Source organism: Prionailurus bengalensis, chromosome B3, assembly GCF_016509475.1.
Source record: "Prionailurus bengalensis isolate Pbe53 chromosome B3, Fcat_Pben_1.1_paternal_pri, whole genome shotgun sequence".
Taxonomy (NCBI): domain Eukaryota; kingdom Metazoa; phylum Chordata; class Mammalia; order Carnivora; family Felidae; genus Prionailurus; species Prionailurus bengalensis.
In genome coordinates, this window is record NC_057355.1 from 62,956,952 (window position 1) to 63,025,511 (window position 68,560).

The 68,560-nt window shown below is 50.5% G+C and overlaps 3 protein-coding genes and 1 pseudogene across 4 annotated transcripts in view; 1 reads left to right on the forward strand and 3 right to left on the reverse strand.

The window, feature by feature from the left end:
• Nucleotides 1-11,648, reverse strand: part of IVD (isovaleryl-CoA dehydrogenase) — a 12,115-nt gene extending 467 nt beyond the window's left edge. The window contains exons 1-12 of the mRNA XM_043555663.1: nucleotides 11,464-11,648; nucleotides 9,980-10,069; nucleotides 9,678-9,729; nucleotides 7,450-7,619; nucleotides 6,906-6,999; nucleotides 6,575-6,711; nucleotides 5,234-5,330; nucleotides 3,501-3,594; nucleotides 2,897-2,978; nucleotides 2,246-2,350; nucleotides 2,098-2,170; nucleotides 1-1,395 (exon numbers count right to left, since the gene is read on the reverse strand). The exon at nucleotides 1-1,395 is cut by the window's left edge and continues 467 nt beyond it. Of these exons, the coding sequence (XP_043411598.1) occupies nucleotides 1,262-1,395; nucleotides 2,098-2,170; nucleotides 2,246-2,350; nucleotides 2,897-2,978; nucleotides 3,501-3,594; nucleotides 5,234-5,330; nucleotides 6,575-6,711; nucleotides 6,906-6,999; nucleotides 7,450-7,619; nucleotides 9,678-9,729; nucleotides 9,980-10,069; nucleotides 11,464-11,616 (1,281 nt within the window). The 5' untranslated portion in view covers nucleotides 11,617-11,648 and the 3' untranslated portion in view covers nucleotides 1-1,261. The remainder of the gene's footprint in view (nucleotides 1,396-2,097; nucleotides 2,171-2,245; nucleotides 2,351-2,896; nucleotides 2,979-3,500; nucleotides 3,595-5,233; nucleotides 5,331-6,574; nucleotides 6,712-6,905; nucleotides 7,000-7,449; nucleotides 7,620-9,677; nucleotides 9,730-9,979; nucleotides 10,070-11,463) is intronic.
• Nucleotides 11,649-18,847: 7,199 nt separating this feature from the next.
• On the reverse strand, nucleotides 18,848-32,074 carry KNSTRN (kinetochore localized astrin (SPAG5) binding protein). 2 transcript variants are annotated; one of them, XM_043555665.1, is made up of 10 exons: nucleotides 31,522-32,074; nucleotides 31,212-31,306; nucleotides 27,636-27,765; nucleotides 26,845-26,892; nucleotides 25,339-25,444; nucleotides 25,028-25,121; nucleotides 21,956-22,027; nucleotides 21,709-21,770; nucleotides 20,855-20,929; nucleotides 18,848-19,647 (listed from the first exon to the last, which is right to left on the reverse strand). In XM_043555665.1, the coding sequence occupies exons 1-10, from the start codon at nucleotides 31,884-31,886 to the stop codon at nucleotides 19,516-19,518; spliced, it is 1,179 nt and encodes a 392-aa protein (XP_043411600.1). In that variant the 5' UTR covers nucleotides 31,887-32,074; the 3' UTR covers nucleotides 18,848-19,515. The 2 variants fall into 2 exon arrangements, with proteins under 2 accessions (XP_043411600.1, XP_043411601.1); XM_043555666.1 differs by having other exon boundaries at nucleotides 31,501-32,072.
• Nucleotides 22,161-23,235, forward strand: LOC122468779 (annotated as a pseudogene).
• An 8,601-nt stretch (nucleotides 32,075-40,675) lies between the features above and the next one.
• On the reverse strand, nucleotides 40,676-53,648 carry DISP2 (dispatched RND transporter family member 2). Its single transcript, XM_043555664.1, has 8 exons — nucleotides 53,489-53,648; nucleotides 47,904-48,233; nucleotides 47,605-47,634; nucleotides 47,333-47,456; nucleotides 46,959-47,074; nucleotides 46,653-46,780; nucleotides 46,195-46,292; nucleotides 40,676-44,665 (listed from the first exon to the last, which is right to left on the reverse strand). The coding sequence occupies exons 1-8, from the start codon at nucleotides 53,599-53,601 to the stop codon at nucleotides 41,405-41,407; spliced, it is 4,200 nt and encodes a 1,399-aa protein (XP_043411599.1). The 5' UTR covers nucleotides 53,602-53,648; the 3' UTR covers nucleotides 40,676-41,404.
• Between the last annotated feature and the right edge of the window lie 14,912 nt (nucleotides 53,649-68,560).

Genomic DNA, 68,560 nt, shown 5'->3' on the forward strand with positions numbered 1-68,560 from the left:
AGGGGTGGTGGGGGGAGGCAGGCTGGCATTCTCATTTCTGCTTATCTGGATTCTAGCTTCAGTTCTGACCTTGAGAAAATCAAATTGTCTTGATCTTCTTAAATACCATGGAGATGGTGTCCAGAAACTTATAAGCTTCCTTCTAGCTCCAAGACTCTTAACTTCTCTGGGCCATCTGGGAAAGGGAGGTTAAAACCTCTTCTGTCCTAAAGGCGGATGCCACCTCTTTGTCCCACATCACCAGTGAGCAGGCTGAAGGGCAGGAGGGTAGCACCCGGACTAGCCCTTCGCCAAGGACATAGGGCTAGAGGCAGACAGGAGGCAGTAGCAAGTAGATTGCTTTTCCCCCCAGTTTAGAAGCAGATGGGTTTGCTTCTCAGTATGTTTAATACAAAATGGCAGCAGCCGCTGTTCTGTTGTAACAGAACTAGCCATAGGGCGTCCAGAGAAATGTACACAGGCAGCCTTGGCTGGAGTTGAGCCGCCAACCATGCCTGCTGTGGGCTGTCATCCGGCCAGGACTGGACAGAGTAGTGCTCAAGGGCTCAGAGGTGCTGCCACAGAGACCCGTGCTGAGCCGATCCCTCCCAAGCACACTGACCTCTGACCCATGGTGGAGCCCAGGTAGCACAGGTGTTCTGAGATGCCTATTCCCCAAGCTCCACCCCAACATGGCGTGATCTCAGCCCTAACAAATGGAGCCCCGGGGGAACAGAGGAGCTGCTGGGAGTGGATGCCTCTAAAAATCAGCAGAAACAGAGGCTAGGTTTTGGCAGATTTTTCCCCCCAGAAAGAAGAGGCTACCAGATTCAAATACATGGAGAAGAGCAATGCTTCTTGTGTCCTGGGCTCCCTGCTGGAAGTGTAGCTGAAAAAAGGGGTGGCTGCCTGCCTGCCCCCAAGTGCCCACCCAGGGGAGTGTAGGGCCCGGAAGTTAGAGAGTCACCAAAGCCTTCCCGACAAGCCCTGAAAGAGCCAGAAGGCTTCCTGCTGAGTCCATTTTAAACCACTGAACACTTTTCAGTTAGGCCCTTCACTCGCCATGGCCTTCATTAATGTCCCACAGAATCTTCAGACCAGAAAGTGTGGCTACAAATGCCCCTTCCACCCCATGCCTGCCCACATCTTGCCATGTCTGGCCTGGCTGGCTGGCCCAGCTCTGAGGCCTGAGCACTTGGCAGCTGAGCAGCAGGAGAGCCGCTGTATCTCTGCTTCCAAAGAAAGGCCTCGAGGTGCTGGGAAAAGGGGTGAAGGGTCGGGATTAGTGGAAGTCTGCGTTGAAGGCTCTGCCGATGATCAGTCGCCTCACCTCACTGGTCCCACCCCCAATCTCGTACAGTTTGGCATCTCGCAGAAAGCGGCCCATGGGAAAGTCATTGATGTAGCCATTGGCACCTGCAGCCAGGGTTTGGGCAGAGAAGAAAGGACAATAAAGGGTGATGGGCAGTGAGGAAAGCTAATAGAAAGCCAAGTTTATAGAAACACGCCAGAGGAGGACAGACCGATTGAAGAGAAGCAGCTAACATTGGTGAGAATGTGGGGAGTATCTGGCTGCGGGGTGGGGGGTGGGGGGGGAAGGGGTGGGTGGGTATGGATGCACGGGGCTGGAAGGGCATCCAGAGTGCTGAGGATACCAGGCAAAGGTTGGGAGAGCCACTGGCAGACCCGGGAAGGGGGGCGAAAAGTTACTGCGAGTACTTACTGGGTGCCAGGTCCAGCCAGGGAAGTTAAGTAATTTGCATGAGTCACAAAACCAGGCAGTGGTAGAGCAAGGGTTCAAACCTAAGTCTTCTGGCTCAGGTGTGTACTCTTAACTACTGTGCAGCAGTGAAACAAGGCCATCTAGCCCCAGAGGCTCATCTCCCTCCCCATTTCCCACGGTTCACAGGACCAGGCCAGAAGGAGGAGAAGGGGCATTGCTGAAGGTAGGAACAGCTTGTGACCTCTAGCACTTTTCCCCATTTGTTTTAAGATGTCCTCCTAGTACCTGGGGCGGGAGCCTAAGGGTACCAGCTTCACTGCAGCCAGCCAAAGCACAGAGTGAGTGAAGAGGAAGCCTCTTTCTGTGGTTGGGAGTAGGGAGTGGGGGCCACTCACCAAAACACTGAATGCCATCCAGAGCTACCTGTGTGGCGCACTCAGCCGAGTAAAGAACCACCCCTGCGCAGTCCTGTGGGAGGAGGCTCTGGGTCAGCGGGGCCCTGCCAGGGCCCCACAGGAGGGAGTCCCAACGGTCGGCCCTTACCTTGGGAGTGCAGTGGCCCTGATCACAGGCCTTGGCAACATTGTAGACATACTGCCGACACGCCATGAGGCGGGTGTACATGTCGGCCATCTTCCCCTGCATCAGCTGGGAACAAGGGAAGGTCACAAGTCAACATGCTGGAGCCACATTCCTCTCAGGCGCTCCCCCTAGTTGCCACAAGCAGGTCAGCAGTAGTGACCTGATAGCCAGGCACGGGGATACCAGGGCACAGAGAGAGACAGCATTTGCCTAGGACAACAGGGATGGCCAGAGAGCTGCCATCGCTATGGACTCTGCACACTGAAATGGCCCTCCACCTACGGCAACCCACATTAACATCCCATGGTGGCTTCAGACCAGGAGGTGTGACTAGAAATGCTGCTCCCTCTCCCCCTGCCTGCCTACAATCTGCACGCTTCACCTTGCAGCCTTACGACGTCTAGCTCATTGATCTCAAATAGGAAGTGAGGTGACCTGTGATCACCTTCCCGGCAAGTTCCAAAGCCAGGGAGCATGCCGAGGTCTGCATTCCAAGCATTCAGACTCATGTTGGTGGCAAGAGACAGTAATAAATGAGACTCCTGCTCATTTATTAAAGAAAATTTGAGCCCAATGAAAAAAGTACATTTCAGCACAAGCATTTCCATTCACCTGGAAGTGGCCAATCTTCTGGCCAAAGGCTTCCCTCATGTGCAGGTAGGGAATGGTGTGGTCGAGGACAGCCTGCATGAGCCTGCCAGAAAAGAGAAAGACACTGGGGAGATGCCTTGCTGTATCCCCATTGCCACCTGGTGTGGCAAAATGCCAACGTGGGAAGGCTTGGGGGGGGATATAGCTTGGTAAGACAAGGAACTGGAGTCCCAGGGAGGAGAAAAGGAGCATGAGGACTCTTATCCCTGCTCAGTCACTGCACTGACTGCCCAGGCCTTGGGCCTCTTTCCCTGACACCAGATAGAGTGGCAGGACCCCTGTGCAGGCAGGACCCCTGTGCAGGCAGGCCATAGAGCCTGGGCATCCTGTTCCAGCCTGATTAATTAAGCAGGATAGTCCCTTAGGCCCTTTGTCTCTCATATAATAATATTTACCTTCATTGTGAAGAAATTAAATATGGGAGGAGGACGTTTGTTCATTTCGTCTCTAGGAAAGAAGGTGCATCTTCCAGGAGGCGGCTCCCATTGGCCCCCAAAGGGAAGTCAACGATGGTACCGCCTGCCAAGGGGGCCAAAAGCCCAGCTCTGCCAAGCCTCATACTCACCCAAGGGGCCCACCAGCCAGCACCAGCCGTTCCAGGTCCAGCCCACTCATCAGCACGTAGACGCCCTTACCTAGATGGCCCAGGATGTTGGCAGCTGCCAGGAAAAATGCTGGTCAGAGGGAAGAAGGCTTTTCACAGCCTCATTTAAAAAAAATTTTTTTTTTAATGTTTATTTATTCTTGAGAGAGAGACAGAGCATGAGTGGGGTAGGGGCAGAGAGAGAGGGAGACACAGAATCTGAAGCAGGCTCCAGGCTCTGAGCTGTCAGCACAGAGCCCAATGTGGGGCTTGAGCCCACGAACCGTGAGATCATGACCTGAGCCAAAGTCGGACGCTTAATGGAGTGAAGCCACCCAGGCGCTCCCAGACTCCTCGCTTTTATAAAAGCTGCTAGGTTTGGTACCTAGCTTTCACACAGGCACTAAAATGTCACCTGACCTCAAGTAGGGTTCTGAGTGAGAGAAAAGAATGAAGTTTACCACTTCCAGTCAGAAGTAGAGCTTGCTAGAGGGACTCTCCCCCCACACCGCCAACCCATCAGGCACATGCGCGTGCGCACACACACACACACACACACACACACACACACCATCCACAAGACCAAACACAAAGTCCCCATTCTTAGATCTTCCCCTTCTCTTCCTCAATTGCCATGGAACCTCTCCCTAGTTCTTTTTATCCATGCCCATAAAGGCGAGAATTAGTGTCCCCCAGGTTGAGTCTGCTCTGCTCCAGTATCATCCCCTCTCACCCTGACAAAAGTGATCTATGGAAGAGTCTTTGTCCAAGAGATGGGTCATTCAGTGCTAGTTACAGAAAATGCTAGGGGCGCCTGGCTGGCTCAGTCAGTAGAGTGTGTGGCTCTTCATCTCAGGGTCATGAGTTCAAGCCCCATGTTGGGTGTGGAGCCTCCTTACAATACAGTACAATACAATACAATACAGAAATTGCTGAACGCCTCTCCACCCTGGAAGCCAGGACACTGGATGGCCTTGGGAGGTGTGAACAGGAAAGAGAGAACAGCATGGACACTGACCTGCCTGATGATGGTGGTTGTTTCCTACTGACACAGAAGGATCTGTACTGATTACCCCCGCTCCCTAGAGCTCCTTGTAACCAAAGCATCCTTTTCTGGGGTCCTGGGTCACCGGGGAAAGGGATGGTCTATGGCTGAGGCACAGAGCACACCTAGCTGGCCATCGAATCTATGCCCTTGGGTCTCATTAGCACATGATGGGTATGCGGGCTCTCCCATGATGTGTCATGTTTTCAGTTACACTTCAGGGGTGAAAATACTCGAATTGCCAGGTTTTCACTGAGTCTGGCTTCCATCAGTTTATTTGAATGGTTGTTAGCATCGTTCATGCCTACCTCACAGGAACTGTTCAGGGACACACACAAACGAGGATGTCTGAAGGACATTAGAGAGTGAGGACACATCTTACCTGTCTGTTCCAGACACTGGAATCCCACCCTGCACAGTGTGTTATCCATAGAGGAAGAAGCACCCTTCATTGCAGCCATGGTCAGGCACACAGCTCTGGCCAGAAGGACGGTTGCCCGGCAGCCCGAGTCCCACACGGACAGGCCAATGGGCAAGTGGGGCAGTGGGAGGCCCATTGCCTAGACGCATGTCATCGGTAAGCTGACAATGGTGAGCTTCTCTTACCCAGAGATGGGCTTTCTCGGTTTATGAAAGGGTCAGGACAGGGGTTTGTCCATTCGAGACTCACCGGGAACCTTGCAGTCTTCAAAGATTAGCTCGCAGGTGTTAGAGCCCCTCATCCCCAGCTTGTCCAGCTTCTTGGAGGTGCTGAAGCCAGGCATACCCTTTATAGGAACAAAAGGTGGCCTGATTACAGACCAGTCCCCAAGGAAGGCTAGTAAAAGGCAGACTCCTGGGAAACGCCTGCCTTCCCATCCAGTCCCTGAATTTGTACAACACACTGCATCCTACTCTCAGGGCCCCCACTCTGTATGACTGCTCTACTCCTTGACGCTCTGGCCCTAACACCCCCCCCCACCCCTGCTGCTAGGTGCATTCTCCCCACTTCTCACCGGAGCAGTTCTTTCTCAGTGAAACACTCACTCCCTGGGTGCTCCCTGTCCTTTGCTGCCTTTGTTTCCTTTCCTCAGGGGAAAGCACTTCCAAGACCCTCTCTGCAGCCCACTCAATTCCTTTGCCTCTGTACCCGAGTCCCACCCAGGATCAATTCAGCCATCTATGTGCTTTGGCCTGGCTAATCAGATTCCGAGTGCATTGCCCAAGTGACTAGCAGAGAGTGTCGGATGCGCAGGCTGACAGGAGTGGTGCCACAGGACCTTGAGATTTCCAACCTCAGCCAGCCCTTTGGACCCTCACTTTTCCTATTCTTCAAACCTGGTCAGCTCCTTCTCTGTGGAGGGTATTGCAAACGTTTATGATACTCATTCATGGGATTCTCTCCCCAATCCCCCACTCCTGTGGTTCCCAGCCCTCACACCTTGAGGTCATGAGGCAGATGGCTCCTCCACCATCACCTGTAGCCCGGCCTTACCTCTTTCTCCTGGCTCACAGTTGGGCCTTGCTCACCCGCTCCCACACACTTCAATGTCTCCTCTCCTCTTCTCCTTTCTCTCTACCAAATAATTTGCTCAGTTCTCTCCCAATCTTCAAAACAAACTCAAATGCCCACCTTTTCATTCCAACTCCAGCTCTAGCTCCCCCTGCTTTGCTGCAGTCTTCGGTCACCCCCCCCACCTGCATTCTCATTCATGCTGTGGTCTCCAGAGCTGCTCTCCCCAAGGCCACCAATGACATCCTCGTTGTCAAAGCCAGTTGCCTTTCAGTCTTCATCTTCCTGGACTGCTTTGTGTGGCCTAGCTCTACGGAAGGCTCCACCATTCTTTGACTTGACCCATCCTGGGCTCCACTTTGGCCACCCTCCTTTCTGTCAGCTCTTCTGCCTCACCCCCGCCTCAGGGAGCCTTGGCAGAGTACATGCTGATTGTGTCTGCCACCAGCTGAAGGGAGCTATCTCTGGTACCGCCGTCAGGAGACAAAAGCCTCCCGTCATGCACTGTCCTCCACTCACCTTCTCCACGATAAAGGCCGTGATGCCTCGAGAGGCTGGCACAGCAGCCAGATCAGTCTTAGCATAGACAATAAGGATGTCAGCGTCGGGGCCATTGGTGATCCAGAACTTGTTGCCATTCAGGACGTAGTGATCGCCTAAGGACAGGAAGTTGGCTACTTGCTCAAGCCATGGTGGCCTGTCTCACCACTCAGTTCACGGACCTGCTGCTGGGAAACAGTTCTGGAAACCCAGCAGGGGCCACCCCTGGTTACTGCTCCCTCACCCTGAGGAGGTCTGTCTCTCTGTCCATTTCAGCTCCCACTCCAGAAGCTCCCAAGAGGTGCCTCACCTTTCTTTTCTGCTTTTAGCTTCATGGAGACAACATCAGAGCCAGCGTTGGGCTCACTCATGGCCAGGGCTCCTATGTACTCGCCGCTGATCAGCTGCAAGGGAAACCACAAGGGCTGGTTATGACTCAGAAGTGCCCTACAGGAGCTCACTTGTCCTGCTTTCACCTGTGCACATGACACCCCTTCAAACGCATCTCAGACCAGGTATTGGTAAAGTCCTAGAAGAGAAGCCCACCGTCTACAAAACTGAAAATAGCTCTGCTTTCCCATTCCCTTCCCAAGGGAAGCAAGTCCTGGTCTTGCATTTCTTAGAATGCTCTGCAAATGTTGTCCAGGGACCGACTCAGAACTTCTGCTCCTGGTTTTCATTCTTCTTGCCGAATTATTTTAAAGCAAATCCCTGACCCTTTCCTCACTGCACTCGGTTGAGGGCAGCACGCTGTAGGAAGCAAGTCTGACCGGCCCTTGCCGACAGGGGAGGGTGCCTCGGTGTCGGTGGTGGTGCTGTGACACTGGCGTGTTTCTCCATTCCCATTTCCTCACCTTGGGGAGGTACTTTTCCTTCTGGGCCTCATTTCCATTGCGCACAATTTGGTTGACGCAGAGGTTGGAGTGAGCGCCGTAACTGAGCCCCACTGCTCCAGAAGCTCGAGATATCTCCTCCATCACCAGAACTTGTTCCAGGTAGCCCAGGCCAGAGCCGCCATACTGAGCTGGGAGTGGAGGTGATGCAGTAGAGTGGAAAAGGTAGCCCAGATTAAATTGGGATGTTCACAGGAATGATTATTGGCAGCAAAGAACATACTCTGCAGCACCCATTCCCAGTTACCCCTAGCAAGGTGGACAGGCTTATGCCGTGGGCTCTGATTTACAAGCTCGCGGAACTGGTTTTGTCTGCTGCCTCTGGTCAGCTGAGGCGTGGTTCAGGAAATAGTCATTACAATGCCTGCATTATCCCAGACAGACCACTTGATGAAGACAAGAGAGCCTGAGCACCCGCTACTTGGAAGGGCAGATGAATAAATGGAAGAGGACCTGGAGTTAACCAAGAAACACAGAGAGGGAGGGTCAGAGCACTAAGAATAGGTCCCAAGCAAAGAATGCCATGTGCAAAAGGCCCGAGGAAGGTGAGATTTCATAGCACAGGTGTTTAGACTTAACAAAGCAGGATTATCAAATCGATATATTGAACACCTTAAGCTCACACAATGTTACAGGTCAATTATATCTCAAAAAAGTTAAAACAAAACAAAAAAGCAAAACTAGTATCCGGGAGCACGAGAGCCACAGCTAGCGAATTTCAGAACTCCTCACCAAAAAACGTGGCTTTTCCTTGGCAACTGATCCCAAATCGACAGGTTTGGACCATCTGGTGCTACCACCCTCCCACCCCCAGCCTTGCTCTTTGGGTAAATCTTGGTAAGACTCTTTGCACACAGGAGTGCCCGGCTGGCTCAGTCAGTGGAGCATGCGGCTCTCGATCTTGGGGTAATGAGTTCGAGCCCCACGACAGGTGTAGAGATGACTTTAAATAATAAAATAAGATCTTAAGAAAAAAATAAAAGACTGTTTGCACACGTTTACTCTGACCAAGGAGTCAGGCTCATCCTAGGCTCTCAGGAAAGATTAGCCCAATTCTCTTCAGTCTGGGAAGGAAAGACCACAGGTGGGTGACACTGGAAAGAGCCAGCAGGACAACCACGTGGAAACCAGAGCTCACCAGAACTGGCTTTCTTTGGGGGGGGTGGGGGGCTCTTAAACCCCCAAGACACAGTGGAAGGAAGTCTTGTTTGGGAGTTTCCAGTGGCCTTCCCCTTTACCATTTTACTTTTTAAGTAGGCTTCACACCCAGCACAAAGTCTAATGCGGGGCTTGAACTCAACGGCCCTGAGATCAAGAGTCCTGCTCTTAACTGACAGAGCCACCCAGGTGCCCTACTCCTACCATTTTCCATTAGGATGGGTCTACATTTTTAAGTCTTCCATTTTGTCATTACTCTTAAATCAGCTCAAATCCCAGGAATTGTCTCCAAGCAGCAAGAAGGGGATGTAAGAACTGTGTTCTGCCTCTGTTCCAGTATGAGTACAAGCTGAAGCAGCGTGGGCTGTCCAGGCCTCGGCAGGTAAGACCACAGGCTTATTTCTTCACTGGGTACTGCAAGCCCCACTGGGCCTCTCCTTCAGAGGCCAACATCCAAACCGAAGCCCGCCAGCTCTGTGCCCTCTCCTCCTGGAAACAAGTAATAAGACCCATAGGGGACAATGGGCAGGCCAGGGAGAGCCTATTAAAGACACCATCTGGCCACCTCACGGGGAGGCTCTCAAAATAAGCTCCAGGGTCAGCTGTGGGCACAAGACATAGGCAGTCCCCACAGGGACACCCCTGTCCTGAGTGGTCCTGCCTAGATGCTCCTGGTAGAGTAGAACTTAGGGAGTAGAAGAGACCATAAGACATGCAAGACAGTTGCGTGATAATGGAGTTTTCTAAACTCCCCAAATCACCTGGGGGAGCTTAGTAAGCATGCAGAGTTCAAGAGTCTGATCCTCATCCATCACCGCACTGGCCTCATCTCTTTGCCTTCCAGATGTCACTGCCTAAAGGAATAGAGTGGACTCTTCTCTGGGCTGATAGTCTTCTGTGGGTGCTTTCTCAGGTCCAAGAGGAAGTTTCTGAGTTTCTTTCAGCATGATCTTTCCCCTCCTCTCCTGTTTCTTTGGGGAACAGTGCGAAAGGGCATGTGAGTTCTCATTAGGGAAGGAAACTATACTCACCAGGGGCAGTGATGCCTAAGACCCCCAGGTTTCCCAGCTGCTTCCAAAACTCCTGCCAACAGAAAGGAGTGCAGTGAGCTGTGAGAAGGCAGCCAGTCTCAGGTGTCTGGCACATCTGGAATGAGACCCAGACACTTCACAGAAAGGGGCTGCATTCTTTGGGAGCACATTTACCACAAGACTGTGTGAGCTCTTCCAGGTAGCAGTTCGATTCCCAGCCCAGACTAGCCCAGCCCCCAAGCTGCCCCCTTGTCGCTCTGCACCCCCCCCCCCCATCCTCTGGTGTGGGCATCATGACTCACTCGAAGGTTCTTGAACTCATTGCTCTGATCAATCTCCTGGGCCTGGGGGGCTAGGTGCTCCTGAAGAAACTTAGCCATGGTCTGACGAAGCTAGAGGGAAAGAGGTGGACAGATGCCACTGAAACACTACACTATTGCCACTAAGAACAGCATCTTCACTACCGAGGACACATTCAGGAAAACAGGCTACAAACAACCCACCAAACAGCATCAGATTGAAACTTAGGGGGCATACTAGTTTATACTTTCCCAGAGATGATCTTTATGTCTTTTAAGGTCCTCAGCTTAGACAGCTTGAGTATTTTTTTAAACAGTTAAAAAATAATTTTTTTAATGTTTATGTATTTTTGAGAGAGAGAGAGAGAGAGAGAGAGAGAGAGTGCAAGCGGGGGAGAGGCAGAGAGAGAGGGAGACACAGAATCCAAAGCAGGCTGTGGGCTCTGAGCTGTCAACACAGAGCCCGACATGGGCCTTGAACTCACCAACTGTGAGATCACAACCTGAGCAGAAGTCGGATGCTTAACCAACTGAGCCACCCAGGTGACCCCGACAGCTTGAGTATTTTTAAAATGTCACTCCCCTAAATAAGATCATTCCATGCCTTTTCATTATACCTAGAAGGCTCTTTACTCAGGCCTATTAAGGCCCTGCATGAGCTGACCCCTCCTGACTCTTCCAGCCTTCTCCAGTACCTTCCTCACCCCCACTCACTGTGCTCCAGCCCACCCTCTTCAGTTTCTGGCACATGCCAGGCTTTCTGCCCCTGAGCCTTTGACAAAAGGATACCCAAACAGATTAGAAACTATTGGCAGAAACGTTTGAGAGCCAGGATTGAACCCCTTCCTGCCTGAGGTGATTCAAAGCTCTGTCTACTGACTGCAAACCCAAACGGATGCTGGCGTTTCTGGAAGCTCAGGCACTTGCTTAACAGGAGAATCAGGTTCCTGGGGAATTCTGTGCCAGCATCCAAATAAAGTCACCTTCCTCCAGGAAGGCTCTAGTTCAGCTCCCTCTGTAAGGACCTTTCAAGTTACAGTTCGGCGTTGTGGTCTGACCCGGTAGGCTGAAGAATTACAGCAGACGACACTCTGCATTTCAAAGCCCCTAAGGTGTGTATTGGACAAAGATTCCCTGGTGATGACGATTAACGAGGCTTGAGAACCACAGTCTTAAGGCAGTGTTCAGATGTAAGTGGACTTTAGACAGATTAAGGATCTTTCCGTCACACTCGAGCGGCTCTGCCAATCCTCCGCCAAAACACCATCAGTCTCCCAGCAGCCTTCCTGTCTCTGACTCCTTATCTAACTCGAAAGCTAGGCTTTGCTGCCTCCACAGAAGTGAGGTTGAGACCAGCGCCCGCTCTCGCGCTCCCACTGCCGCAGCGGGGTGGGCGCCGGGCAGAGGAACGTCGAGGCGACCACGGAGCAGGGCGATGCGGCCGGGCCAGCAGGCCTTGGGGCCCGGAAGGGGATCGGGCTCCCTACCTGCTTCTGCTCCTCGCTTAGCCCGTTGATCGCATCGTCCACGGGCAAGAGGGAGTGGGCCCGCTGTGACACGACGCTGGCGAGCGGCGCCAGCGGAGTCCGCAGCCTCCAATTCGCGACGCGCCGACCCAGAAGCCAAGCTGCGGTCGCCATCTCGCCCTTGCACTGGAAGCTGAGGCAGAGCGCCAGAGGAAGGGGCTCGGAGCCCGCCCCGCAGGCTCCACCAATCCCGGGCTTCGCTGCCCCCGCCCAATCGGCGAGGGGTGGGTCTCCAGCAGCCTATCACCCTCTGCTGCCGGCTGGAACACCAAGCTGGCCTTGGCCACCACACGAGCCAATCAGCGTGACCGCCCGCCTAACTACACCGTGGTGGGGTTGGTAGCGGGGGCGCCGGACCCACTATGATGAAGTCATTCCTAGGTTGGGACTTTTTTTTAGAAGAGCAAGAAAGGCGTTTTCTGAGTGGAGTAGTACCTCACTACTCCGCGTTGAAGTAGCAGTCTGTAGTTCCTCTGCAGGAAAGGAAGTGTTAAAACAGCCTGGGATGCCCAATGCTTGGAAACAAATCGTTAAAGCCATGGGATGGCTAAGAAGTGTTGGCTCCAGTGTGCACACTGTTACAAATCAGTAAATGTTGTTTTATTACGTCACAGGGTTTTTCGATTTTGGAGTTTCGTGGGAAAGAGTTGCTGTCTTCTAAATTATTTAAGAACAGCAATTGGGGGCACCTGTGTGGCTTAGTCGGTTAAGCGTGGGACTCTGGATTTTGGCTCAGGTCATGATCTCATGGTTTGTGAGTTGAGCCCTGCTTTGAGCTTTGTGCTGGAAGTGCGGAGCCTGCTTGAGATTCTTTCTCTCTTTCCCTCTCTCTGTGCTCCTCCCCGGCTCACACGCACACTCTCTTTCTCTCAAAAGAAAGGAAACAACAACAACAAAAAAACCAAAAAACAAAAAACCCAGCAATCAGGACTTTTTAAAACCAGGGTTGGGGGTGAGGATACAGAAAAGGAAGAGTAGTGTATTATAAGTATTAAAAAGAAAACCCAAAGCTATAGTGGAGCCACTTAAGACTCTAAGTCACTAAACCATGACTGCCTAAACTAGGCAGTTTCACCTCCCCAAGAATGTAACCTTTAACCACCCAACCATGGGAACTTCCTAGTGTTGAAAATCCTAGTGTTGAAATTTTCTAGATAATTTATTGATAGGCCCCTTGTTTTCCCCTTAGGATAGACCTTTCCTGAAACAATCGTTCTTTGCTAATAATTTCCTTTTCCTATTCCATTGCTTCTTTAAAAAACCTTTCCTTTTCTTTAATTATTTACTGTTTGTTTATTTTTGAAAGAGACAGAATGCAAGCAGGGGAGAAGCAGAGAGAGGGAGACACAGAATCCCACCAGACTCTGAGCGGTCAGCACGGATCCCGATGCGGAGCTCAAACTTGTGAACTGTGAGATATGACCTGAGCAAAAGTCGGAGGCTTTAACTGAGCCACACAGGTACCCCAAATCTTTTCCTTTTCTACAACTCTATGGAGCTCCTTTCTGTTTGCTAGATGGGATACTGCCCTTGTCATGAAACATTTAATAAAGCCAATTAGATCTTTAAAATGTACTCAGTTGAATTTTTGTTATTTAACAGGGGAAGAGGAGAGCTGATGGAATTCAGCCTCTATCCCCCACCCCCCCTTTGCTGTTTTCCTCCACCAACGTGGTGGACCAATGCCCTGAACAGTTCATCTTCAAGTAGTTTAGCACCCTGAGTTCTGGGATGAAGATGAAATGAAATGAAAACAATACCACCTTTCGTGAAAATGAAAATACCACCAATACCACCACTGCAAGGCTGTTGGGAGTGTTGACAAGGAAGCCATAGGCCCAAGGTGGAGTCACTTGCCCCAGGAGAGCAGATCAAGACTTAATCGCAGTTTCAATTTCTCCAGGAGTAGAATTCTTTCTTTTTTTCCTTTTTCTTTTTTTTTTGAGAGAGAGAAATGGTATGTACGTGCATGCACACGATTCAGAGGGGCAGAAAGAGAATCCCTAGCAGGCTCCAGGCCGATGTTAAAAATTTTTAATCTTTAAAACAACAACAACAACAACAACAACAAAAATGGGGTGCTGGGTGACCCAGTCAGTTAAGCATCCAACTTTGGCTCAGGTCATGATCTTGTGGTTGGTGGGTTTGAGCCCCGCGTTGGGCTCTATACCGTGACAGGTGGAGTCTGGAGCCTGCTTTGGGTTCTGCATCTCCCTCTCTCTCTGCTCCTCCCCTGCTCACACTGTCTTTCTCTCTCATTCAAAAATAAACATTAAAAACCATTATTTTCTAGTAATCTCCACACCCAACACAGGGCTTGACCTCATAACCCAGAGACCAAGAGTCATGCGCTTTACCAACTGAGCCAGCCAGGTGTCCCAAATATAAAATCTTAAAAAAAAAAAAAAGAAAAGAAAAGAAATTTGCCTGTGAATAGAAGATGGACAGTAGCCAGAAGGGATGAAAGTTGGGAGTGTCTATTGGAGAGGAAGTTGAATATCTGAGGGTTACAAAGTGTGCACCAAGAATAGAGACTGAGAGCCAGCACTATAGTGGAACTTGAGAGCAAGATTATTAAGGGAATCATTTGAAGATAAATTTTGAACTTTGATATAATCTTTGTTAGGTTAGGTGTGGGAAATACAATCCAGCAAGACAGGTATTATCACTACTGATAAGAGATGAGACTAAGACAGTCAGAGAAAGATAGATACCATGTGTTTTCACTCATATGTGGCTCTTGAAAAACTTAACAGACCATGGGGGAGGGGAAGGGGAAAAAAAAAAGTTACAGAGAAGGGAGGCAAATCATAAGAGACTCTTGGATACTGAAAACAAACGGAGGGTTGATGGGGGGTGGGGAAGAGGGGAAAGTGGGTGATGGGCACTGAGAAGGGCACTTGTTGGGATGAGCACTGGGTGTCGTATGGAAACTAATTTGACAATAAATTATATTGAAAAAAAAAAAAGAAACCTGAAAAAAATTTTTTTAAAAATTAAACTTAAAAAAAAAAAAAAAAGAAATGAGACTAAGAGAAGTAATTTGCAAAGACCACTTTTTAGTGCCTGGGCTGGGATTCCAACACATACCCATCTGGCTAGGGATGGGCTGTAAACTGAAGTTTTCACATCCTTATTTTATAAAGAATTCTTACTGTCACCCCTGCTGAAAACCTCTTAAGTATGTAGATTTCTTCCCCCCCCCCAATTTGTGCCATACATTACAGTTGGCCCCTGAAGAACATGGGTTCAAAATTGCATGGGTCCACTTATATATTGATTTTCAACACAGTATGGTACTGTAAATGTATTTTCTCCTATGACTTTCTTAATAACATTTTCTTTTCTCAAGCTTACCTTAAATATACAGTATTGATACATAAAACATACAAAATGGGTGTTGACCAACTATGTTATTGGTTTGGCCAAGAGGTTATTAATAAAGTTTTTGGGGAGTCAAAAGCTCTATGCAGATTTTCAAGGTGCCTGGCTAGCTCAGGTGGTAGGGCATGTGACTCTTGATCTCAAGCTTGTAAATTTGAGCCCCATGTTGGGCGTAGAGATTACTTAAAATAAATACATCTCACCTAATAAAAATTCTAGCATTTTTTTTAAGTGATATAGATTTTCTTTTTTTTCTTTCTTTTTTTTTTTTTTTCAACGTTTATTTATTTTTTGGGGGACAGAGAGAGACAGAGCATGATCGGGGGAGGGTCAGAGAGAGAGGGAGACACAGAATCGGAAACAGGCTCCAGGCTCTGAGCCATCAGCCCAGAGCCCGACGTGGGGCTCGAACTCACGGACCATGAGATCGTGACCTGGCTGAAGTCGGACGCTTAACCGACTGCGCCACCCAGGAGCCCCTAAGTGATATAGATTTTCAACTGCACCCATGGGAGAGGGGTCAGTGTCCTTTACCTCTGCCTTGTTCAAGGGTCATCTGTAATTCGTGTAGCTTTCTTGTGTTTCAAATCTTCCCTTACACCTTTGCTGTCATGGCCCTAACACATTCATTTCTGTTTTCCTGATGTCCTTGACACTCCTGTCTCAATCCCGCCATTCATCTTTAACACCAATGCTGGATTCATTTTTCTAAAATAGTACGATGACTGCCTGCTGAAAATTTCTCAGGGATTCATTATTGCCTAGATTTGTGGTTTCCAGAATGTGAGCCAAGGTGCCCATGGGCAGCAAACTCAGAGGGATACCATGGATATTTTAAGCTTTGGGGTGAATCACAGTGATACTTGACATCTATTAGAAAATATAGTTACTACTAGCTTGAAGTAGTTCAGTTTCAACATTAGGTCATTTAGGTTCCTTTCAATGTCAAACAGGGAATGAAGGCGGTAGTGTCCAACTTGATTCCACGGTTTGAGAAGTTAAACAGTGCCTAACGTTCTGGTGAGAGAAAAAGCTTTTCTAAAAGCCTGAAACATAAGGAAAGGCATTTTAGATTTATAAATCAGCATGTACATAAACTTCGTATAAACCTTCATATAAGCCTGATTCATGGCCAACCAAGCATACATTGTACATCTGAAGCCCTAAAGGAAAAATATCTTGTTCTTAAGATATCAATCAATACTCCTACTCTCTGTGGTCCTTGACAGTAAACTCATTAAACTCATAAAACTCATGATTCATACCTGTATGTTAAGCTATTATCTTTTGAGCTTTTACAAAATGTAAAAAAAATTTAACAACGCAGAAACTGTTCATTCTCTGGAGCACCTTCCCTGTGAAAAGCATGATGTCTGGGCAGCTGTTCTTACTTGGGCTCTAATAAAACTCCTTGCTTTTAGAGATTCTTAAAAGTTTGTTCATTTTGCACGGATTGCATTAGTGAGTAATTATAGTTAGTTAAAAATGAAACACAGGGCGCCTGGCTGGCTCAGTGGGAAAAGCAGGTGACTCTTGCTCCTGGGGTCACGAATTCAAGCCCCACATTGGGTGTAGAGATTGCTTAAGTAAATAAATAAACTAAAAAAAGCAATGAAATTTTTCTCTTAGATTTATGTACATTATTTTTTCAAATACCTACTAAGTTGATGGATCTCACTACTTAAAATAGAACCATTAGGTATTTCTTCAGGTGTCATAAATATTACTAAGACACTAGGGAAAGTTTGGAAACTTCTAGCCTAGATGACAAAAATCCGCCTCTTAGCCTGGCATTTAAGGATCTTCATGACTTCTACTAACACCATGTACGTCCCTGCCCCCACTATTCCCTGGCTCAAATCTTTCTCCAGTATTTGGTTGTTGTTTGACCTTGGGCAAACCAACCTAACTTCTCGGTGCCTATTTCCCTGGCTGTAAAAGGAGGTAATAGTGTTTACCTTGTGATGGTAATGAAGACTACCTAAGAAGTACGATAAGGAGGAACATGTAAAAACACCATGGATGGCATATTACAAGTGCTCACTTAAGTGTCAGACATAATCCCTTCTCATCTTGAACCCTCTGAACAAGCCTAGTTTCCCATACTCATTTCTCCAAGATTCATCTGGACATTTCATGACTCTTTCCCCCTGAAGTTCCAATGATACCCCCTCCCCAGGTTTAATTTGCTAGAGCAGCTCACAGACTCAGAGAAACATTTTATTTGCTAGATGATTGGGTTACCACACAAGGCTGGAACTCAGGAACAGCCAGGCAGAAGAGATGCATGGGGCATAGGGCAAAGAGTGGGGAAAGGAAGTGAGGCTCCCATGGCCTGAGCTTGCTACTCTCCCCAGACCTCCACGTGTTCCCCAACCTGGAAGGTCCTTAACTTTCTAGCTAGCCTCTCCAAATGTTACTCTTCCTTCAATCTTTGTTCTACCTCCTCCATCAAGCCTTCTTCCACCAAATTAGCCCAGGGTTAACTATTAGAGTACACAACTCTATCACACAACCCCGTTAGTAAAGTATTGCTGCTTGTTATTTAACTTACATGTCACCAGCACGTTGTCTTACCAAATAGATTACAAGCATCTTTGAGGTTAAGAATGCCATGCTGTGTTAAAGTTTCCTATAGCATCCAGTAAAGTGGAGGGTACAGATCACTATTTGCTGAGTTAATATAATATATATGAATTCATCCAGGCTCCAGATCAGATTAAACACCCAGAACACCTCCACATGTACAAAAGGCAGATGGAGCAGAGGTTGGAGGGAATGGGCAAAGGCAAGAGTGCAGAAATGCCATTTGGGAGTGCAAAGAACAGTGAGGTGAAGGCCCCTTGGGAGCCCAAGCTATGAGTAAATGGGGTTTCTGTGCTGGGAAAGATGAGTAACAGCCACTGAGTTACATTCCTAGGTGTTAACTAGGGAGGCCCGACAAGGAGGTAAGGATCCCACAGCTGAGTTTCCCCTCCTCTCCTTCCAAGAAGTAGAACTTTTTTTTTTTGGCCAGAAATGCCAATTTCAAATTATTTGGATAAACAATCTTTTAAACTGTCAACATTTTGAAAATGGGTAGAATATTCAGTCCTTATCACTGGTGAGAATTATGTAACTGGGTTTCCCCTTCATAATTTTTGGGACATAACCAAATGTGTGAATGTTTTTGTATGAAGGCAAAGAAATTTAGCCATCCCTGAAAGTTAGGGTGGAGGTGTTACTTGCTCTGATTGGGTGGCAGACTCGATGCTCAAGAGTAGATGGGAGTTTGGTGAAGAAATTGGGAGATGCAGGAAAAAAATGGAAGATAGCCGGGAGGCGTGGGCGGCTCAGTTGGTTAAGTGTTCGGCTTCACTCAGGTCATGATCTCATGGTTCATGGGTTTGAGCCCCACGTAGGACTCTGTGCTAACAGCTCAGAGCCTGGAGCCTGCTTCAATTCTTGCTCTCCCTCTCTCTGTCTGTCCCTCCCCTACTCACGCTCTATCTCAAAAATGAAATTAACATTAAAAAAAAGTAAATACACATTAAAAAAAAAAAAAAGGAAGACAGCCAAAGCCAAAGTCTGCCTCGATCAACTAAGAAATGAAAATAGCTGGGCCTTTAGTAAGCCAGCAGGGAAGCCTGCCACGGACTTCAGCTGACTAAGGATCCACGGGGCCAGGTCCAGGACTGGCTGTGCAAACAGCAGTCCGTGACCATGCTTAAGAATATAGGGAAGACACAGGCAGCTAGTGACACATGCCTGGTGGATGGAGTCTGGCACCCACTGCTCTAAAAGGGCACACCCACAGAAGGCTACTGCTCCTGGAAGACGGCAGGGCTAGCCACAGGGCACTTAAGTAGAAGAAAAATATTCTGGGTTAAATCAGTGTCTTGACTGTGTTAACTAGATTAGCTCAAGAGTGTTCAGTGGACACACTTAAGTTAAAAGGCTATTTCCATTTCTGTGTAGTCCGGACAGTTATAGAATTATTTATTTTAAAAGTAGCACTTCGTAAAAATCACCAAAACCAAACCCAAAAAACGGAAGTGATTTAGATTAAAAGCTCCAAGGTGTACGGTTTCAGGTAGGTGTTATTGCTATCTATACCTTCACCGCCATTTATTAAGCCATCTTAAGTAACTTCAAGTTCATTGATTTACAATGAGGTATAGAGCCCAACCGAGATGAGACAGAATGTGTTCCAAGTTAGAAAGTCTAGCATGGCTTCTCAGTGATGTCTCCTGTGGAGCATCTGTGCTCCGCTGTACAATTAAGGCTTTCTTCCTACACATCTGAATGTTACCTTTGGGATCCTCTGACTATGACTGATTTGGTCTGATACTAATGGCTTGCCGCTTTGTTGCGTAGAAGGTTGATCCAAGCTTCCAGGCACCCCCTCTTCGTAGGCCTCAGTTATGTACATGTGAGGTTCAGGAGAGCCGACCAATCTGAAAGGCTGGGAACACTTGTTTAAGGAGGAACCGCCATTCAGGCATCAACTGTCCTTAATCCTACTGCAGAAACTGTTTTCATTCTGGGGATGGTGAGTCCTAGAAGGTCATGGCCAAGAAGCAGATGTCCTAAGTGGCTTCCTCTGAGAGTTTAACCCCAAGAGGGAGCCGGCTGGTCACTTGCTTTTTATCACATTTCCAATAGCTGCTCCATTTCCTCAAGGGCTGTTGTAAAATCATGCACTTGACTGTTACATAATGTCTGCTGCTCTAGGAACCGGGCCCGCTCTTCTTCTTTCATCTTCAACTTTACTTTTAAGGCCTGCATGGAAAGACATTCAAAAAGAAACAAACAAAACAAACACCCACAAAACTTTGATTCACATGGGAGACAATACCATCTCAGGACATGATACTTCTCTTCCATTGAGGAAGACCATTAGAATACTGACAGACATTGTATTTTCTACCTTAAATTTGTACATCTGTGCTCATTTTAGGGATGGTCTCTCTCCCATATCTAAAGTGGAGCCATAGGGGCGCCTGGGTGGCGCAGTCGGTTAAGCGTCTGACTTCAGCCAGGTCGCGATCTCGCGGTCTGAGAGTTCGAGCCCCGCGTCAGGCTCTGGGCGGATGGCTCGGAGCCTGGAGCCTGTTTCCGATTCTGTGTCTCCCTCTCTCTCTGCCCCTCCCCCGTTCATGCTCTGTCTCTCTCTGTCCCAAAAATAAAATAAAATGTTGAAAAAAGATTTTAAAGTGGAGCCATAAAATCCTCTAGGTTCCAGTGTACTATCCCATGATTCTTCCAACCAATCCAAAGAAGTCCAGACCCAAGAATCTGGGTTTCCTATTCCAGGTTTCCTTGAGATAACCAAGTTTCCAGAGCACAGTTTGCACAGGCCCACCTCTTACTTTGAGCCATCAAGTGTTTGCACATCGCCTCAAGCCCTGTAGCTGTGAACATTTCTGCGTCTTTAGAAGAGAATATTGGTTGAAAAAAAGTGGTGAAAACAAATGAAGTCTCAGAATTTAGTTAAGAGTAACACATCAATGTTGGTTTTTTAATGTTGATAAATGTACTATGATAATATATGGTGTTAACATTAAGGGAATGGAATTCTCTGTATTATCTTTGCAACTCTTCGGTAAATCCATTATCATTAAAAAGTGGTTTGTTTTCTTTTTCACCATTTTTTTTTTAAATTTTTTTTTCAACGTTTATTTATTTTTGGGACAGAGAGAGACAGAGCATGAACGGGGGAGGGGCAGAGGGAGAGGGAGACACAGAATCGGAAACAGGCTCCAGGCTCCGAGCCATCAGCCCAGAGCCCGATGCGGGGCTCGAACTCACGGACCGCGAGATCGTGACCTGGCTGAAGTCGGACGCTTAACCGACTGCGCCACCCAGGCGCCCCAAAAAGTGGTTTGTTAAAGATAAATAAATAGGTAAATAAGAAAGAGTCCTCCACAGATCCACCTACTGTGGTAGGAAATGGTAATCCTGACTCGGGGTGACATCTGTCTCTCACCTGTAACTCCTCCATCTGTTTTTTGGCTGTTTCATTAAAAAGCTTCAGCTCATCTTGCAAAGTTTCCAGTAGCAACTAAAAGGAAAGTACAGTGTGATAACAAATCTTTATTGATAGGTGAAAACTCGCTTTATATAAACTAATCTCTTTATATAAAATGAAAGTTGGCTAGATGATTGCTAACAAGCCTTCCCTTAGCTCAGTCATCTATTGAGTGCCCCACTTGTGGCAGGCTCTCTAGTGGGCACCCCGGAGGAACTCAATCCACAGGATGGACAGATCACCCCCCTTCCGGGTGCTCTATGTTACACGGCCAATGTGGTCAAAACACAGTAGCCACCGGAGAGGTGACTACTAGCCTGTGGGACTGGAGGAAGGCTTCCATCTCGAGTATTCTATTATTCTAATATGACCACTGATCTTCCTGGTGAAGAAGTCAGAGAAGCTCAAAAGACTTAACCCTGAACAACTACCTTCCTACTTTGGGAGAGAACCAAAGAGAAGCTGAATTTAATTCAGGCTGCACCTTTCCATCATACAGTTCTCAGTAAATGGCTAAGGGGAGAAATTTGGTAAAGTGGAGAACAGAGAAACCAGAAAGTTCTCTCTACAGGTTGATCCTATTATGTGTCTCAAAGGAGCATATTTTCAACTCAGACTCACTCATATCTGTAAGCACAAAATTGCCTTCCAAGTAAAATATGCTTTTCGAGTACATATCCACGGCTCTCTTCCACTATCGTGGAAAACAAAAGCTGCTTCCTGGGGTTTGCTGGGCACATGGCAGAGACTTTCTTAGCTGTGCAGAGACCCGTGGTCCCTTGGCCCCCACACACTCACACCCATGCCCTCACCATAGAGTCCGTGTGATCTGTGGTGGCTTCTTGCCGTGACGCCAGGGTCTCACTGCCTAAAACTGATACAAACGACAGAGTCAGCTTGCTTAGGGAACTGCACCTTAAACAGAAATAAAAACCCCTCCACGGACAAGTATAGGAATACTCATGAGGGAAACTTCTCTGAGTGTCTGGTCGCTGACTGTCTACTGAGTTCTCACCTTGGCAGGGTCACCTTACACCCACCCTCCGAGCTTTATTTTACCTCCCTCTGTTCTAGTTTTGGATATGGTCAAAAGTTCAATCTGCTTTCCCTTCAGCTCAGCAGAAAATCTGTCTAGAGAAAATGCAAAGGTTGGATTTTTCTGTTTCATTGACAATACAAAAAACTATTTTTAAAAGCTTTTCAGGCTTTCTGCCTGTAGATGCTGCCTTTAAGCATCCTTAAAGTCTCCCCTCCCACTGCTGTCATGTCTAAGTCAGAGTATCCCAAAGAGCCTAAAAAGCCACAGAAGGTTTTCATCAGAGGTTTAAGCTTTGAGACAATGGATGAGAGTCTGAGGAGCCACTCTGAGCAATGGGGAATGCTCACGGACTGTGTGGCAACGACAGACCCAAACACCAAGCGCTCCAGAGGCTTTGGGTTTGTCACGTAGGCCACTGTGGAAGAGACAGATGCAGCCATGACTGCAAGGCCACACAAGGTGGATGGAAGAGTAGTAGAACCAAAGAGGGCTGTCTCGAGAGAAGCTTCTCAAACACCTGGTCCCCACTTAACTGTGAAAAAGATTTTTGTCGGTGGCATTAAAGAAGACACTGAAGAACATCATCTAAGAGATTATTTTGAACAGTACGGTAAAACTGAAGTGACTGAAATCATGAGTAACCGAGGCAGTGGCAAAAAGAGAGGCTTTGCTTTTGTAATGTTTGATGACCATGACTCTGTAGACAAGATCGTCATTCAAAAAATACCATACTGTGAATGGCCACAACCGTAAAGTAAGGAAAGTTTCATCTAAGTAAGAGATGGCTAGTGCTTCCTCTAGCCAAAGAGGTCGAAGTGGTTCTGGAAACTTCGGTGGTGGTCGTGGAGGTGTTTTTGGTGGGAATGACAACTTTGGCCGTGGAGGAAACTTCAGTGGGTGAGGTGGCTTTGGTGGCAGTCGAAGTGATGGTGGATGGTGGCAGTGGGGATGGCTATAACGGATTTGGTATCGATGGAAGCAACTTTGGAGGTGGCGGAAGCTATAATGATTTCGGCAATTACAACAGTCAGTCTTCAAATTCTGGAGGCAGAAGCTCTGGCCCCTATGGTGGTGGAGGCCAATACTTTGCCAAACCACAAAACCAAAGTGGCTATGATGGTTCCAGCAACAGCAGTAGCTATGGCAGTGGCAGAAGGTTTTAATTACTGCCAGGAAGCAAAGCTTAGCAGGAGGGGAGAGCCACAGAAGTGACAGGGAAGCTACAGGTTACAACAGATTTGTGAACTCAGCCAAGCACAGTGGTGGCAGGGCCTAGCTGCTACAAAGAAGACATTTATTAGACAATACTCGTGTGTATGGACAAAAACTCGAGGATTGTATTTGTGACTAATTGTTTAACATAGGTGATTTTAGTTTTTGTTCTGTGGAAAGTGTAAAGCATTCCAACAAAGGGTTTTTTAAAAAAAAAAAATTTTTTTTTTCAACGTTTATTTATTTTTTGGGACAGAGAGAGACAGAGCACGAACGGGGGAGGGGCAGAGAGAGAGGGAGACACAGAATCGGAAGCAGGCTCCAGGCTCTGAGCCATCAGCCCAGAGCCCGACGCGGGGCTCGAACTCACGGACCGCAAGATCGTGACCTGGCTGAAGTCGGACGCTCAACCGACTGCGCCACCCAGGCGCCCCTCCAACAAAGGGTTTTAATGTAGTTTTTTTTTTTTGCACCCATGCTGTTGATTGCTAAATGTAATAGTCTGATCACGACGCTGAATAAATGTGTCTTTAAAAAAAAAAAAAAATCTTTTCAGGCTTAATAAATTATTATTTTCGGTAAAAGTAGTGCATATATATCGCAAATTAAAATTATACAAAAACATATACGGTGACTATAAAGAATATATTCTAAAATGCACAGGTTAATCAGCAGCATTCAAAGCCAGTGTCCCTGAATTCAAAGAAGCCTGGGCCCCTTTACCTGGTATTCTCAGGCTCCTCAACTCAGTCTGAGTACAGTCTTTCGGCAATTCCTTTTTCTATGCCCCTCTTTGCTATAGACTCTGGTTTCTAGGGACAGGGTCAGAATAGAAATCACAATTAAGGGGCACCCGGGTGGTTCAGTGGATTAAGTGTCCAACTTCAGCTCGGGTCATGATCTCACAGTTCTTGAGTTCGAGCCCCACATCAAGCTCTGTGCTGACTGCTCAGAGCCTGGCTCTTGCTTGGGGTTCTGTGTCTCCCTCTCTCTCTGCCCCTCCCCCACTCATGTGCTGTCTGCCTGTCTTTCTCTCTCTCTTTCGAAAATAAACAAATATTAAAAAAAAAAAAAAGTCACATTTAACTATTGTGATTCTGCTGATCAGCCAGGTTTAGGAACTCTTGAAATAGTGTCACCTCTATCTTTTCCCATCTGGGAAATTTACCCTGTTTGCTATCTGCCTTGAAAGAAATGTGGGGCACCTGGGTGGCTCAGCTGGTTAGCATCCGACTTCAGCTCAGGTCATGATCTCTCATGTTCGTGAGTTCAAGCCCAAGTCGGGCTCTGTGCTGACAGCTCAGAACCTAGAGCCTAATTTGGATTCTGGGTCTCCCCCTCTCTCTGCCCCTCACCTGCTTGCGCTGTGTGTGTGTTTCTCTCTCAAAAATAAACGTAAAAAAAAAAGTTTTTAAATTAAAAAAAAGAAAGAAATGAAATATTTCTGATCTATTTGCAAGGTCATACTTGTTAGCATCAAATGAATGGCACAAAGTGTTCAGATAAGAGATAATCCTCTTTCTACAACTATCTGAAATTCTGTTGGTTTAAGTCAACATCACAAGGGAACAAAGGAAAGCTCCTCCAGGGGTGCCTGGCTGGCTCAGTCGGTAGAGGATATGACTCTTGATGTCTGGGTTATAAGCTCAAGCCACACATTGGGTGTAGAGATGACTTAAAAACAAAAAGAAAAAAATCTTTAAAAAAAGAAAGAAAAAAGAAAGAAAAACTCCTCCAAATCTTCAGGGTTTTGCTAAGCAACCCCTGCACTAAATGGACCAGCTGATGCCATGCCGGACTCCTGACAGCCAGTCCCCAATCAGCCCAGGAGGCAGCAGGTGCACTGACTCCTCTGAAGTCAACTGTGTACCGTCTCTTACCTGGGTTGAGGCCCTTGCTCTCCAAAATTGCCAAACAGTTATCCTGAAACTTCTCCAGCAGCTCCACCTTTTGGGTCAGGTCCTTCAGTTCTCCCTATCGGGGTGCCATGCAGACAGATGAGGCCTGTTCCACTCTGCGGGGGTGGTTTTGCTGCCCTTACTCTTGGACAGCCACAGCCCAAGCCCGGTGTCTTCCCCTTCTGCCCTTGGGCACCTGGGCATTGCAAGCTTGCTCCCACCCAAGGGGTTGTCCCTCGGGATTCCATGCATTCCCCAGTGCAGTGATGACAGAGGTCTGGTGGGTCTCTCACCTGAGTTTCAGTCAACTTCTGGTGCAGCTGCTTGTTGACGGCCTCTAAGAGCTGGTTCTTATCCTTGAGCTCTTCCTCTGATTTCTGCTTGCTCAGTGGCTTGTAGCTGTAATGATAATTGTGCTTGTATGAAGCAGTGGAGGGGTTAAAATGGGTTATAGGGTCACACAAACAGGAGTTCGAATCTTGGCTGCATTATCTAATAGTTTATGACCTTCAGTAAGCTACATAACCTCTCTGAGGCTTGGTTTCCTCATTTCTAGAATTAGGGTAATACCCACCTCTCATAACATTATTGTGAAAAATGAGAGAGAATACATGTAATAATTCTTAGCACAGCTACAGATACACAGTAAATACCTAATAAATATTAGCCATTATGATCAATATTAACCTCTCTTTTCGATGCCCTCAGAGTCCTTCTTGAATAGTATTTTATCTTCATAATTTTTTTAAGGTTTTATTATTTACTTACTTTTGTTTTTTGGGTTATTTATTTTGAGAGAGACGGAGAGAGAGCATGGGGGAGGGGCAGAGAGAAGGAGACAGAGAATCCCAAGCAGGCTCCATGCCATCAGCACGGAGCCCAACATTGGGCTTGATCTCAGAACCATGAGATCATGACCTAAGCCAAAATCAAGAGTCATGCCCAACCGATTGAGCCACACAGGCTTCCCTGTACTTTTTAGAGAGAGAGAGCACAAGTGGGGGAGAAGGGCAGAGGGTGAGACAGAGAGAATCCTGAGCAGGCTCCACAGCACAGAGCCCAACATGGGGCTTGATCCCATGACCCTGGGATCATGACTTCAGCCAAAATCAAGAGTCGGATGCTCAGCCGACTGAGCCACCCAGGTGCCCTAAAGATTTTATTTTTAAGTAATCTCTACACCCAACGTGGGGCTCGAACTCAAAACCCTGAGATCAAGAGTCACATTGTTCTACTGACTAAGCTGGCCATGTGCTCCTATCTTCAGAACTTTTAAGACATGCCCAAGTCTATTATAGATTTGGAATTAGAACCTATTTGGAATTAGATTTGGAATCAGAACCTATTTCTACAAACTTTCCAGCTTGCACTATTTCCGTCTTCAGGACTGCAAAACATCCAAGCTAGCCTCAAACAGAGAGATGGATCCTTCCCCAGGATTCTACCACCACCACCATCACCTCCATCTCAAAGTCACTAACCACATGCAGTGCCTCCTATCCTGAAGGCTCACGCTCCTATTGATGGGCTATCTAGCTGGGTGTGATTTCCAATTAGCAGTGGTCCTGGCATGGAGCCCAGAAAGCTCGTCCGGTTCTCAAGATGGTAGCATCACGGATCCTTGCCCTGACAGTGGTTCTCAAACTTGGCTGTGCTTCATCCCTGAAAATTCCACTCAACTTTCTGGGATGGCACCCAGACTATAACACATTACAAGAACCCATGAGCGATTCTGAGGTACGCGACTGAGATCCACCACCCCAAAATAGTGGCCAGCTTTCATTTACCCCGATGCTCACCTTTTTCTGATGTTCCTCCTAAAGGCAGTGTCTGCAGCTTTCACCTGCCTAGAGGAGCAAAAACAAAGAAACCGGGATGTTAACTAGTCTCATTGTGGTGATCATTTTGCAACATAACACAAATACCTAATCATTATATTGTACACCTGAAACTAATATAATGTGTGTTAATAACATACCTCAATTAAAAAAGGAAACAACAGAGAAATCAGAGACTTGTGGCATTGTTACGTGCGTGGTGAACAAGGCAGAACAAAGAGCTTGCTTTTCTGAGGAAAGAACCAGAGATTCCATAGAAGGCAAACAGCTGCCGCTTGAGAAGCTCTGAGGGTCCTTGCACTTTTGTCTCAGCCCAGACTATTAATAGGGAATGGGCTCCTCTCCTGACCACCTCGACCACCCGACAGAGCTGCTGCTGCTCAAAACGGTGTAATTATCTCATGTCAACCTTGCTTCTATGGGAACTGAGAAGAGGGAGGGGCACACATTTCCCTGGGCGGGACTGTGCTCAGACCAGCAACCTAGGCTAACAAGCAGTCCCACCCACTCTGACCACCACTTAGGGCTGTTGTTTGGCCACAGTACTGCTGTCTGCACACTCAGAGCAAGTGGTGAGAGAAGAAAGAGTACCTCTTATCTGAACTCTTGCTGGGCCTCTTCAGAACTGATCGACTGCTTTGGGTCACTGACTCCCGCTGCCCTGTGCTCTCAAAGACCCTACTTTCTAAATCTTGATGCTGAGTAATTTCTAGCAAGAAGTTCTCACTGGATACCAGTGCTCTGACTCTCACCCGTTCTCTCGTCTTGGTTTGATGATTTTTGTAACATCGTTCTCTGCACCTCCTGAATGAAGCCTGGAAACATCCACTTCTTTGGACTTCACTGGTAAGAGGCTCTTAGAAGGGGCTCGAGTTTGTGTGTCTGCAAAGAAAAGCAAGTGGGTGAAGACTCAAGCACCATGACCCAATAGCTGCGACTCTATAACAAACAGTTCTGTTCCAGGTCGTCGGACACTTGGATTTTCATTCTGGCCAACCACAACTCGTGGAGATCAATTCAGAAGAGCAAGAGTTCGAGAATAATCGGGGATGGAAACTAAAACTCTTCGAATGTGACAGTGCAATGTGTTTGAGGACAGCCAAAAGCTTGATGGTGCAGCAAAGTAAACAGCCAGAGGGCACAGATGTGAAAGTGGAGGCTGATACAAGCAAAGAGCCAAATGGGAGCCAGTGTGGCCGTCAGCAGGGCAAAACACAGCTGAATCCTTCATCCATCTCCAGTGGAATCGAACCACCTTGTTAAGCTCCTAAGCATTCAGTTTGCTCTCCCAAGGCTCTCCCTCAAGCTGCTATGAGGTTCTCTTTGAACTGCCACACACTTGTTTTGACCAGTCTCCCTAAATACTCTGAGATGTCTTTGTGTCCCTAGCGCCTAGAGAGTATCCAGCATATTAACAGGGGTTTGGTACCCGCTTGCGGAACATATAGAACACTTCAGAACTTCACACTTGACGATATTTCACACACCATTTCTGAATGATTTCCTCTAGTCGTCTCCCCCCCCCTTTTTTTTTTAACTTCTTAATGTTTATTTATTGTTGAGAGAGAGAGGGAGGGAGGGAGGGAGTGAGCAAGCATGTGCAAGAGAGGGGCAGGGGGCAGAGAGAGAGGGAGACACAGCATCCTAAGCAGACTCCAGGCTCCGAGCTGTCAGCACACAGCACAAAGCCTGACATGGGGCTCGAACTCATGAATCCTGAGATCATGTCTTGAGCTGAAAGTTGGGCGCTTAACCCACTGAGCCACCCAGGTGCCCCTTCTTTCCCCTTTTCATGATGATTGCCTTTACTTCATCCCTTTTGTTTATTCATTAAGTGAATTCATTAGTTGACATTCTGTTCTTATCTTGCTAGGGTACCACCAGATAACCTGAGAAGTGGCCCTGCCATGACACGCTTCTGCCCCAGAGAGGAGCATTTCCCCCTAGTCCCTATGCCAGCCCTCCACCACACAGTCTTTTTACCATTTATAGACCACAGCAAGTTCAAGTAACATGTTCTGGAGTTACACGCTGCCTCACCACCTCTCCCCCCCACGGATTTTCTAATTTAAACCAACTTTCACTTTGCTCAGTGTAAAATGCCTGCTTCGGCTTGACCTAAATTAAGGGCTGTAACAAATCAAGTTGAAGAAACGAGGTACAAAGCACTGGATCATAGGCATTAGGAAACTGGTATCTGTATTTGACACAGATTTTGTTGTGATGACTTTAGCTGCACAACAGTTTGGAATAAATATGATTTCTCAGGCTGACAAATGATTTCATTTATAGGTACACTCACTGGGCACTTATACCCTATATTCCATTCTCGTGCCCACAAAGCAAAGATTAAAATGGTTCTTTTTGAGACTCTTAAAAACTGACAACAAACTGAGGGCTGATGAGGGGTGGGAGGGAGGGGAGGGTGGGTGATGGGTATTGAGGGCACCTTTTGGGATGAGCACTGGGTGTTGTATGGAAACCAATTTGATGATAAACTTCATATGTTGAAAAAAAAATGGTTCTTTTTGAAGTCTCTGAAGTACGCATGTTTTTATTTATCTTTATTTATTTTTTAAAGTAGGCTCCATGCCCAATGTGGGGCTTGAACTCAGAACTGAGCTCAAGAGTCACATGCTTTACCAAGTAAGCCAGCCAGGTGTCCCAGGTCTTTGTCTGAAGTAAAAGGTAATCCTGGGGGAACATCCTATTTCAGGTATGAAGTTCTACACGGTAACAAATATATCCCATGAGAAAGGGTCTTAATAGTAAACTGATCAAAATTAACACTCTTCGTTGACTGGAAGCAGATCCAAATAATCCGTACTGAACCTAAGGGCTGCATTGTAGGAAACTGATAATAGTAAACTGATCAAAATTAACACTCTTCGTTGACTGGAAGCAGATCCAAATAATCCGAACTAGAACCTAAGGGCTGCATTGTAGGAAAAATTTAGCAGGATTTAACAAAGACTGTCTTCTTGAAATGAGAGGCGCTAAGGAGGAGAACTGGGTGGCTGGTGTCAAGGAAGGGAGACTCGTTCTTCACCGCAGATTGTTTTCTAACTTTGGATTTTTAAAAAAAAATTTTTTTTTCAATGTTTATTTATTTTTGGGACAGAGAGAGACAGAGCATGAACGGGGGAGGGGCAGAGAGAGAGGGAGACACAGAATCGGAAACAGGCTCCACGCTCTGAGCCATCAGCCCAGAGCCCGACGCGGGGCTCGAACTCACGGACCGTGAGATCGTGACCTGGCTGAAGTCGGACGCTTAACCGACTGCGCCACCCAGGCGCCCCTAACTTTGGATTTTTAACATGTGTATGTTACCTAGTTGGAAAACTAAAACTTAGAAACGAGTGGATGCCCAAAATCAAAACAACCTAGGAGATCGCCTTAAAACGTTAAACTATTTCAGTCATATATGATCATAAAGCTGGGACAGGGACAGAAAACTGAGATGAAAACTCCCAACTTGTCTGGGGAGAGCCCGTCATTTTCCACCCAAGGGTGGTCACTGTTCTCCAAGGGAAAGGCAGGGTAAAGGGGCCTAGCTCCAGCTCCCCCAGAGACTCCTAGTCCTGCTGAAGCCAGATTACCATTTAGGTGTTCTGAGGGCACATGAGACAAACAAAAACGACCTTTAAGCCTTTGGAGACAAGCCTGTTTACCTCACAGATCAATCCTGTTGCTGTTCACCCACCAGTGGCAGTCTCCTGGAAAGGAGTCTTAATAAAGCTGTTTCCAAATCTCCCACAACAGGTTCTGATGTTTGAAGTCTATTATATGCTACGCTCTCCAGATTACGCAGCTGGACAACTGCAGATTGTAGGAGATGACTTCCAACCACAAGCCCAGTAACACAAAGCAGGATGTCAAAGGAATCAAAAATTGTTTTTAATCCTATCTCTTCTCCCAAGGTTGTGGAAAACTCCAGCTAGGCCTGGCCCCTCTCTCTCATTTCACCCAACAAACACTGAGAACATACTACATAAGAGACACTGTGCAGTTACAAATGTGAACTAGACGTGGGTGAACCCCAGGGCCTCTCTCTAAAAATCAGACTCTCCTCTCTTCTCCCAGGTAATCGGGTCCAGCCAGATAGCCCAACTCTGGAAACAAAACGAGCAATTGCTTAACAAGAGATTCCTAGCTTGAGGAAATAATATTGTGGAACAATCAGCAATTTAGCCAGGTTTCGGGGGAGTTAGCAGGTTGTCAGAGCCAATGGAATGCCCTTCCCCTTTCCAGGCCGCCGATCTAAGTAAGCCCTCATACTCCTAGGCTAGACCTCCTCCGCGAGTCCGCAGGGCGGCGTTGATACCCACCTGCCGGCAGGCCGCCGCTCGGCACAGCGGGGGGCTGCAGGGTGTACACTGTCTTAACCACGCTGGTCATCGTAACGAGGCGGCAAGGCTGGGCCCTGGAAGGTGCGAATCGAATGTTAGCCTGCGGTGGGCCAGGGGGCCCAAGCAGGTGGAAGGCCCCGGGAGAGGGCGACCTGGCCTGTCCGGGCCCGGGGAAGAAGTCGGGAGAAAGAAAATTCTCCATTCCCAGTCCATCCATCCCGCCCGCCTCCGACATCCAGCCCCGTTTCTCGCCCCGGGACAACCGAACCCAGGCGCCTGTAGCTCCTACTCGCAGCCCTCGTCGCTCTGGTTCAAAAGCTGCTCCGCAGTAACTGCCGCACCAGCAACCCGGTCTGCCGCCTGGCTTTCAAATGGAAACTTCCGGTGGCCGGGCGGGAGGGCGTGCAGTGTTTTCCCTGTAGGCGGCCATGTTGTACGTCTATCTGTGCCCAGGGCCACGCCTTTGGGGGCTGCCATGCTGTACGGCAGGTCAGAAGAATGGCCGGAGCCTGGGCTCCTAGGCTTTGGGTGTTGGAGCCCCCAGGTCTGGGCAGGGGAGGGAAGTGGTGCACTCTGCGGGCCTGGAAGGAGCAATGAGCTGTGGGCGTCATATTCCTGGCTTGAGACGCAAATGCGGTCACGTTTAGAGTCCATGTCACAATCCTTCTCTTTATTTGGTCCATGATTGTTAGGGAGATTGCATGCTGATTGGCGACAGCGCAGAGCATTTGGATAGGCAGAGAGTGGTGAGTGGTAGGTGACGTTTAAAGAGGATCTGTGGACAGAAATACCTCAGGCACTTGCCCTCAGTCCTAACTTTAATAACACATGGAGATTGCCCCCCCCCCCCCCCCCCGTTTTTAAAAAAGGTAAGCTCTACCCCCAACCTGGGGCTTGAACTCATGACCCTGAGATCAAGAGCCATATTCTCTACCAACTGGACCAGCCAGGTACCCCAACACTTACCCAGATTTTAAGAAGAGATTCAGAGCTACTCCCAGAGAATAGGGGAGGGTACTCAAGCTCTTAAAGCACTCATTCATTTCACTCAATAAATATTTATTGAGCATTTGCTGTGTGCCAGACCGTTCTTCTAACAGGACAGATGGGGGTGGGGCAACAAATACCCAGACTGACTGGCTCTGCCCTCCTGGAGTTTACAATATAGAAAATGATAAATAATCACACAAACACTAGTTACACCTCAATTAAGTGGGGGGAAGAAAACCAAATAAATACATATTTACCAACTGTAGTAAAACTATGAAGGAAAAGCACAATGTACAATTGGTGTGGGAAACAAAGGCAAATGAAAAGTTAAATTTCCTCACTGCCGATAGCCCATTGACAAGTTCTTGAAATAGGCAGAGTGACATTTCTCTAGGAACTCAGCTGCTTTGATGACACTTTGCTAAGGGCAAAAGACAATCTTAGCTTAACATTACCCAACCTCCAGGATCCTGTACGTCTACTCTAACATATAAAAATTCCTTTGGAAACTTCTTTTATCTCTACCCCCCCCCCCCGCCCCAAATGTATGTTAGCAATCATCCTCCAAGAATATGACCCACTGATATACATCTGAAGGGTCTTATGGCTGAGATTTTACTAAACAGTAATAAATTAACTTTTCCTAGCCTCAGAATCCTGGAAACCTTCAAGGTTTTCAAAATACCTTGGAGGCTTGTGCTATTCCTAACCCCCTCCCAACTTGAAAGTGTATAATCGGCCACACCTCACAATCTCAGTGCAGCTCTTTCTGCCCACAAGTCCTGTCCCTGTGCTGTAATAAAATCACCTTTTTGCACTGAAGATGTCTCAAGAATTCTTTCTTGGCCATTGGCTCTGAACCTCAACATTTTCTACACTGCTATGGCAGCAAAAGCTTGGGAAACCCAATTGAAATCGAATAGTGAGGGAAAACGCTTATGTTTGATTAATGAAAGATGAGTGGGAGTTAATCTGATGAGTGGGGTAGGTAGAAGGGAGGACAAATGCAAAGTCCCAAAGCAGCATTGAGCAAGAAAGGCTGACACAGAGGAGGAAAGTGGTACAGATAAGGCCGGAGAGATAAGTAGTCAAATAGCAAGCTTTACAGGCCAAAGGTAAAGAGATTAGATTTGATCCTTAAGAGTAATGGGAAGTCATTGAAATATTAGAGCAGTAGAGTGTTATTCAATTTATATTTTAAAAAGCTCACTCTGGCTACTTCATGGAGAATGGATTGAAGGGGGGCAAGGGCAAAACTAGGGAGATGGCTGGGAGGCTACTGTAATCATTCAAATGAGAGATGATGGTGGCCTGGCCGCAAGGCTGGTGGTAGCAGTGAGGATTGTAGAGACCGCTTCTAGGCAAACAGCCTTGAGAGACACAATGTGGAAAGGGCCCAGAGCAACCACCTGACCGGCCCGACAGGCCACCCACCTCAAAATATCCATAGGCCCTAACTACCCAATGGGCTGCTTACAACTAGGCACGGTTACCAAAGCAGGGAAAATTCCATAGTCCATACACCTCCTCACCTTCTGCCTTTAAAAACAGCCCCCACCCACTGCCTTGTTTCAGACAGCCCCTCTGCTGTCCTGCCCACTGCTCCTTTGCGGTGTATTCCATAACCTTCTATCGCCTTCGTTCTGCCTCAGGTGAATCCTTTTGATGGGGGAGCATGAGGTAGGTTGAGGGTAAAATACAGGCCAGCACACCTGCCCCCCAGGTGGAATATGTGTGATATTCCTTGGACAGTCCCAGCTACCCAAGAACAAAGGAAAGGGGTTTAAGTGCTTGCCATGGTAAGGTGGGAAACTAAGGCAAATGAAAAATTAAATTCCCTTACTGCCTACAGCCCACTGACAAGTCCTTGAAATCGGCAGAGTGACCTCCCTCTAGGAGCTCAGCTGCCTCAAGGATGACACTTTGCTGGGAACAAAGAGAACCTTAGCTTAACATTATCCCAAACTAGAGGACCCTGTAAGTCGACTTCCTTTATCTCAACGCCCCAAGATATACGCTGGCAATCATACTCCAAGCTCATGGCCCCCTGATATACATCAGAAGGGTCTCATGACTGAGGTTTTATTAAATGGTAATAAATGGCATTTCCCTAGCAACAGCTAGTCCTTCAAGGTGCTGGAAACCTTGCTTCCAAAATTCCTTAGATACTTACTCTAATCCTGACCTGAGGGTATATAGTGAATGACCCGTCAGGACCCCAGTGCAGCTCTTCCTGCCCACGGGTCCTGTCCTGTGCTTTAATAAAATCACCTTTTTGCACCAAAGACATCTTCCAGAACTCTTTCTTGGCCAATGGCTCCAGACCCCGCGAACCCCCCCATCACCCTAAACTTCATCACTTTCACTGCTCATGCCACTGGCCCCACATTTGGGGGCCCCCATCCAATCAGACAGAGACCCCATTCAGACACCACAGTGATGGAAAAGAAGCAGACACATTTAAGACAGCTTTTGGAGGGTAGAATTTCAGGACTCCGTGTTGGACTGGATACGGGAGAAGGAGGGGCAGGGGAGAGGGAGATCTTAAGGATAACTCCCAGGCTTGAATAACTGTGGATAGAGTCACTATTTTGTGTTGCTGGGAGATTGAGAGCTTTTTTGAACAAGGTAAACTTGAAATGCCTCTCAGACACTCAAGTGGAGTTGTCAAGTAGGCAGTTTGAAATAGGCTTTCAGCCCAGAGGAGAGTCTGGCTTGGAGATAGACTCTTAGGAGTCATGGGTGTATGGATATATTTGGGGAGGGGGGAAGCCAGGGGGGTGCTTGGGTGGCTCAGTTGGTTGAGCGTCTGACTTCAGTCAGGTCACTATCTGGAGGATCATGAGTTTGACCCCGAGTCAGGTTCTGTGCTGACAGCTTGGAGCCTGGAACCTGCTTCAGATTCTGTGTCTCCCTCTCTCCCTGCCCCTCCCTCGCTCACGCTCTGTCTGTCTCTTAAAAATAAATAAACATTAAAAAAAATAAAGTAAAAGCTGAATGGGATCTCCAAGGGAAGAAGTATACAAAGAGCCTTAGGGCCAAGGATAGGGATAGCAGCCTTTAGAAGTTGCAATGATAAGGTGCCAACCAAGAAACCTGATAAAGAGGTGCCACAGAGGTGACAAGACAACAAAAAGAGGGTGGTGTTTTAGAAGCCAGGAGGAGGAAGTCTTAAACTGCCAAAGGAGGGAGTGGTAAACTATTGAGAATAACTGGTAAAGAAGTCATTGGCAAGTATAGCAAAAGGAACTCTGGTGGAGAGGTAGGTCTGAGTGAAGCCACATTAAGGTGGGTTAAGGGGTACATGAGAGATGAGGAAGCAGGGATGGCAGGTGTAGACATTAAAGAATCTGTGAATGGAGTAGAGCAATTGGGCAATAACTGGAGGTGGGTTGTGGGGGTCAAGGAAGGGTTTTCTCAAAGATGCAGCTACTAGTGGATACATGTGCCCATGGGAACAAGCAGGCTGACAGGAAGAAAAGGATGCTTCAGAGGGAGAGGGGATGATCAAAGGAGAAAAGTCATACAGCAAAGGGGAAGGAAGATGGAATCTGGAGCAGCATTTTCAAAATCTTTCTTGTTGTTCACCCACCTCCACAAATAATTAAAAAAAAACAACAAACAATGTGCCATCTCACCCATTTTTAGTTGACGCCTACATTTTTTCATAATTTTAGATATTTGTAAAGGACCAACTTTCTTCCTATTACATGCTTTGTAGCTCTTTATTAATTTTTTTTCTTTTTTTTTTTAATAGTAGGCTTCACGCCCAGCACAGAGCCCAGTGCAGGGCTTGAACTCATGACCCTGGGATCAAGACCTGAGGTGAGATCAAGAGTTGGATGCTTCACTGACCGAGCCACCCAGGTGCCCCTGCTCTTTGTTCATTTCTACAAATCTTTCCTTTTGGTGTTTCATTTTGGACAATTACTATTGCCATGTCTTCAAGTTCACCAGTCTTCTTTCTGCAGTGTCTAAACTATTGTTAATTCCATCCAGTGATTTTTTTCATCTCAGACAGCTGTGGAAGTTCAATTTGTATATTTTGAAAAACATATTCCAAGTCTCTACTTAGTTATATGAATAAAGGGAATACAACTATAACAATGTCTTTGCTGATTTTCACATAGATGTTAGTTCTAGGTCGGTGTCAATTGATTTTCCTCCTCACTATGGGTCATATTTTTCTGCTTCTTCGCGTGATAAGTTATTTTTTTTTATTAGGCCTCACACACTGTAAATTTTGGTTTTGGTGGCTGGTTATTTTTGTATTCATATGAATATTCTTGATGTTTGTTTTGGGATACAGTTACATTACTTAGAAACAGTTTCATCCCTTCAGGTCTTGCTTTAAAATTTATTCGATGGGAAACAATTATTAGATGGGGTGAGCAGTGTTTAAACTAGGGCTAATAAAAAAATAAATAAACTAGGGCTAATTGAGTCCCCACTATTGAGGCAAGACACTTCTGAGAACTCCAACCAATGCTCCATAAATTATGATGTTTTCAAGTCTGGCTGATGGGAACATGCACTATTCCAGTCCTCTATGACTATTGGCTGCTGTTCCCTCTAATCATTTTGAATGGTTCTTTCCTTAGTCTCAAGTAGTTTCCTCGTATTTACACAATGAGTAGTGCTATGCTGAATACTCGACGGGGGTCCTTTGCAGATCTCCAGAATTCTCTGTCTCAGATGTGGGAGGAAGCAAGAGAAAGTGTTAAATGGTCATTACAAAGAATGGAAACCAGTAACTAGAACGGAAACAAGGTAGGCAGAGCTGAGGGTCCAGTGAAGTCTGGTGGTCACGAGTTCAAATCTACACCAATCTGCCCAGCTGCATGATTTTCTTTAGCAGTACTGAAGCTCTTATTAGATGTTTGTGAATCTGGTAAAATCCTGATCTTTTTCCTACGTTGAGGTATAATGTGAATAATCACACAGAGACCTGATAATGATTATAACTTTAAGGTCCTTCCAGGGCTTTTCAGCACAGAGTGGCTTTAGGACAACCAACCATTCACATAGCACATAGTGGCTTTCTTTTGTTTCTCATCTTTCCACTGAACTGAGTTACAATTTCTTCTCTTAAGCATAAACACCTACAGACCTTGAGGTATAGTCTTCCCTGGGAACAAGGGTGTGGGTGGAAAGGGTGAGGAATGCCTGTTTTTCTCTCCCCAAGTAAATGAAATCTTGATGGATGGCATGGGTGTCAGAGAGCTTGTTGTTGCCTGCGTGTATTATCAAGGGCTGAGATAAGGCCACCATGGAAGGAAAGATCAGAAACTCTCTGGACAAACAGGTGAAGGTTGTAAACCAAATGAATCTTCTTTCCCGAGACCCCTCCCAGCCCTTTCATGCACTGGGAGAAGAATGGAACGAGTTAGACGGGGCTGAGGAAGTTTGGCTTATAAATCTCTGTGAGATGTCTCTTTCAGAGTCGGGCTCAAGCTGGGATACTGCCTAAATATCATGGTATCAGTTATGCCATGTGCCAGTAAAATCTAAGATTCTGCCGATCAAATCAATCTCTAACATTGTCAACAAAGCACCAGAGCCATGGAAGGATGGGTTTTTCCATAGTAACAAAGTGTACCAAGTTACATTTTAAAAACATACAGCACGCATACTCATACTCTGAGTGTGAGTTCAAGGATCTGTAGCACAAATAGGAGAAATGACCTTAAATCCCAAATGGGTATCAACGTAGTTCTATTTTAGAGTGTCTCCGTGTTAAGAAACCGTTTCTTGAATTTTTCAGAGCAAACATAAATGCTTTAACTGGTTTTCCTCTGCTTCACAGCATGCTTCTAAGCCATATACTCATTGTAACCACTGATAATATTAATAAAGTGAGTAGGTCTGCTGAAACTCAAAGGAAATTGGAAATGCTTTACATCTTGCTTTCCACAGTTGGGGCTGGAGAGGCAAGCTGGGTTACTCACTAATGTGGATTGCCTGCTGTTGGTATGGGCCCCTCTAGGTGTAAGGTGATGTTTTAGGTCACCACTGGGTTCTTCCAGTCTTTTGGGCCCGGCCGTAGAAAGAACAGATCCAGTTGGTACCTTAACTACTCTGGCTTGTCTGCCTTCCTGTAGGGTGTTGTGACTGTGGCCTGCAAGAACGGGATCCAGAAATCCCCGAGTAGGGTCCTCAGGTGTGCCCAAATCCTCGATGCCTGCCCCACCCACCCCTCCGTATTCTAACGGAGCCAGAAAAAGCTTTGAAGCTCCAGTCCTAGACACCATGTCTCTTCTTGCAAGACACAAGAGAGGGTGTGGGGGAACAGGTTCTTTTGGTCTGGATCCCTGCTGCCCTCCCACAATACAGGGCAGAAGAGCCTTGGTGAGCTGCTCAGAAGCAACTAAGATGCTGGTCTCTCTTTTGAATCAAGGCCAGACTTCTGCTTATGCTCAGGAGGAAGGGCTCACCTCGTCCTCCCCCTGGCTGATTGTGCCAGATGAGACCAGGGCTCTCTCGGCCCGGATGTGTGGCAACAGGAGGACACGTCCATGGTGTAGAGAAGCCAGGACCCTGATGAACAGCCACAGGCCAGACAGGTGGAATTTCACTTGGACATGAAGACAGAGTGGTCCCAGCAGACCTCCTGGGGGGACGGGTCCAGGTTAGGTCCTAGTCACTGCCTCCTCCTCCTCCTGATGCCAGGGGTCAAGTGGATTTGATTTTCTTATTTTGCAAAGGAGCCGACATATCCCGTCATTCCTGCCCACGGTCTTCTCTCTCTTCCACAACTCCTGCTGTCATTCGGGTTCCTGCTCCCCTTCTGGGCTACTTGGGGTGGGAGGTAGGTCTCAACGATATAAGGAAAACACAAAACCAAAAATGCCCCTTGATTTGCCTCCAGCGTGGTCACAGACTGTTTGGCCCTAGAAAAGTCCCTTCCTGTCTGTGATACTCATCTGTAAGACGGCCTGGATCAGTGGTTTTCATGCTACATTCTGTGGAGCTGCCAGGAGCTTGAGGGGTTCCCCAGGGCCTGTCTGAGAGGCACAGTAAAAAGGGGAGCTCAGCTGGCTCTGTATACCCCACCCAGAACCCACTAGGGTCACTGCTTGTTATGTTTTATATGCTGTGTTTTCACACAAGGATTCTTTGAAGGAAGGGTCCTGAGGCTACAGAGCTTGAAAACTGTTGGAATTGGGGCGCCTGGGAGGCTCAGTCGGTTAAGCGACCGACTTCAGCTCAGGTCACAGTCTTGCAGTCCGTGGATTCGAGCCCTGCGTGGGGCTCTGTGCGGACAGCTCAGAGCCTGGAGCCTGCTTCAGATTCTGTGTCTCCCTCTCTCTCTGTCCCTCCCCCCTTGTGTTCTCTCTCTTTCAAAAATAAATAAACTTAAAAAAAAAAAAAAGAAAAGAAAAGAAAACTGCTGGAGTAAATGATCATTAAGGTCCCTTCCAGTCTGAGATACTTGCACTTCTGAAGCCAGCTTGAGTTGTTTCCCTCCTGGAAGCCTTCCTGGTCACCCAGTCCTGGGTACTTGACCTCCAGCGATACTAATGGTGACAGGCATTTGGCCCTCAGCATGCCCTGCATGGTGCTGTCAGTGACCCATTGCTCCTGTGTGTCTATGTGAGCTGTTTTCCCAGCTAGAGGGCGGGCTCCTTGAGGGCAGATGTTCCATTTTCTTTCCATGCCTCCGTCTCCCCGAAGTACCGTAGGAGAGTAGGTATTCAAGTAAATGTGCTCCAAGCGCCATCGCTGTCACGTGGGCTCAAAAACCTTGCGGAGAGACTCTGCTTTGGGGAGGAGGAGTCACCTTTTGGTCTGCTGAGAACCCCCAGAACGTCATGTCCTTAGGAAGCTGGGGACCCTGACGCGGGGAATAGCTTTAGACTCACACACTCCCAAAAGGGGCAGGCCTGGGGTCCTGCCTTAACTGAATTCCGTTCAACCTCTACTACCCTCAGTGCCTCTCCTGACAGGGGCTCTCCATACACTGTGGCCATGGAAGAAGCATGCCCCTGAACCCGGGAAGCAGATCAGCCAGGATGCCCCATAGCCGATAGGTTCTCAGTGGATCTGAAGGGAAGCACTGGGCAGATGCGGAGCAACTTGCAGCCAGCTCAGAGTATAGCTCTCTCTCGAGACCGAGGTCTAAAGAGAGGAAGGAAGGGAGTGTTGCACTCAGAGACACCTGTGAAGGCAGGTCGTAAGAGGGTGCCAGAGGTGAAGGGTCAAGTTTGCTACAAGCCAATGTCCCTGGGGCAGGGAGCCAGGAGAGTGGAAGTTTCAGCGGGGAGTGAGCCAGGGAAGTTGCTTCCGCCTGTACTAGTTCTGTGACTGTGGGTCAATCGCTTAAGCTTACTTACTCTCAATGACTTTACCTATAAATCGGGGGCAGAAGGACGTGGCTAACCGCAGGCTTCCCCATAGTGACATGGTGAGACTAAGGAGAAAGTGGGTGTGCAAGTGTTCCGTAAACTAAGAGATGCAGGATGTAAAGGATTCTTATTGTTCGTTCACAGGGGAGAGCACGCTTCGTGTACCAGAGCAGCTCCCCACGAGGGACCGTCCTGTAACTGACACTCTGAGGCTGACCAGCCCTCCTCCTCCTGCTTCATTCCCAGCAGCCGTCTCTGCCAGGCCCTGGCAAATATCTGGTCAGCCCAGGGAGTGTGAGGGGGTAGGGCTGTTCAGGAAAGAGTCACTTAATTCCGGCCAAGAGAAGCTCTCCAAAGAGAAGGAAGTGTCCTGCTGAAGAGCCCCTGAAAGGTGTGAGGCCCTGGAGGCTGCTGAGGCTCCCTAGGGCTCTTCTGGTTGGTGAGGTGCCCTGGCAGGATTCCACGGACGGAGTCCCTTCGTCCCACTTGGCTTGGGGGCTGGGTCAGCCTCGCCCTGATACCTGGAGCTACACATCTGGCCCTCCCCCTTCCAGAGGTCCTGGTTGGCATATGGGGACAAATGAGACCTCAGCAAGTTACAAGGAGAGCTTGACATTTCTCTCCAAAGACCCTCTCCACTGAATCCTCCAGATGTGGGGAGTAAGTAGCAGTCTGGACCAAGGCTGAAACATCTGGCAGGGTTTAAAATCCACAGCTGGAGGGTGAGACCTCTCCATGCTGATGCGGGCAGACACTATCAGGCTCCAGTCTGGGGCTGCCCCCCTCCTGTCACCTCTGACAGGCTCTGTGCCCCAGTCCTGCCTTCCTGGGCCTCCCTCAGCTACTGTAGCCTGAAGTGTGGGTGCTGGGCCTGCGTAGCCAAACATCTGGCAGATCTGGCTGGCTGTTGGGCAGCACCACAGGGCTGCCATCCCCTGGTGCCCCACGGCCCTTCCAGGAGGAGCTGCTCTGGTGGGAGGCAGGCAGCGACGGGTCATATACGGTCTCCCTCAGTGCCAGCCATAGGGTGTCTCGCTTCTCATTCAGCTGGCCCCGCTCAGGTACCGTTTGCTCTGTTTCGTCCAGGTCCTCTGGGGAGGCACCCACAGAATCTGGCACTCGGGCACTGGGCTCAGAGGTGCTTAGGCAGGTCTCGTCAGAGACGCTGAGCCCCTCCAGGGTGCTAGCTGAGGAGCAGAGGCAATCCGGAGGCTCCACGGCCTTGGGCTTGGGAGGGTGGGCCGAGGCTTCTGGTGAGGCCTGCACGGGCTCAGCCTTCTGCCCTTGGGAGTCCTGCCTGGCTTGGGTTTTGGGGCTGGGGCCAGCCTGCTTATAGGGGGAGGAGGTCTGCAGGGCCGGGCACTGGCTGAAGACTGCCTGGTGGTCCAGGAACAGCTCCCTTGGGGAGGCAGGGGCCGGTGGGGGCCGGGGGCAGCAGGGGCCATCATGCAGCTGTAGATCCTCAGAGAGCACCGAGGGCCGGTGGGACAGTTTGCTAGTGGCTGTGCTGGTGTCAAAGCTGGGACTCCGGCGCCGTGCCAGGGGCTGTAGCTCGTATTGTTCCGAGCAGGATCCGGGTGCCTTTCCCACTGGCCCTGATCTTGGGCGGCCTGCCTTTTCCCCACTAGGCTCCCCATTCCCAGCATCCCATGGCAGGTGGGCACAAGGCCAGAGGATCTGCCCACAGTTCTTCTCTGGTCCAAAGAAACAGCACAGAGATTGGAAGAAGAAGCTGGCAAAGCCACAGCTGACGCACTTGACCATCATGAGGACAATGCCCAGCTTGCGATAGAGCAGCACCGTGGCAGGCAGCATGAGCACACCGGCCGCAAACAGGGCCGCGGCCCCCACAGCCGTGGCACAGCTGGTCTGGCGCAGCGAGAAGGCCACGCGGCTCAGGCGGTCGGGGTGTGGGCACAGGTGATAGGAGATGCAGTAGTTGACAGTGAAGTCTACTGAGAGGCCCACGGAAGCAGAGAGAAAGAGGGCTTCGGCAGTGTTGAGCTGCCATTCGAGTAGAACCAGGAGCCCCACGGTGAGCAGTACGGTGCCTGCCACCGCTGCCACGGAGAACAGGCTAAGCGGAACGTTCCAGGTGCCCAGCAGCAGTGTGGCAAACGCCAGCGCCAGAGCCAGGCCCAGCACCACAGCAGGTTCTGTGCTCAGGCTGTGTTGCAGGCTGTACAGCTCCAGATGGCTGGTAAACCAACCCCGGTGGAGGCCGGGAGGTGCTCTGCCCAGCTCCCCTGCCAGCCAGTGGCTGACTTCAGCATAGAAGTGGTGTGCTTGGCTGTAATCTGTACTGTACTGGAAGTTAGTCTGGAACTGCAGAACCAGGGCAGCCAAGCCGCCCTGGCTATTGAAGCGGGGTCCTAGGTCACGGGTGCTGTTGGGGCCTTGCTCCAGAGCCATCATCTTGAGGCAGTGCAGGAAAAGCTGGGGTGCCCAAGGGAAGCCTGAGTGGCCACAGCAGAGGCCAGGCCCCAGGCGGGCACAAGCAGGACTCTCCACCCAGCGCTGGAGGGCCTCCATGAAGCACAGCGTGGGCCAGCCCTCGGGCTGGACACCAAAGAAGCTCTGATTCCGAGCTTCGTGGCAGAGTGCCAGCAGCCAGCGCTGGGCCTCGGGACCGCTGGCAGAGAAGGCAGGGTCACTCACCAGGGAGCTGTTGCTGCGAGGGTCCAGCGGGTCTCCAGTGTCCACGGGCAGGATGCCCCACACCAAAACCACAGGCATGTGGCCGCCCTCGCCCTGAGGCAGCCGCTCAAACAGGAACTGCTGGCGGTACTCTGCGTCGAAACGCTCGAAGGGGTGGCTAGGCCGGAAGACCTGGCCGCGGGGCGGCGACAGAGTGGGCAGCCGCAGACGGGGGCTAACGCCGGCGATGTAGGCGCCCCCTGCCGCCAGCGCGGCGAACCAGCAGATCCAGATGTAGCGGAACTTGATGACCCCACAGGGCAGCAGGCGCTGGAAGAGCAGGCGCGAGGTGCTGGCCGCCGCCCTCCGAAGGCCGCGGAGCCGCCGGTGCAGCGCCAGCGCCAGCCGCCGGGGCGCACTGCCGCCCCACGGGCCCTGCGCCCGGGACGCACAGCCGCGGGCCAGGTAGCGCTCGTGGAGCACGGCGGCGGAGGGCAGCCAGGCCAGCGTGAGCGCCAGGTGCGCCAGCACGGACGTGCCCATGTAGAGGGCGAAGCAGCGTACGGCCGGCAGACGGCTCAGGTAGCTGGCATAAAAGGCCGCGGCCGTGGTGAGGCCCGAGACCAGCAGCAGGTAGCCGAAATGGTGCATGGTGCGGCCCACGCGCTGTGCCAGCCCCCCGGAGGGCAGCTGGCTCTTGCTGAGGCGCCACAGGTCGAAGAAGATGAGGGTGTGGTTGGCGCAGACGCTGCTGAGCAGGACGAAGGCTGCCAGATTGACGAAGGGAAAGTAGGCCATGCGGAAGGCCACACGGTAAAGAAAGAAGGCAACCAGGAGGGAGCCCAGCACCCCCAGCAGCACCATGAGTGTGAGGAAGAGGGAGCGCAAGTAGAGGGCGATGCTGAGGAAGATGGCAGCCAGGGCCAGCAAGGGGTACACCGTGTCCTGGACCAGGTAGTGCCTCAGCAGCTCCTGTTTGAGGCCCAGGTCCATGCCAGTGATGGATGTGTAGTTGTCAGAGAGCCCCCAGGGGGTGGCTAGGCGGTCCAGGTAGATGCCCATCATAGAGGCACCCTTTGGAGTGGGCAGGAAGAGCAGGCTGTACTTGAGGGAGGGCACCTGGTAGTCAGCAGTCTGGGGGCTCAGGAAGTCCCTGTCCAGCAGAAAGTGGAGGAGTTGGTAGACGGCACTGCTCCGAGAGCACTTGGTGGGAACCTGGGCGCAGTGCGGGGGCTTGTCCTGCCCGGGGCCCAGACAAGAGGGCACCAGGGCACCGCGGTGGTAGTAGATGGCACAGGCCCGCAGAAGGGCCAGTGTTCGGGCTGCATCCGCTTGGGTCGTGTCCAGGCAGGAGGAGCGGTTGGAGAGCACGGCCACGTAGTTGCCCAGGGACCAGCTGGGACAGCACTTGTTGGCTTCCGTCCGCTGGCACAGAGCCCCAAAGCGGGTATGGGAGCGGATCTGTACAGCACACACAGCGGGAGAGAGCTCAGGAGCAACGCAGGGGCCCAGGTTTCCCCAGCCCTATCCAAGGCCCCCTCACCTCCTTTCAGGCTATAGGGCAGAGGCAGAGAGGTATCTCCCCAGCCCAGTAGAAGTGGCTTGTCTCAGAGCTGCACTTGGCTCCGGACTACATCTTGACTCCATCAAAGAGGAGCCTCAGGGATGCTGCCCGAGGCCTCAGCCTGAGAGGTCCTGCCCTGAGGACCCCTGCAGGTCACACACCCCAGCTCTTCACTGCCTGAGCCAGGAGTGCCAGTGGAGTGCCAGCCACAGAGGGGTCAAGGGTCCAGGGAACTGGAAGCAAATGATGGGAAAAGTGAGGCCAAAACATTCCAGGATCAGGGTCAGTGCCAAGCCTTAGCCCCCCACCTCTGTCCACAGGTCTGCTTAAACCCTCTTAGGGCCAGGGCTGTTTCTTTTACAGACCCCATGTCTCCTTTTCTCTCCCACCTGCTCCCACACAACACATCACAACAGCTGGTGTAGTTTGGGAGGGCACTGGCCTGGGGAATCAGAGGCCCGGTTTTGTCACCAACTGGCTGTACTGTACGGCCTTGGGCCTGAGATCATGGTGACAACAGTAACATTTATTAAGAGATTTCTGGGGCGCCTGGGTGGCTCAGTCAGTTGGGCGGCCGACTTCGGCTCAGGTCATGATCTCGCGGTCCGTGGGTTCGAGCCCTGCGTCGGGCTCTGTGCTGACAGCTCAGAGCCTGGAGCCTGTTTCAGATTCTGTGTCTCCCTCTCTCTGACCCTCCCCCATTCATGCTCTGTCTCTCCCTGTCTCAAAAATAAATAAACGTTAAAGAAAAAAAAATTAAAAAAAAAGAGATTTCTATTGCCAATCACTATGACAAATTCTATCTTGTTTAACTGTCACAACATCCCTATGAGACAAGTACCATTATTTTCTCCATTTTATATATGCAAAGCCTGAGGCACTGAGAGGTTAAGAAACATGCCTGCAGTCACACAGCTAGGGAGTATTAGAACTGGCCTTGAATTTAGGCATCTGACTCCAGGGCGCATGTTAAGGCGTCTTTTGGTACTTTGAATTCACTTGTATGGAGTGCCTTGGGCTACTCAGTGGTGTTCACACTATTTTTAGCAGCAAATCTTTCTTCAGATGTTATGGTATATGGCTTTCCAGTTGGCATGGTTGGATTGGCACTGCTTGGGTTGATGGAGGCTGGGGGCCTTGGGCTGGGTCCTCCTCAACAGCTCTTGAAGCTTTTCTTCGGGACCTTTTGAAAATCCCCAGGCTCCACATAGTCTGTGTCTTGGCTCTTATAAAAAGTCGACTCTTCTTTCTCCACCCCGACCTGGAGCCTCTCAACAGGGTTGGAATAATTTTCTAAGCTGGGAATATTCTTCCCTAGTCCACCCTGGCAGTCCTGGCTCAGCTGTATTTCCTTGAGATCAGGTCCCTGATGTCCCTGCCCCACCCCCACACCCCCCAACCCCTGGCACCTCCCCAGTCTGCTCACCTGGTCCCGTTCCATGCGACACATGGAATGGATGGCGTGCAGGTTCCACAGGCTGCCCGCTGAGGTCGACATGAACACCAGCTGTGCATAGCTCTTCTCTGCAACACACCCCACCCCCCGCCCCTTCCAGAGCTCAGCTCTTTGGCATCAGGTCCTGGGCCCACCAGAGGGAATACGCTTACCCAGGGCCATATGAGGTTCAGAGTCTCAGGAGTCTGAAACCTGTGCCAGGCTGCCTGATCCGGTGCTCCACCCCCACCCAGCTTGACTCTGTGTGGCTGGAGTACCCGAGACCTGCCTCAGCCTCCCAGCTGTAACCCAACTTCCTTGACTTGAACACGGCCAGCCAACCTCCTTCCTTTTCTGTCTGCCCACATTTGTTCTCCTGAGCCCTCCTGTTCTAGTAGGTAGGAAGGGGACCACCATGAAAGGCAAGAACTGGCTAGGCTGCAGCTTACCAGGGGGACCACAAAAGAAGTCCTCCTGCCCTCTGTCTTCCAGGGGTTCCACCATCCTTCGAGGCCGGACCAAGCCCTCCTGGGTACTGCTCCAGAGTGTGGGGCTCAGAGTGGTGTGGGGGTTTGAGCTGAGGTAGAGAGAAAACCTATGCCAGGCACCATCAAGGGGTAGGGGCTCAGAGGAGGCCAGATACCACTCCCCAGGGGATCCCAGCAAGTCCCTCTGACCTGCATTTGGGGAGGTCACCCAATGCCCCCTCTCTTTCCCCCATTCGCTTCAACAGCGGAAAGGTGGGAACCCACTACCTGTTCAGCTCAAAGTCTGGGGAAAGAGAAAGCAGCTTCCTGGGGCCTGTGAGGGCTTGCAGTGCTCTCCAGACCACTAGCTTGCGCCCAATGTCTGTGTCTCGAGGCTCAAAACCCTGCAGGAAGGAAGACAGAGAAGATCAGGCAGGAGGAGGGGTGCTCCGTCTGGCTCTTCTTGGCTCTGCCCCTTTGCATCCCTGGAGCAGAGAGGGCCAGTCCACCTGTCTGGATTGTTGGATGAGAGTATCGCCTCTGTACCATTTCCCCAACGTGCACTGCCACCCCACTCCAGCTGTGCTGTCCAACTTTCTGCCCCAGACAGAGCCGAGGTGGCCAGGCCTGGGGGCCCCTATCCCCGTCCCGCCCTTTCTTACCAGCAAGGGCTTGGAGAAGTCGGGCAGTCGGTCCCCCAACAGTCCAGCCAGGGTGCAGAGGAGGATGACAGCCAGACACAGCAGCAGCATGGCCACCGGCCACTCGGCAATCAGCTGGGAATAGCTGGGAAAGAGGAAGAGAACCCACAGGAATTGGTGTTGGGTAAGGCAGCAGGGTGTGGTGAGCTTAGGAGTCACCAAGAAGGGGTGGTGGGGCCAAACTTGGCACCAGCCTAGTCACCCTTAGGGGGCCAGAGAAGGCCCAGGCCTACCTCTTTGGCATCTGGAAGGCCCGTTCCTGCCTGTGGAAGAGAAGAAAAGATACTTGCTTGTCAGAGCCCTCTTGCAGGGTGGGAGGTAGAGGAAGATGGTACTAACCCTTACAGGCTGTTCTACTCCCAAGCTCCAACCCTTACTTCCTCCTCCATCCAGGCTGCCTCCTCCATCAGAGGCAGGAGACATCCTGGGCTGCCTCCTAATGAAGGAGTCCTGAGCCCCAGGGGCTCACTCCATTTTGAAGCCTTGCCCCACCTTCCAGTGGCAGCTTGCAGGCTGCTGAACCCCTCCTTACCTGACACTGACCACATGGTGCTGCACGGATGGTGGCTTCCAGGCCCCATCTCGCTGTGAGGGGGCTGGAGAAGGGCTGAGGCTAGAGCCATGGGAGCATAGAGCTGCCCGGTCCCCAAGCCCTGGCAGGGAACTGTCCCCCCGGTATTCCTGTGGTGCCTTGGGATAGGTGAAGTGTGCAGGGGCCAAGGGGCTGGACGGGCCCCCAGGCTGGAGGGTGGAAGTCGCTGGTGGGGGTCCTGAAGAACTGGAAGGTTCCTCAAGGGGGCAGCTGTGGAGAGAGCAGCTCTTCTCTGGGCTTGCCTCAGGGGCCACAGCCTTGCTTTGGGACCTGTTGAGAGAGGAGACAAGGGTGATGGGGGCGGGGGTCATCCCATGCCCCATCATTGTTCAGGAGTGGGAGGCAAGGAGCTGGGGGCTTGGGGTTGTTCTATTACTAGTCCTGGGGGAGAGGTGAGGAGGGTGCAGGCTACTCCCCAGCCTACCTCTTGGGTCCGCTATCTCATTCACTCATCTGTCCACACGCTCAAAAAACGTTATTGGCAGAGCCTGCCACATGCTGAACACCGTGCGTTTACGGATATGGTGTCCTGTATTCCTCACAAAAACCCTACAGGGGAGATACTTTCCTTGTTTTAGGAAATTGAAAATTTAGATTTGAAAATAGGTTCAGTGAGCCATGAAGCACTGGGCCTTAAACCCAGGTCTGACTTGCAGTCCTGTGCTCTTCCAGCTGCAGTCATCTGTTCATTCTCTTGTCGGACATTTATTGAGCACCTGCTGCAATCTTGGTCCCACCTTAGAGCCTGTGAACTTTCTCCTCCTTCAGCTTGGGGTGCTCCTCCCCCAGATAACTGCATGGCTCATAGCCCCTCTTTAGTCTCTGTTCAACTATTACCCTCTTAGAGAAGCCTTCCCTGACCACCCTTTCTAAATAATCACCTGTCAGCTCTCTATCCCCTTACACTGCTTTGTATTTCTTCACAGCATTTGCCCCAACCAGACCTTATAGTGTTGTCGTGTTTATTGCCTGACTCGCAAATGGAATGTGAGCTCCAGGAGAGCAGGGTCTGGTGCATTTGTTCATCTCTGCAGCCCTCGTGCCTTGAAGAGTGACTTGCACTCAGAAGGTGCCCAGGGAATATTTGCTGAATAACTACTGAGCACTAGATAGGCTGCTAATAGTGGTCCTGGGATGAATAGGGCCTTTGGCCTCTAGGCACTCATGGTAGGCAGGAGATGTTGACAACAGTCCAACATGTTGGGTGCTGTGAGAGAGGAAGTCAGAGGGCTGAAGGAGCCCAGAGGAAGGCCCAGCTTTGATAGGGGTGTGAGGTTTAGGGTATGCCAAACCTCAGGGAAGGTTTGGCAGAGGCAAGTGCTGCCCTTCCACCAGCCTTGGGCCATGGGGCAGAAGGTTTGCTTTGTAAGAGTGTGCACAGTTGGGAGAGGGAGTTGGGACCCCCAAGGAACTTGCTAAGGAAGAATCGGCAATAGATTCTTCTTTCCAAATTACTCATGAGAGCAGCTCTCGGTGCATGGATGCAGCCCCACTCCTTGGGTGCAGGGGGAGGTGGAGTCCCACCCAGTGGCAGGATTGCCAGACCTAAGACGAGAGAAGATGTCCACAGAACAGAGTAGCTGAGGGCTATGGAGGGTTTCCAGAGGGGCTGCGGACTGGGAAGCCCTGGCAGAGTTCTGTCTTCTCTCCCCATTCACCTGACTCACCTGGCTGGCCAGAACTTGTGTAGTTGTGTCATTTACGCCGAGCAACCCTGGCTTCCGGCCCTGCCTGCTGCACTGCTGAAAGGGTTATATGCCAGAGTCCCAGCCATGGTGGCAAGTAGACATTGCCCAGGGAGGCTGGGTTCTGCCCAGAGACCAAGTAGAGGAAGTGGATAGAATAGGTAAGCTCTTCCTCCTCCACCCAGAAGGACGACTGGCTGGCATAGCAGTCTGGGAAAGGATGAGCCCCATGCTGAGAGCAAAATGGGGGAGCACTGGAGGTGGGCTCCTGGCTCCATCATCCTTTAGCTCTGGGGCCTTGGGAAAGACACAATTCTTGGAGTGCTGGCATCCTTGCCTATTGAGTGAGAGTATGTTGATAATGCCCCCTCTCCGTTGGGTGTGGGAATTAACTGATACAACATACGTGAGGTGCCTGCCATGGAGCCTGGCATGTGGAAGATACATTTGCTTTCCTGCCCCTTCCCACACTCAGTTCTTCAGGAAGCATATAATTTAAGAAGTATGTTTATATTTACAATTTGACCTCTTTAGGCACCTCAGATAATGTATCTCCATTTTAGAACTTCTCGCACCTTGAGAATCTCATTACATATATAATTATAAATATTTTCCTTTTTGTTATCTAAAAGCTACGTCAGAATTTGATCTTATGGTTTAAATCACTGATACTTATTGGGGCACCTGGGTGGCTCAGTCCATTAAGTGTCCGACTCTTGACTTCGGCTTGGGTCATGATCTCGCAGTTCGTGGGTTTGAGCCTGCATTAGGCTCTGCACTGACAGTGTGGAGCCTGCTTGGGATTCTCTCTCTCCCCCACCCTCTCTCTCTCTGCCCTCCCCCACTGGATCTCTCCTTCTCTCTCTCTCTCTCCCCCCCAAAAAATAAATAAAGAAACTTTAAAAAATCACTGATACTTATTTTTAAACTAACTCAACCTTTAGAAAAATAGGTATTTGACCAAAGATGTTCTAAAAAAAGACCTCAGATGACCCATAGAATTGATATAGCAGCCAGCGTCCTGGCAGATAAAAGACCTTATTGACCCCTCCCCATGGGCCAAAGGGAGGCTGGATAAAGCTGGATAAATGGCCAGGTTTATGTGCATAAGTATGGACATGTACTTCTTTAAGGTTTTTTTTTTTTTTCCTGCAGGTCTTTTTTTAGCACCTACCACATGCTGGGCACTGTTTTCGGTCTGGGTTAAATCCTGAAGGCATGAATATGACCCATTAGTCTTGGTCTCCCTCTTTATTTATTATTATTTTTTTAAGATTGTATTTTTTAAAGTAATCTCTATACTCAATGTGGGGCTCGAACTCACAATTCCAAGATAAGAGTTGCATGCTCCACTGACTGAGCCAGCTCCCTGGTCACCCTCTTTACATCAAAGCCTGCCTTCCAGGGGTCGGTGGTGGGGGGGCAGCCAGGGGGCCTTTCCAGCTGCCCATGGCCTTAGAGCACTCACTGAGCACTGGGCTTTTCCTAGGAGCCAGGCACTTCCACTTGGAGTGTCTGGTTTTGTTTTGTTTTGTTTTTTCTTCAAGAAGGGAAGCACTTTGGAGCTGCTGGAGGAGAAAGGAAACACTCTCCCTTAACCAGTCTGCCAAAGCTCGTAAGCCTGTATCGTTCTTTAGCTGGCTTTGTTCAAGGGGGGATTCCAGCCTCTACCATTGGTTTGCTTCTACGGGGGTCTCCCTGGCCCCAGCCCCTTCTTTTACACCCCCCTTATCCCTATCCAAGGGCCTAAGATCAGCTGGTTCTAAATCTCATCTTTCTTGACAGTGCCCATCATTGTCAGTGTGGCAAAATTTGAAACCCTCCACATTCCAGACTCAACCCTCCCAAGAAGAAGAGCCTAACTCTTTTGAGAAAAAAAGATTTCTCCTGCCAGCTCCTGCTGCCCTCTGTTCCCAGGATACCTAGTGATAATACAAGTTAAACATCCCAGGCCTTGCCTCCCCAGGCAGCTTTTATTCTTACCCCCTCAGTTCCATCGCTCTGATGAGGGTGAGAAACTTCCTAGGCTGGCCTGCAACCCAAGTGACTGGGGCAGGCAGGCAGGGGGATGGAAAGTGGTGACACAGGCTTCATCAAGAGGCCAAGGCTAAAGCAGCCATGGCCTGGCTGACAGGGCCCCAGACACAGAGCCCCCACACGGAAGACTCATAGGAGATAAATGTACATGTGCATCAACAGCACCCCCAGGTCCACAGACACATAGCCATATGGACATCCATGTGATCCCGCAGACAGGCCTAGACAGATGAGGGAGCAATTCATGCCACTAGGAAAATAAAAAGGTAATTAAAAAAAGGAACAGAGAATGAACTATTTCAAATTGCTCTGTAGTTAATGCATTAGTAAAGGACTGTGTGTGCTTACACACGTGCAGTTTTATTCACTGTGTATCTAACCCTAGAGTAGTCCTTAGCTCAGCAGGAACATATTTGTGTTTCTTGAATTGAACTGTGTCCCTTCACCTGCTTGGTGCCCAGGGTCTCTGGGGAAGTACAGAGAGAGGCCAGAGGTCCCAGGGAGTTGCTGAAGGAGAGCAAGTGGTTCCTGTGCCCAAGAATGATCCTCATGTGCAGGGAAAGTGATTAGACTAGATAGGGTTTATCCTTGGTAAAAGAAATATCCAAGGCAGCAAATGACTCTCCAGCCCCTTCTAGGGATGCTCCTGGTCCCAGGCCCCTGCCCTGCTGTGTCCTGCTCCTGTCATGTCCGTCCCTAGCTCCTTGGTCAGGCCATAGTCCCAGGTACCCCCCTGGTCCAGGGAACACATCCATCCTATTTCACCTCCTTGAAGAAAGCTCTGTGCCTTTCGGAGTGAAAGGTGGCTAAATCTATCCAGGCTGATGTGTTGACAATAGAGGGAAGAGAACATTTTTCTCCACTTGTGGGGCCTCCTCTTTGCTCTGAGGTACAGAATGTACATTTTAACTGGTGCAGTGTAGACATATGTCCATCTCTGTTTTTTGCCCCCAAATAATACCTCTTATTTCAGTCCAGGCAAGAGAGAGACAGGCAGTATCATGTCAGGGGAGGAATTCTGAGGGTGGCAGACCAGGCAGGGCACAGAAATTGCGCCATATTGCTACCTGGCTGGGCTGTTCCCTCACACATATGGTGGAGGAAGGTGGAGGAGAGGCACCAAGATCTGGGTCCTCAGAGAGAAGGTGTTCCTCTTGTCCCACCGGCCTAGGGCTCCTTCAGGGATAGTACTGACCGCGGCCTGAGCCTTAGAGCCTGCCCACCCTAGCGCCTCCAGGGCCTGTCGGCGGCTGCCACACGCGGGCACTCAAGCCCACATGTGCGCAGCCGGCCATGCAGGGCAGACTGGAGACTGACGGTGATGTACAAAGACAGTCCTTGGCGTGGCGGCGAGTGTCTGCTCTCCCCAGGACACACACCTTGGGGATCCTCCTGTCTACCCTGCACGCGCACCTTCGAGTACAGTGACATGCTGGAACCCAGACTGCGGGCTGCGGGCTTGGAGCTTACTGAGAAGATGCGGGGGCAGGGCCTAGACGGAGGGGCTCAGAGGGCTGGAGGGGCGGAGGAACCCCCGGCCTTAGAGGTAAGGTAGGAACAGTGGGTGGGGCAGGTATTGGGCAATGAGGGCGACGGGGACTGACAGAAGGGGGTATCAGGGACGGAGAAAATTGACCCGGCAGAATGAGGGCGTGGCCAGGGGGCCGGTAGCTCGGGGCGGTGGAAGGGGTTCTGGGAGGGGCTGGGGAATGAATGAGGGAGACATATGGCGGCTACAGGGATACCTGGGGCGGGGGTGCTGGGAAGGTCTGCGAGCCGGGTCTGCGGAGCGGTCCGCCCTACCTGTCCGGGGAGCTGCCGTCTGGGGCCAAGGGTTCCTCCTTGGGCTGCTGCTCCTCTTCCGGACCCGGGCCGGGAGCCGGACCGCTGCTGCTGCTGCCGCTATCAGCGTCCATGCCCGTGGGCGGCGCCGCTGTCCGGGAGCTGGTGCTGAAGCGGCGGCGGTGGCGGGCTCCCGCGCATGCGTCGGCGCCAGGCGGACCGATCGGTGGGCGGGGCCGACAAGAGCCCAGCCAATGGGCGCGGCACCGGGGGTGGGGACAGAGGCTTCTCCCCGCGCGGCTGCCTGGCGCTGGAGGCTTTGCAGTCTTTTAAGACTCCGGGACTGGTAGTGGTGGCCCCCTCTACCCAGGCCAAGTCTGAGAGCTGCTGTTAGAGGGGCCCAGCTGTCTGGCTGTAGCCTGCACTTTGGCCTTTCCCAGGGGGACATCGGTCTTCCCGTAAGGGACCAGGAAGCGCGACTTCACGCACCGTGCAGAGAGCCTCACAACTTGACACGCACTCTTACAGCCGGAAAGAGGGAGAAGCTTCCACACCCGCACTTCACTGTGCAGCAAGCCGAAGGATTGAGAGGTCTGGCGGTTTAAGTCCCACATTTCTCTCGGCTTTGCTCAGCAACCACCCCCTCCTCCCCAATGGGATTAGCACTATTCAAGTTGGGTCTTTCTTCACATTTCTCTGGACCTGGACCTGAGTTTGCACCCCTCAGGCGTGGAGCCCGGCTTCTGTTATTCAAGTGCTGAGTGTGGGGTGTGGGAAGAGGGAGAAGAGAGAGAATTTGCAGCCCTTTTTCTTATAATCACCCCCTTTCCGGCCTGGAAGGTACTCAATAGCCACTCACTTTAGGACACTTGCTGCCTCTACCATCAGGGAATGACTGTCAGGGAGGGGAGGCATGATGGGCCTGGGACAGGCCTGGGTAGAGGCTAGTAATAGATATGGGTGGTGTGAGAGGTCTGGGAGTTGGGGATGGGAGGGAGTCCCAGAGGTGCCGTGGCTGAGGAATGGGCCTTGGGAGAGAGTCAGAACCTACCAGCATTTAGAATATAGATGTCCCTAAGTTATGTGCAAATGCCACTCTATGCAAGGCGTAGGTCACTAGCAGATGGAGTGGGAGAACCTAGAGGTATATGTAGAAGTGGTGGGCCTGCCTTGAATAGCTTACAGTTTGGCTGGAGATATAAAAAGCCAGATCATAAGTTGGTGCTAAGTGGGTAGGGTGTGGTCAGGCCCATGTGATGGTATAAGCTGCACAGAAGGGGACAGTGTACAACGAGGACCTCTCTCTTCCTAATGGGCTTTAGGGAAGGCTTCATGTTGGTGCTGGAGTTTCACCTGGCTGAGAGGGAAGGTATTCTTGAACTGGGAGTGGGAAGGGGTGGTGGTGATGAAATAAAGGTAAAGTTAAGGAGGCTGGAGAGTTCAGAGAATGGTGAGAAATACATCTGGACAGTAAGGATCTGTTGAGGGCTTTTGATCTGTACAGTGAGACATCTAGATGGAACCTTGGAAGGTCCGTCAGGTCCAGGTCAGTGTATATGATGGGGTTAAATGATGAGGACACAGTTGAGACTGTTTGATGGGAGAGGGCCAGAGTGAAAAGGAAAGGAGGGGTGGACTTATACAAGCATAGGCTATGGGCACCATGGGAGCCAAGCTTCTGAGAGTGCCTGGCTGGGTGCTCATTTGTATAACTAGAGGCCACCAGGCCACTTGGGTACCAAGTTGGATATGAAGGAAGACAGACTCTTTAAGAGTAAAACATGGCTTCTGGGAGGCTGTTTATTAGAAAGAGGAGATTCTGGTTCAGGCTCCATGCCAGGTCAGCAGGGCAACCCACTCACACTCCCCATTCTTGTATCCTCTTTCTTCTGCTTCCTTAGTGAGGTGGACCAGGTTGGGGCCCACAGGGCCCTGGGGGGTGGCTTCCCCCCGGACAGTGCCCTGGGTCATGGCCAGGGCGGTGCCCACAGGGCCCTGGGGGGTGGCTTCCCCCAGGACAGTGCCCTGGGCCATGGCCAGGGGGGTGCCCACAGGGCCCTGGGCAGTGGCTGCCCCCAGGACAGTGCCCAGGACCATGGCCAGGGGGGTGCCTTTCCCCACAACAGGGCCCAGGGCCATGGCCACCACCATGGCAGTGCCCCTGTGGAAAGCCAAATGAACAATGTTAGAATCAGAGGTCAGTGCCAGTCTTTCCCAAGATCAACTTCCCTCTTCCCCGCCCTTCCCTTCATCCTCTGTTGTAGAGAACTCTGGGTTCCTGGGCACTAGCAGGGGATCGTGGTGGAGGGCTGGAAGGCAGGGACCGCAAGGGATGAAGCCAGAGCACTAAGCAGACAAAAGCGGAGGAACCTAGATTCAGTCGTTTCTATTCCTTGAGTCAAGATAGGACTCCCACTCCCTGGACCTTGGTTTCTTTCATCTGTATGTAAGAAGCAGAATTATCTCATCTTCTCCCTTCTCTCACCCAGGAACCCTTACAGAGTGATTAGAGATTTTGCCAGGCTAGGAACTGCAGGATGACTACTGACAAGTAAGGGTGGGGCTATAAAGGAGCTTACACTGAGGGCCAGGGACAAAGAGGCAACAAAAGGCAGGGTTAGGGGAGATGCAGGATTTGAGGAGGAAGACAAGGGTAGCTGTCTGGAGGGTGGGAGGGTGGGAGGAGACCAAAAGTGGGGGGTAGCAAAGTGAGGGTGTACACGTTCTCTATGTAAGTACAGTGTGTGTGTGTCTATGTGTAGGTACAATGGTGTGTTCTCCGTTTACGTGCAAATAGTTATATCTGTGTACATGTGCATGGGTGGGTACATACACATGCCTGCCGTGCACACAGATACGTGCATATGGGTGCATGTGCATGGTTGTGTGTGCATGACAGTGGGTGCGCGTGTGAGCCCATGCCTGTCCCTGAGTAGGTGCCAGACTCAAGAAACCAGGAAGAATAAAAATAGTAAAATCAAGGCTTTATTGCCTCAGCCAGAAGAGGCAGGAAAGAGTGTGACTTAACTTTCTGTCTTTGCTGGAACCACTCCTGAGGCTCCAGGGCCAGAGGAGTTTCTTTGCCTCTTGCCACAGGCCCAGGGAAGAGAAGAGAGACACCAACCACCTTGCTTCTGGTGCTGGAGCACTGGGGGGCCTGGAGCCCTGAGGGGGTAAGGGGTGGGGCTCTGCCCCTATCCCTAATCTGCTTCTTTCTCCGAGGCCCAAATAAAGGCTTGGCATGGGCGAGGAAGATGCAGGCTCCAGGGCCAGGGGCCTTCCTGTGACCATGTTAGAGCAGCCCCTTCCTCCTCCAGGCTGAGCGATGCCTGGAAACAGCCACTTCCCACCCTGCCTGCCTTCCCTTCTATGGCTCTCCTTGCAGTGGGGCCAGTTCCAGGCCTAGGAGCCCGGTCCGCTGGTGGTAGCCAGTGGAGGGTGGGGGGTGGGCAGCCTCTCTTCTCTGGCAGAGGCAGGTCATTGGGGCCCTGCAGTGTGGTTGGGGTTTGGGAGGAAGCCAGCCACCCAGGGAGGCTGTGGGGGTAGTCAGGAAAGCAGAGAAACATGGAACAGGCGGGGAAGCAGCAGGAGAGAGGCTGAGATGGGGAGGGGATGTGAGGAAGCAGGAGAGACAGATGGGAAAACAGGAGAGGAGCCGAGGAGAAGGCTGCAGCCGGCAGGGGGTGGAGGAACACCGCAGTGCCCCTGCCTGCTTGCCAGCAGGGCTGATGGCCGAGCCTGCTCCCTACTCTTCATTTCAGGAAGGTCATGGTTGTCCCCTGAAGGTCTAGGAAGGGGGCTGGAGGTCTGGAGGACATAGCAGCGGGGAGGAGAAAGGGGAGACAGCTGGAGAGATTTCCTACCTTCGGACCTGTGGGAGAGGAAAGGAGAAAAAGCAGCGGCTTTGGTCATTTGGTTCTGCAGTGAGATACCTGTCCTTTCCCTGGTGCTGATGTTGTGGTCACCACCCCCCAGCCCCAAAAAGGCTCCTCAGGCTTGGTCACTTGCCTGACCATCCCTCCTTCTCTCAACAACAGATACAGATATATTGAAAATCAGAACAAAGCACAGTTGTGTGTCCCCATTTGCTCGAGAGCTGGCCGAGTCCTCCGGCGGATGGTGAAGTCAGGAAGTGTGTGTTCTTAGCCCCAGTCTGTCAGCTGTCTGCCCTCTCAACCCGGGCCAAATTCCACGACACTAAGGGAGGCACTCCACAATGACAAATCCTGAATTTTCTGCTTCCACCTCCCAACAGGACCTACCTTGTCTCCCCGTCCGTCCCCTCTCCCAAATCCTATTTTCCCCAACCGAGTCTCCGCTCAGACCCTTGGTTGTTGGTGTATTCCTGCTTTGACCTTCTGGTCCCAGCTCTTAGCCTTTGCTCATGTCTCCTCCCACTTGGAAATCCTTCTTGCTTGATTTTCTGTGCCTTCCTGTGGGAAGTATGCTAATACTGGGCCATCCTGACCCTGCCCTGTATGCCCACTTTGGGTCCAGAGGGCTCATTCTGCAGTGACCAAACTGAGGGGTCCTGAGTGTTCTGAAGTGCTCCATTGGTGGGAATCATCTGCTCCATGAGATTTCTATTTCTTAGGGCCAGGATAGTCTTTTGTTCCTTTTGAGAAGAGCCAAGGGCACAGCTGCCATGAGCTGAGTTCTTGGCTCCAGACCCTCCATATCTCCACAAACTCAGCCTGAGCATGATCCCTAATTTCCCTGGGCCTTGTGTGTACAACGGGAAAAGCACCTGTTTTACCCCTGAGGTTCAAGATCTAGTGAGATGAAGGATGTAGGAGCATGTTTCTTAAACTGTGAAGTATTCTACAAAATATAAGAAATTGTTTTCATTTTGGAACCCTCCACGACTTTCATGCAAACACACATTCTTGGCATGCAGTAGATATGGTTGACTGATGGCCTCTGCCTTCACCACTCTCCTTCCTTCTTCACCCCACAGCCTCCCAGCCACTTACCTGGCTCCATCCTTATACAGCAAGCACAGGGAGTGACAAAAGGAACACCTGTGATTCAACAAGTCAAGTTTAGTTTGCTGTAATCCAAATCTCAGTCACTCCTTCTTCCCTCCCAGGAATGTATACACACAACCCTTTCAAAGGATAAAACTGTTTCCCGCTGACTTAGCTTCGTACCCACTATGGAGTTGGGCACTGAGTAGGTGCCAGGCATTGGTGTTGAATGGACCCAACGGGTTCAGTCACATGGTGGATAGACAGAGACATCAAAGTATCATGCACTGGTCCCTAAACCCCACACCCTCACATATGACCCCAGAACCACCCCCAGACTCACAATCCTGTATTAATTCGATTCTACTTGGTCGAGGTCAGTCATGTTATGCGTGTGTGTCTTCCACATGTCAGGCCATGGTACCCAGTCCCTATAGATTTTTGTCCCTGTATAGACACCTGGCATAAAGGTGGGAGAGGGAGGCTTGATGAGAGCAGTGTAGTCCCAGAGAAGAGCAGGATGAGGTTGTAGGGGCCTCTGGGGGATTCAGCACAAGGGAATGGAAAGCCTTCCAGGGCCCTAGCTGCTTGTTTCTACCTCCTCCCATCAGGGTTGGAAGTTAGTGGGAGGCTTGGGGTCTGAGCCAGTTAGCCATTCTCCAGCAAGTGCACTCTCATTGGGTGGAGCTGCTGATGTGCCCTGGTGCCTGGTTTCATCTCGCTTGGGCACACAGGTCACAATGGACAACCCCAGACTGGACCCTGTGCACACACAATACATTCATTTTTTTTCTGACCCACAAGTCAGACTATAGTATATGACAAAAGGACCAAATACCTAACACCAGGGCTCTCTGGTACTCATATAGTTGGTGAACATGCAAACACAAATGTTCACACACACACACACACACACACACACATGCACCCCTAATTCAACAGCCCCAGCCCCTTGCACCTCTTGAGTCATCTGCTTTTGTTGGCTTCTACTTGTACCACCAATGTTCAGCAGATGTCAGCCTCTGAGCTATGCCCAAGGTTGTTCCTTACCCTTGATCCTCCCCTTGGTGAGTAATGAGTCTGGAAGCGATTCATGAGGTTGGGGTTAGGGAAGGGAGTGATAAGGACAACCTTAGGGCCAGTTAGGTTGGAAGAAGGAGAAAAGACAGGCCTTGGAGGAAACAAAACCAATCCTGTTAAAAAATGGGCAGCAGGGGTGCCTGGGTGGCGCAGTCGGTTAAGCGTCCGACTTCAGCCAGGTCACGATCTCGCGGTCTGTGAGTTCGAGCCCCGCGTCAGGCTCTGGGCTGATGGCTCAGAGCCTGGAGCCTGTTTCCGATTCTGTGTCTCCCTCTCTCTCTGCCCCTCCCCCGTTCAGGCTCTGTCTCTCTCTGTCCCAAAAATAAATAAACGTTGAAAAAAAAATAAAAAAAAAATAAAAAAATAAAAAAAATTAAAAAATGGGCAGCAGATCTGAATAGACATTTTTCCAAAGAAGACATACAGATGGTCAACGCATACGTGAAAAGGTGCCCAACGTCACTAATCATCAGGGAAATGCAACTCAAAACCACAATGAGCTATCACCTCACACCTGTCAGAAGGGCTATTACCAAAAAGATAAGAAATAACAAGTGTTGGCAAGAATGTGGGGAGAAGGAAACTGTCAGGTACTATTGGTGGGAATGTGAATCGGTGCAGCCAATGTGGAAAATAGTATGGAGGTTCCTCAAAAAATTAAAAATAGAATTACCACAAGATCCAAAAATTGCACTTCTGGGTATTTATCCAAAGAAAATGAAGACACTAGCTGGGAAAGATATCTGCACCCCATGTTTGTAGCAGCATTATTTACAGTAGCCAGACACGGAAGCACCCTAAGTGTCCATAGATGGATAAAGAAAATGTACATGTGTAGTGTTATATTATTCTTCCATAAAAAAGAAAGAAATGCTGCCATTTGCAACAGGTTGGATGGACCTTAAGGGCGTTATGCTAAGTGAAATAAGTCCGAGAAAGACAAATACCATACGATCTCACTGATACGTGGAATCTAAAAAAAACAAAGGCCAAAACCAAAGCCAAAACTAAAAGTCCTCAAAAACCCCAGAGCTCATAGACACAGACAACTACCTGGTGGTTGGTGGCAGTCGGGTGGAGGGGGTGAGGGTGAGGGGAAGTGCAAAGTGGGTGCAGAGGGCCAAAAGGTACAAACTGTTGTACACCTGAAACTAATATAATGCTATGTCAATTAAACTTTGATTAGAGGGGCGCCTGGGTGGCTCAGTCGGTTAAGCGTCCGACTTCTGCTCAGGTCATGGTCTCGCGGTTTGTGAGTTGGAGCCCCGCGCCGGGCTCTGTGCTGACGGCTCAGAGCCTGGAGCCTACTTCAGATTCTGTGTCTCCCTCTCTCTGCCTCTCCCCAGCTCATGCTCTCTGTCTCTCAAAAATAAATAAATGTTTAAAAAAAAAAAAAAAGAAAAGAAACTTCGATTAAGAAAAACAGGACAAGACTTGGACTTTCTCTCCCCGATTCAGGCCACGATGCTTGAAGGACAGGAGTTTGGTGTGTAAGTTCCTCTGAAAGGGAACAAATGCAATCCCTTCAGCCCTCAGTGAAACCCCTCTGCCTGGCATGACGGAGGCACGGGAGCTGGGCCTGCGGTGGCCGCAGGGCAGGTGGGCAGGCACGTATGCAGATACACCGACACACAGCACATAGACCCACATAGTGCTCATGAGAGACACAGACCTACACACACAGATGGACGACACCCACGCAGACAGAAACAGAGGCACAGATACCAACTGAGTACACATGCACACATCCTCAGAAAAAGCACGGCCACATAGACCCACAACACACTCTCACAGAGAGCCCCTCCTGTCCCCGGTCCACAGCCAGCAGATCCTTACCTGAGAGCATAGAGCAAGGAGCGGGAGTAAGTCTGAGGCTCCGTCTAACCTCAGGTGTATTTGTATAGGGTGGGGAGGCTGGACGGGCCGGGGACACTGGGAGGATCAGAGGCAGAGGGTGTGGAGGAATGAGGGAGGATGGGCTAATCTTAATCTGGGCAAAGAGCAGGTGGAAGCAGGATGTGTGAGTGTGGGTGTGCGTGTGTAGGTGGGGGGCAGGTGGGGAGGACGGAAACTTTACCCCATCAGTCTGGTAAGGAGATGCCATAGAACCAAGGAAAGTCCCAAACCTTGGCAGCCCTTGGGCTCACAATGCTGGCCCGAACTGACGCATGCTAACACTCCCGCCCCCAGCTAGATGAAAGGGCTCGGTGGGCCGTTTCAATCAAGGAGAACAAGAACCACGTGGAATCGGAAGTATGCAAGAGGAAGCAGGAGTTAAAACAGCCACTGTTGCCAGGCCTTCCTGTAAAGGGCCTGGATGAACGGGCTGCACCTGAACTGCATTAAAGTCATTTTTTCAAAAAGTTTATTTACTTTGGGGGCAGGGAGGGGCAGAGAGAGAGAATCCTAAGCACATTCCACAATGTCAGCGCGGACCCACAAACGGTGCGATCGTGACATGGGCCGAAATCAAGAGTCAGATGCCTAATCGACTGAGCCACCCAGGCGCCCCTAAATTCACCTTTTGAAAAAAATTTTATTTCTTTATTTTGAAGAGAGAGAGTGAGAACAGGGGAGGGGGGAGAGAGAGAGAGAGAGAGAGGGAGAGAGGAAGAATCCCAAGCAGGCTCTGTGCTACCAGCTCAGACCTCACACAGGGCTCCATCTCACGAACCGTGAGACCCTGACCTGAGCTGAAATCGCTCAGCCGACTGAGCCATCTGGGCGCCCCATTAAAACTCATTTTTAAAAAGTAACATACCAAAGGGAAATGCAAACAGGTCCTCAAAAGGATTATACTTGAATGTTCACGGCAGTTTTGTAGTAGCTAAAAACTGGGGATTTCTCAAATGTCTGTCAATAGGCTGAATGGCTGAAAAGACCGTGGTGCCCACAGTGAATGGAATACCACTCAGCAGTCAAAAGGGACGAACTGCTGATACACGCCAAAACTGGCCTGCGTCTCAAAACCATTCCACTGAGTGCAGGACGTGGGACGTGAAGGATACACGGTGTGCAGTTCTGTCTAGAAAATTCTAAAATTTTGTAAAATTCTAGATAATGTGAACTAATGACAGCAGATCAGTGGTTGCCTGGGGACAGTGTGGTGGGAACTGGGGGGAGGTTAGGAGAAGCATTAGAAGGGACACTCGGATACTTAGTTTTGATGGGTGTGTTCATCATCTTGATTGTGGTGATGGTTTCATGGAGTGTACATGGGGCACATAACAAATCGCACAGTTTGTGCAGTTTATGGTACGTTGATTTGGTCTCTGTTAAAAGCTGTAAAAACAGAAGTAACATAACCACATCAGAAAATGATTTGAGACATGGAGAGAAGGAAAAAGTGATTCTCCTTTATTTCCATGGTGGAAAGGAAAGTATTTCTGTGTCAGGTTCTTTTACACTATCAGTGATCTCGTATCAGCTCTTGGAGAAAGGTGTTATTATTTCCCCCCCTCCCTCTTTTGTAGATTAAAAAAAAGCCGGGACTCAGAGAGGTTAAGAAACTTGCCTGAGGTCACCCAGCCAGGGTGTAGTTAGTCCCAATCAGGACCACCCCATCTAGCGCCCGGGCCTCTTCTCTCTACATTGTCTTTCCTTTCAGGAATGCTCTTCTGAAAATATCCGGCCTGCTCTGGTAACATTATGGGCAAAGGGCTTTGGTTCATGGGAAGGTGGGGTTCATGCACACAACTGTGCGCGTTCAGGGCTCCCGGGCACAGAGGGCAGCCAGAGTCCTGGGAAGTTTACAGAGGTGTGGTGCCTGCAGCGTCCCACCCTCCAGCCCACACTTCACCCCTGCGCTCAGCCTCGGCCACCCTGCAAGCCTTCCTCTTCTGGGAATCCTTCTTTTCCCTCTCGGGGACCCTGGTGGCATGACTTCCCCACCTCCACCCCCAGTCTTTGGCAGCAAACCGAAAGGAGAGGCCTGCATCCTCAGGGACCTCCAAAGGGACAGTGGGGCTGCAGGGCTGAGGAGGGCAGTGGGGGCCCAATGCCCTGGGCTCCAGTTTCCGTTCTCACCATCTCCGGAGTCAGGGTCTGAGCTCGGGATCCAGGTCCTACCGGCAGGTGGTAGGAGGCAAGGAGGCCTTGCTCGGGCAGAGGAGGTAGGCCTGTTTTGAAGGGGTGGACACAGAAGCTAGCACAGGCTGAGCGGTCTGGGGGGACAGGAGGCCTGCCGTAGGGGAGGATGTGTGTAGCAGTGGCGGACAAGGCAGAGCGAATTTACAGCAGAGGATGCTGTTTGTGGATTCTCCCCTTCCCAACCCTAAGATGTAGGTGAGCAGAGCCTCAACTGTGGGTGTGTCCCCTCTGTCCTTGGGTACTGTGCCTTAGAGATAGTGACCGCCCACCAAGCGATTGGATGTACTGTCTGGCTGAGAGAGGTGGTCTTCCTTGCCAGAAAGTCACGAGTATAGAGGAAAGGACTCTGAGGAGCAAGAAGAGACCTTTCTGGGGGGAGCGTCTGGCCTTGAGGAGAGGAGAGGCCAAAGGGAGTCTCCCATAGTGGTAGAAGCTGTGGGTGGGGGGTCTTGGGGAGGGTGCTGACTGGCAATGAAGACAGGATGTCACTCTCTACGATCCTTCATGCCTGTCAGCAGAGCCAGCAAGGCACCCTGCTCCTGGGCTGCTCTGTAGGGTGGGGAGGGAGGCAGGAGAACCAGGCGTCTTTCTTTACACAGTTTGGGTGGACAGTTTTCTCCCGGCAACAGGGAAAAGGTGGCTGGTCTTGGGCACGGGCTGGAGAGAGTGTGCAGGGCTGGGCATCGGCCTCAGTGATTCAGCACAGGTGCAGTGGGGAGACCCCCACCCTACCACGGAGACTTCTGGGCAAGTCACTGACCCTGATCTCCAAAAAGAAGCTAATAACACCTGCCCTGGCTAATTCACAGATTTCAAAGCTCGGTGAGATCAAATGACATCACAGGTGTGAGGCCTTTGGCAGTGCTGTTTGTAAGTGCGTGGTGTTCTCATTATTGTCAGTATTAGCACTGATGAGCTATTGACTTCCTGGCCTCATCATTCCTGCCCTTGTGCACACTGAGATCTTTCTGCGGGACATATCACCACTTTTGGCTTCTGGCATCACTGAGTATTTTACTGAGAGCCTCCTGAGACATTTCCCCCCAGCCCCAGCTTCTTCTAATGCCCTCCTTCCCCCCTAAGGTGACCAAACTTCCAGGTTTGCCTAAGACTGAGGGGTGTTCTGGACTCAAGACTTCCGGTGCTAAAATGGAATCAGTTCCCGGCAAGCTGGGACAACTGGTCACTGTACTTCTCTCTCCAGCCTGTGGCTGCTTCCTCTTCCCTGTGGTGACCATGGAACGTGCTTTCACCCAGGTTGTCCTCTGCTGCCTTGAAGCGTCCAGGTTGAGTGACGCCACCTGGAGAGGGGGCATGTCAGCCCTGGCCATTCCAAAGTCACCTTCCCTCTTCTCAGTGGGACAGGTCACCTCTCAACAAGCCCTCTGCCTTCTGTCGGGCTTCTGTCCTTCTTTCTATTCTTCAAAACTGGGCCAGACCTCTTCCCTATGTCTAGAGGGTATGACCCCACCCACACCTCACCCCCATGAGAGGCCCCTGTGATGAGCTTCAAGTGGGGGAAGAACCTGTCTGTCCCATGCCGGCATTCCAACCTATTTGCCTGCCCAGAGGAAAGAGCCCCCTGGGTGCATGCAGGCAAGCCTGGCCTGTTCCCCACATTCGTGAGAACCCCCAGGCCTGAGTCCTGGATGCTGTCTTGACTCCTCCCCTCTCTACTCCATGCCCCCTCCCCCATGCTGATGCTCTAAGGCCTCCTGAGGCTCCCTTGCTCACTCTTCCCTGGACTCCCACTGCTCTGTCTGGCCCAGACCCCTCCCTCCGGGATCTGAACACAGCCCCCCGCTTGTGCCACTGTGCTTGCCATCATGCATTCACGGGATGCCCTCTCACAACTACCCCCTTGCTGAGTCTTCCTCATCCGCTTGAGGCTCAGTCGGAAAATTCCTCGGTTGGCCCATGCCCTGTGCTGCCCTGGCTTCAGGCTAACATGGCCTGGTGTTGGCAAGTGCCAGTAAGGTGGAGTCTGGATCCTCGCCTCTCGGTTCCCTCATTGCCTCGGCCAGGTCAAGTACGCAGTAGATACCCCGTTAACGTTAATGTTGTGGGCCAGCTCTTGACAGGGTGGCACTCAGCCTCTGGTTGTGGGCAGCTCTGGGCTAGGGGTTGGGGGCAGGGGTGGGTCCTGGGTCCTGGGAGAACACTGTGAGTCACCTTTGCACCCGTCATGGAGAAGAGAGCCCCAAACAAGGGAGAACCCAGGGCTTCATCTCTCACTGCTGGGCCAGGAGCTGGAAGGCATGTGATGTCCCAGCCTTGGGTGTGCCCTGGAAAGCAGAATGGAGGAGTGGGTCCCCAGATCAGCCTTTTGCCTCCTGATGCCTTAAAGGGCTTCAGCCCCACCCTGCTCTGGCATGCGTGTTCTGGGGAAAGGCGAGGCCCAGACTGCCCCCGTGGCTGCAGCCTGCCCAGAGCGTGTCCTGGCCCTACTTCATGTACTCTGAGTCCTCCCCACCCAGGGCTGGGCCTGGTCTGCCCTGAGAGGCTTGCATCGCCTTGCATAGATCTCAGGTCAGGAGGAGGCAGGAAAGCAGTGTCTTGGGCCAGGAATGGCCCTGATGGAGAGTGGGTTTGCAGGAAAGGAAACCCAGGAGGCTTTAAGCCACCCTCTTGACTCTCCCTATTTGGAGGGTCGCCTGCCTATTGTCTGGGTGCTCATGTAATCCAGCCTTGCCCGCCCTCCTCCTCAATACTCAACCACCCACCCAGAGTGGGGAAAGTGGCCCCAGTGATCTCTAAGGGTTTGGCCCCAGCCCGGAATGGTTCCCAGACACTGGGATGTGAGCCTGGAACTGGGCCTGGTGGGATCCAGAGGCAGGTGAAGCACGGGGACTGCTTCTGGCAGCATCGGCGCTAGCTGGCCAGAGATGGCAGCCAGAGCCTGGGACTTCAGAGGGGACGAGGCATGAGGGAGGGGAGCAGTCAAGGTGAACTCCCTGCAGGGGGTGGGGCAGGAGCCTGGCCTTACAGGATTTGCTGGGCAGGGGTCATCATGAAGGGAGGCTCAGAGAGGATGCCGAGGGGGTGCCTCAGGATCTCCCTATCAGGTCACAAGTGGGCCTCACACTTCAGAAGTCTTCAGTGTGTTCAGATCCCAGCAGGCTGGCAGGAGGCAGCCTTTGGGGCCCCTCAAAGGATGCTGTAGTGGTAGCATCCACGAGGTGGCTATCACGGTTCCCGGAGGCAAGAAGAAAACTATGTCGAGCTTGACTCTGGGAGGCGTGTTGTTCCAGATATAGATAAGACGTGTCATTTCCTTTCATCTGCCAATGACTTGGAGGAGTAGGTACACCTCATTTTACAGATGAGGACCAGAGCGATAAGGGACTGCCCTAAAGTCATACAGTCAATGAAAGTGAAATTAATTCGGACTCCCCCTTCCCACTCTGCCCCATCTTATGTCAAGGTTGAGGAAGGGCAAGGACTGGAGTGCTTACGTTTTATTAATCAGCCCTGGGCAGGGGCAGCCATTCTGGAAACAGTGAATGAGGCCCAGGAGTGGGGTCTCTGTCAGATCTGGGCTCCCAGTCTTGGTGCGTGGTCCAGAGAGTCCCTTCCTCCCTTGCAGGCCTCTCTCCTCTTTCCTCCTCAGTGACAATCCCCAGATTTGCAGCCATCTTGTCCTCAGGATGGGCTCTGGGTATGTATACCACGGACCACGAATACCACCCAAATACAGCCCACTCCAGGTGTGTGGCCACGGTGTGTGGCCATGGCCCAGCTGGCAGGCCACCCGAGAGGGAGCCAGGGAAGAGCTGTTGACCAGGACCCATGGCTGAGGTGCCAGGACAATGGGTCCGCCTCAGCGCAGGGAAGAGGAGGGCACAGAGCGAAGTATCTGCGGAAACAATGTTTTGGGGGGCCACCTGGGGGTGAGGGGCGGGAAAGTGCACAGCTGGGTGGCAGGCGCCTTGGCTCCTAGTCTCTCACCTGTGACACAAAAGGCAGTGTGGCCTGGGCAGGTGGTGCTATCTCTCTGGCCCTTCTCATCAATAAAATAAGGCTTCTACAACTGTGTAGCTTCTCTAAGATGGCGGAGTTGGGAGTTCTCTAGTCTGGGGATTACAGAGACTTGAGGGAGAGGAACTGGGGAGCTGGAGGGAAGAAGGGGAAGAGAGCCCACACCTCATCAGGATTTGTGACTCTGCTGTCCCCTAGTGGTGGCATGGAGTAACAGAGACATGGTGTCTCCCACTTCCCCCAGACAGGGGTCCTTTCTTTAACCCTCATAGGGGACTTTACCACTACTCAGCGCTGCGTGTGTTTCTGGGTGGAGAGAAAGGCAGTCAAAGCACATACATAGGACACCCACAGCCACGCACAGGATAGCGCGGGTTATTCCCTCCTGTATCTGCTCTGCGAGCGCTTGGGGAGGGTCTGTAGTTTATAAGGGCACTATGCCGGGCCCTGGGGATCTGGAGGCACTCGGTATACCATTTCTGCCCTCAGAGAGCCTCTGTCCATTGGGGGAGCAGACAAGCAAACTTCAGACTCTGGAGAAAATAGGAGAATGTAGGGGCTGCTCTGAGGGACGACGTATTGTGTGAGTAACATTTGGCAAGCACACGGCCAGCAACTGTGGGGCCCTATCTGATCACTGGTTTGTCCTAGAAAATGTGTGCCTGCAGCCCGATGGGCTTGGAGACCTTCACTAGGTTAGGAGGGTCTCTCCCTGCAGGCCCTTCCAGAAGAGGGGGGGTGTCACCCTCTCTATGGGATGGCCGGATTGCTACCTGTGCTTCCTGTCTCCCTGCCGCTGTCCTGCCCTGACCCTGGCTGGGAACAGGGGTGAGGGGCACAGCCGACCTTGCCTCACCCCTGTAACCTCCTGTATCTACACCTCACTGCCCTGGACCTGGTTTGAGAGCCAAAGATGATGGAGAACATTAGGTCTCAGCTGCTGCACCGCTCCATCTCAGGCTGGTGCTGTGCAGGCCTC

What these genes read in the sequence shown, in the direction of transcription:
- KNSTRN (XM_043555665.1), bottom strand. Translation starts at nt 31,886, where the DNA reads ATGGACTCTAAACGTGACCGCATTTGCGTCTCAAGCCAGGAATATGAC. An exon ending in AAACCAAGACGAGAGAACGG is followed by an intron (nt 26,893 to 27,635) that starts GTGAGAGTCAGA and finishes TTGCTCCTCTAG; the next exon opens with GCAGGTGAAAGCTGCAGACA. An exon ending in AACAGATGGAGGAGTTACAG is followed by an intron (nt 19,648 to 20,854) that starts GTGAGAGACAGA and finishes CTTTCCATGCAG; the next exon opens with GCCTTAAAAGTAAAGTTGAA.
- DISP2 (XM_043555664.1), bottom strand. Translation starts at nt 53,601, where the DNA reads ATGGACGCTGATAGCGGCAGCAGCAGCAGCGGTCCGGCTCCCGGCCCG. An exon ending in GCCTTCCAGATGCCAAAGAG is followed by an intron (nt 47,457 to 47,604) that starts GTAGGCCTGGGC and finishes CCTCTTTCCCAG; the next exon opens with CTATTCCCAGCTGATTGCCG. An exon ending in CCAGACTTTGAGCTGAACAG is followed by an intron (nt 46,781 to 46,958) that starts GTAGTGGGTTCC and finishes TCTCTACCTCAG; the next exon opens with CTCAAACCCCCACACCACTC.